Raw genomic sequence first — 72,089 nt, 5'->3', positions numbered from 1 at the left:
TCCTGGTCCTCGGGTGCCTCGCTGAGGAGGGCGGCTTGCCATCTCTCAGCGAGGCGCCCCGCTTCAGAAGGTCCTGCTGTTATCTTCCCCCTTCCTCTTGTTCCTTCTTCTTCAGGGCGTTGACAGTCCCAAAGTATATGGGCCATATCAGCCCGTTCGTGCTCGCACCATGGGCAGCCGGGCGATGGGTGCAGCGCGGGCCACAGGCGGTGCAGGTGATAGGGGTTGGTGAAAGTGCCCGTCTGCAACCGCCTCAGGTCGACTGCCTGGGACCTGTCCAGCCGCCCGTGGGGTTGTGGATATGTCATACGTTCTTGCCTATAGTGTGCAAGAACCTCTCGGTACGAGGCCGGAAACTCCTCGATATCACAGTCGGCGTCCCCGTGGCCCCCAGCTCCGACCGCCGCGATTTGGGTTGTGTTGATAATTCCTCCGGTGGGGTCCCGCACAACAACGGCGGCTGCCCTCTGGGTGATCGCGTCGCGGCGGGTAAGTTGCCTCGCGACGAGATGGGCACGCTCGTTGTGGTTGGGCAGGATGCCGGTGTGTTTTCGGCCGTTAGTATTGTTGTTAGTATTGTGTTTCCAGAGACATTATTAATTAAAAAATGCCACAGAACTTCCGAGAATTGACTAATACTGCGCAAGCATTGTTTGGTTCGGCTGCTACTTCGCTTTTGCTACTTATTTAGTTAGCTCATGCATGTATACCCATCGCAACCAAGAATCTACTATTACACGCTCTTGTAATGCTTACATGTGTGAACTTGAGCAATTATGCATTTATTTTGCAGCTATATCGTATCAACTGAGTCGTAACCCCATCACAGCCGGTTTTATTTTAACGCGAAAACGTCAAGGGCCCCTTGTCGCAGAAAATACGGTGTCGGCGTCAGCATCCCGTGAGCTAAAATTCCAGTTGATATTCGGATGTTCCACATCCGCCCACCATGGTTCTGAGTGGCGCTGGTTAACACACCTAGGGCTAGATCTAGTAAACATAAATACCGAAGTTAGTGGGCGAATTGATGGCCGTCACCGTAGTACAATTGGTGCAACGCAGGCGTAATGCGGTGGTTGCGGGTTCGGCTCCCACCGGCGACAAGTTAACTTTTCGTCCACTTTCATTTTCCTGCTCTTTATGATTTTCTACATTCCAATTTGAATCACACTTTACTTTCCCCGATTCTTTCCTTGGCTTCATTGTCTGCTGGCTTTATGCAGAGTATATATATATATATATATATATATATATATATATATATTTGTGTATATGTGTATTTCACGCCTTGCTATATGTCATGCGGTATGTGCGAGTTATATATCCACACCATTCTATCCCTACCGTTGCGCGTACTTTGTCTTACATTCTTGATAAAGTTATTCCACGGCATTTTGAGAATGACAGCCCACAAACAAATGTCATCAAATAAAACACCGACAGCGCATGCCTTTTATGTGAAAGCTCCTCACACTGAAATAATAAATGTGCGAAAAAATAACAGCATCCCGAAAATGATGTATTGTTTTTGGCGTGGCTGTGCACTACCTCCCAGATCGGCCCACGCAAAGGACCGCGTTTCTACCTGAAATCTCACCTTCGTGCTTAGCGTTCGCCGCCAGCGTTTCCCGGTAAATGTTACGGTTACAGAAGCTGCAGTTGCCGGAAAGCGTCAGAAGAAGTCAGGGATCTTCGAATGCCTTCGCGTTCCACTCTTGAAGGCGAAGCTTAAGCGTCCTCCAAAATGTTTTCCCACCCCAAACGCTTAACAGCGGAGCTGTTTTAAGCCGGAGGTTCGCCCGTATAAACCATTTTATGGAAGCGTTTACGTACCGCTATATTAGCCTGATAATGCTTCCGTTTTCTGTCTATATCAACGAAGTCTACGGTACTACAGCCGATTCGCAAGCATGAAAACAGTTGTATAAATGCGTTCAACGCTTCATGACCATGTTACGTGACTTAACTTCTCATAAAACTAAGACACTTTCTTTGAAACGAAAAGTACAGTCAGTGCATTCTACCGGTGCTAACATATGGGGCAGAAACTTGGAGGTTAACAAAGAAGCACGAGAACAAGTTATGGACCTCACAAAGAGCGATGGAAAGGAAACATTTAGGCATAACGTTAAGAGAAAGGAAGAGAGCAGTGTGGATCAGAGAGCAAACAGGGATAACCGATATTCTAGTTGACATTAAGAGGAAAAAATGGAGCTGGGGAGGCCATGTTATGCGTAGAATGGATAACCGATGGACCATTAGAGTTACAGAATGGTTACCTAGAGAAGGAAAGCGCAGTCGTGGACGGCAGAAAACTAGGTGGGCTGATGAAGTTAGGAAATTTGCAGTCGCAAATTGGAGCCAGCTAGCGCAAGACAGGGGTAATTGGAGATCGCAGGGAGAGGCCTTCGTCCTACAGTGGACATAATATAGGCTGCTGCTGCTGCTGCTGATGATGATGATGAAAACATTTAAATGGTTGTGTAACAGCCCAAGATGGCGGTGCCCATGAATCGAATATAAGATCGTCTATAGACGCTTCACGAGGGCGCTTCCGACGGTCTGGCGTGGAGAGTACGTGTCAATGTTGCCTGTTCGGTCTGGACTGTGAGCTTGCGTTGCGCTAGCTTTGCGGAGTGGTAGTTTTCCTTCAATGTTTCCGTTTATTTTTGTGACGAATGATTTAGGTTCGTAAATAATAGCATTTACTAATGAAAAGGCTACAGGCCAGCACTGTGCAGTTTATGGGTGCACAAACAACCTGCGGTAAATAACGATTTTGGGGACTAAGTGTGTCCACAACAGAGCATTCCGCGAGACCACTGTCGATGTGGTATGTTCACGCTTCAACGGTCTCCTACTTCACCTGAGGACATTTCAGTCTAATGTGAACCAATGCACACATCTGCAAATTAATGCATTTTGGTAAATCATTTCTGGGCACATTTCACAATAGGTTGCGAGAATTGTCGGCTCTTCGATGCAATATTTCCTCGTATATATAGCGGCAGAAGCTACATTTGTTATTCTTTCAAACACGACTTCATTCCAATGCCTAATACAGGGGTCACACGGCGCACTTTTGATAGTGATCGAGCCCAATATCGATCAAATTATTCGGTCGCGATCTTCTTTGCTCAATCTGGGGAAGGGAGCCCATCGTGGTCGAACATTCTGATCCAGATTGGGCTCGATCGCGATCAAAAGGGGCCGTATGACACCGGTATGAGACAAATTGAAGCATTCTGCAAGAGAACTAGTCGGTAAAAACAATTCGCAACGATCTGGAAAAATCGCGTCCTATGGAAGATGTAAGCGGAAACATTGTCTCTGCGTCTATACGTGCCCTGCGGGGCCCTGCACATAAAGGTAATTTCGAAATCTAGCACCTGGTCTGTATCACTTCACCGCAGGTACCGCGCCGCTCGAGCGCTACGCTTCTGCTTTTACAATTAGTTATAAGCACCCTGCGCTGCACCAGATTCAGTAAATTTTGCATGACTGAGCTGTTGAGTTGCGTCAGAAGTGCATGGAGTAACCACCGCATACATACCAACCTTAACTTGTTAAGGACCGCACAAAGAGCGATGGAACGAAAAATCTTAGGAGTAACGTTAAGAGACAGGAAGAGAGTGGTGTGGATCAGAGAACAAACGGGGATAGATGATATTCTAGTTGACATTAAGCGGGAAAAATGGAGCTGGGTAGGCCATGTAATGCGTAGTATGGATACCCGGTGGACCATTAGAGTTACAGAATGGATACCAAGAGAAGGGAAGCGCAGTCGAGGACCGCAGGAAACCAGGTGGGATGATGAAGTTAGAAATTCGCAGGCGCAAGTTGGAATACGCTAGCACACGACAGGGTTAATTGGAGATCGCCTTCGTCCTGCAGTGGATAGGCTGATGATGATGATGATGACCTACCAACCCCTGACACGCGTCGGCGGGCCGCCGGCGCCTAGTTCTAAGCATTGCCCGACAGCTACGGACGTGCCTGATTTCACTAAATGAGGTAATTTCAACCGCGAAACGTAATGGTGATCAGATTCAATCAACGACTACAGTCACATGCGCCCAGCAATAACAATGAAAAAAAAATACAATCGATAACAGCAAAGTACGCCGTATATAGTGTAGCTCCACTAACGTGAAACCTCGAAAAGTGAGAATGAGTGATGCGCCGGTGCTGGAGTAGCGCTAGAGCCCGGGCGTGGTCACGCGCGACGGACGCCGACAGCCCGGGCCCTTAAACTGATTCGCACTTAAAATATCACTCATTAGCACGCCAGGTCCCAACGAAGCAGACGCGGCTGTGACCGCTACTGACGCTGAAATTCCACATACACTGGCTAGGCTTTCTATAGCCATTGCACTTCACACTGAGCACTCACGCGAGCACGTGAAACATGCAACAAGTCAACGAGAAGAAAGGGAACCGAGGCGCCCGATTTTTATTAATCATATCATAAGAAGCCAACAGACAATGACACCAAAGACAACATAGGAGAAATTACTTGCACTTACTAATTGAATGAAAGAACTGATAAATTAATGGAAATGAAAATGGATGAAAAAACAACTGGCCGCAGGTGGGGAACGATCCCACGTCTTCGCGTTATGCGTGCGATGCTCTTACCATTGAGCTACTGCGGCGCCGTTTTCCACTCCACTTTCTGGAGTATTTATGTTTTTACAACTAGAACTAACCCTGGTAGTGTTAGCCAGCGCCACCACTCACAAACCTAGACGGCGGATGTGAAACAGCCTTTCTGCCGCAGGCGTCACGAGTACGTGATCTTTTTGGGTGAAGGCAACTGGTCAATAAACCCACATATACTAACTAAGGGCATCAATGTTGCCGGATTCAAGCCCTCGTTATGTAACGAACAAGAAGAAATAGAACCGAGGGGCCCGATTTTTATTAATCATATCGTGATTAATTAATGATTATGCCTTGACCCAAAAAGATCTCGTACTCGTGACGCCTGTGGCAGAAAAGCTGTTCTATACATCCGCCGTCTAGCTTTGTGAGTGGTGGCGTTGGCTAACACTCCCAGGGTTAGTTCTAGTTCTAAAAACATTTATACCCCAGAGAATGGACGGGAAAAAGGTGCCGCGGCAGTTCAATGGTAAGAGCATCACACGCGTAATGCGAAGATGTGGGATCGTTCCCCACCTGCGGCCAGTTGTTTTTTCATCCATTTTCATTTCAATTATTTATCGTTTCTTTAATTAAACTATGATTACAAGTAATTTTCCCTATGTTGTCTTTGGTATGATTGTTTGTTGGCTTCTAATGATATGTAACAAGTCAAGCGGCACAAGACAAGCGAAGCGGAAGAAAATAATTCGAAATAATGCTTGGCGAAGATCACACAACCGAAGTGCGGCCAACGTGCGGCCCAGTCGAAAAAGGCGGCATAGCATGTTCTGATGCTAGACGTCGCCCGTGCCGGGCAATTGTGCTACTCAAACGTCGGTTTGTGAAAAGGGTTATAGCGCAGACCAGAAACTGCGCCTGGCGATGACGTCACCGCGCGTTGCCTAGCAACAACTTGGCAGAGCTGCGCCTGGCTTCGCCGCCGCTCAGCATCGTCGCGCCGAGCTTCTACGACCGACAACCTGCTCCGTCAAGCCATGACCTCACTCCACGTCGCCTAGCAACCACATGTGCCTCGCTTCGCCTAGACATATCAACGCTTCGCCAGGCCGCGTCTTGAATCGGGTCGTTCGGTCAAGCGAGAATCTGCGCATAGGCTGCGAGACGATCCGGAATACCGTGCCGAAGCTGCCGCCGAGAAGAGGCGTCGTCGACTCGAAGATCCCGAGTTTCGAGAACGAGATCGCGAGAGTCTGCGTTTGAGTATCCAGAGTCGTCGGGATAGTGACCTTGGCTGTAACTTAGTCGATCACAAGCTCCTCTGTTTGCTCAAGCATTGCATCACTAGTGCAAGCTGCGCTCATGTTTTTATTTTTATTTTTTGTTACGACCTTAAGGTGGAGACGGCAACGTAACCAGTTTTTGTTTTTAATCTAGTGTTACACTTTTATTACGATTACATGTGTTAACTTGAGCAAACAGGCATTTGTTTTGCAGATATCAGGCGTCGCGGTACGGACAGATTTTGCTGGGGTACTCGCCAAAGAATGCGTCTGCAATACTGCAGGACTGTAGAAAACTAAGTAAAACGAGAGAAACGTCCTAACGTCCTTTTTACTTGAACTGGTTGTGGTGTGCATTTAGGCCCGAGCAGCTTTTTCTCCCGTAAATGTAATGTGGCTCACACATACATCACGCTGCCACGTTGCGGTCCGTGGTGTGAATCCCGGTCAGAAGTATATTATTGCGATAGCAATTATATGGACACTTCAACCGGATTTCTGCCGTCGGCGTCGCCGTCGTTGTCGCCGTCGCCGTCGTCGTCGCCGTCGTCGTCGCCGTTGCCGTGAGGTTCCGTATAGATAAAATATTCGCCGCGCGCCGTATGCCCGAGCGGAAGCGTGCGGGGACGCGCGCTATCACGGAGAGTGAACGCACTCATCTCCCACGCGCAATCAAGGAAGCAGTAAGCCAGCGCCGGAGGGAGGGGGGGGGGGCGCACTTCTACTCTGCCAACAACCGCGCTCGTCGCTCATCCGCACCGTCTCTTATCTCCACACGGCTCTGACCTTTATGCGCCGTTCATTCGCCGCTCAGTTTCCGTTGAAGCGATAGACCGCACGTACCTTCGCCGCTGCGGCGTATGCTTGCTGCCAGCGTTTTGACAGTCGTTGTCTGCAGTCATTCAGTGTGATCTATTCGTGTTTGTTTGTGCGCGCTCACACCACGCTTGTTCCTTCAGTTAGTACTAGTCGGGCGACATTTTCCAACGCACGCTACACATGCAATGCTGCCCGGATCGGCAGTGCAGCGCTACAGGTGTGTCCCTTCGCACGCGCTGCCCACGGGAAGTGCTTCTCATCAACACCACCGTTTCACACGCGTCTTCTCGTGATCATCGAGTCTCTCTTCATGTCGGTCTACTTACGCCGCAGCACACCTGCTTAATTAATCAGCTCATGTTTACTACAATTCATATTGCTACCAAAGCTGCTCACCTTACTTCGTATGACATTGCTGTGTTGCTATCGCATTCATTGCTTCGCCCTTAGGGCGAAACTGTGACATTTTTTCATAGTTTTTTTATGTCTAACGCTACCAATCACCTACTATTACACTATTATAACGATTGCATGAGTGAACCTAAACAATTTTGCATAATTTAGAGATAGAAACGCGTCACGAGATGGACAAATTTTGCTGTGACGCTCGCCAAAGAATGCTTACGCATTAACACGTACGATTTTCGGTTTCGAGCACTGACACCCCTGCACAGAAGCTCGATGCTCCAACCATTACACCACAGGCGCATGCATAAAAAGTTGTCGCAGTTTCACCTGAAAGGCGAAGCATCAATTGCGATAGCAAATTTGTAGAGAGCTATACGGAGTAACGATAGTAGCTTTATCAGCTGTATATACTTGGACATGCAGCAGCACCGGCAACACGCACAACTGTTGTCGACGCCGTCGGCGTTTTGCCCGCGTTCGCACAAAATGCGTGCGGCGTTGGTGACTGTTGCCGGAGCCTCTGATATAAATAGGCACTTGGTGCTGCAGCTAAACGTCGCTTCTCTTCCCTCCCCCTCCCCCCCACGGCCTTTCGTGCGTCCGAAGAAGGCATGTTTGCTCTACATATATGGTGGTTGTAAAGGAGGAAAGAGACGCCTAGTTCTGCAGCCCTTAACGCTGGCGCTGAGCCGTGCTCCCTCATATATATATATATATAAGTGGTTCTTGAGGGAAAGGGAAAGGTTGGCGCTATCTTCTGCAGCCCTTGAGGGAGCACGGCTCAGCACCTTTCCCTTTCCCTCAAGAACCACTTATCATCATATCCGCCGTGGGTTCACTCCCCGTGAAAGCGCGCGTCCCTCGCGCCCTTTCACTCGCACATACAGCGTTCGGCGGCGCGCGGCGACGATTTCATATCCATTGACGTCATACGGAACCTCACGGCGACGGCGACGCCGACGGCAGAAATCCGCTTTCGGGTGTCCATATAATTGCTATCGCAATAAAAGGTGGAATAAGCAGGTGCAAGCCAGCACTTGAGATGTTCGAGTGACGCCAGGAACCAGGAATGCAGATCTGCTGCCTGTCAAAAAATGTCACAGTTTCGCCCTAAGGGCGAAGCAATGAATGCGATAGCAACACAGCAATGTCATACGAAGTAAGGTGAGCGGCTTTGGTAGCAACAACACGCAGAACTGTTGTCGACGCCATCGGCGTTTTGCCCGCGTTAGCTCAAAATGCGTGCGGCGTTGGTGACTGTTGCTGGAGCCTCTGATATAAATAGGCACTTGGTGCCGCAGCTAAACGTCGCCTCCCTTCCCTCCCCCTCCCCCACGGCCTCTCGCGCGTCCGAAGAAGGCGCGTTTGCTCTACATATATGGTGATTGTAAAGGAGAAAAGAGACGCCTACTTCTGCAGCCCTTAAGCGAGCACGGCGCAGAACGCGCGTTTGTTCTCCGCCGTGCGTTCACTCCCCGTGAAAGACGCGCCCCTCGCGCCCTTTCACTCGCACATACAGCGTTCGGCGCGCGGCGACGATTTCATCTCCAAATGACGTCATACGGAACCTCACGGCGACGGCGACGGCGACGGCGACGCCGACGGCGACGGCGACGCCGACGGCAGAAATCTGCTTTTGAGTGTCCATATAATTGCTATCGCAATAAAAAGTCGCCGTTTCACCTGAAAGGCGAAGCATCAATTGCGATAGCAAATTTGAAGAGAGCCATACGGAGTAATGATATTAGCTTTATCAGCTGTATAAACTTGGACATGCAGCAGCACCGGCAACACGCAGAACTATTGTCGACGCCGTCGGCGTTTTGCCCGCGTTCGCTCAATATGCGTGCGGCGTTGGTGACTGTTGCCGGAGCCTCTGATATAAAAAAGTTGTCGCAGTTTCACCTGAAAGGCGAAGCATCAATTGCGATAGCAAATTTGTAGAGAGCTATACGGAGTAATGATATTAGCTTTATCAGCTGTATAAACTTGGACATGCAGCAGCATCGGCAACACGCAGAACTGTTGTCGACGCCATCGGCGTTTTGCCCGCGTTCGCTCAAAATGCGTGCGGCGTTGGTGACTGTTGCCGGAGCCTCTGATATAAATAGGCACTGCGTGCCGCAGCTAAACGTCGCCTCCCTTCCCTCCCCCTCCCCCACGGCCTCTCGCTCGTCGGAAGAAGGCGCGTTTGCTCTACATACATGGTGATTGTGAAGGAGAACAGAGACGCCTACTTCTGCAGCCCTTAAGCGAGCACGGCGCAGAACGCGCGTTTGTTCTCCGCCGTACGTTCACTCCCCGTGAAAGACGCGCCCCTCGCGCCCTTTCACTCGCACATACAGCGTTCGGCGCGCGGCGACGATTTCTTCTCCAAATGACGTCATACGGAACCTCACGGCGACGGCGAGGGCGACGCCGACGGCAGAAATCTGCTTTTGAGTGTCCATATAATTGCTATCGCAATAATAGGAACTTGGTGCCGCAGCTAAACGTCGCCTCCCTTCCCTCCCCCTCCCCCCCCTCCCCCACGGCCTCTCGCGCTTCGGAAGAAGGCGCGTTTGCTCTACATATATGGTGATTGTAAAGGAGGAAAGAGACGCTTACTTCTGCAGCCCTTAAGCGAGCACGGCGCAGAACGCGCGTTTGTTCTCGGCCGTGCGTTCACTCCCCGTGAAAGCGCGCGCCCCTCGCGCCCTTTCAGTCGCACATACAGCGTTCGGCGCGCGGCGACGATTTCATCTCCATTGACGTCATACGGAACCTCACGGCGACGGCGACGGCTACGGCGACGGCGACGCCGACGGCAGAAATCTGCTTTTGAGTGTCCATATAATTGCTATCGCAATAAAAGAACGAATGGACGTTTGGGCTAGGCGGTAATTTCAACGTGACCGAAGACACGACGTATGCCTATGCTGCGCTGGTCACGTAGACATTTGAGGCTCTGTTTGCTTGCATTCTAGTGTACGCTTGCACAAAGAGACCAATGCCCCAGGATATAGACGCAAATGCTCAGTGTATACACGTGTAGAGGACGCTGTGAATGTCATGCGCGCACACATTTGCGAGAAAACGAACAAAAAACTGCAGCCTTCCGCAATTTTGCGACTCCGATCTCCATTGTACGGCAATGATGGTACTCTCAGGCACGAGTTTTTTTTTTTTTTTTGACGGAGTTTACTTTGCGGGTAAAGCCACATCCGGCGTACCCCTGTAACATTCTCGTCTGTGCATAGGACGGATGCAGTAGTTTCCTGTAATGAAAATACGCCCGGCAAATGCGCTGAGTTTCGGCATGTTTAAAGTTAGGACACGTCAGTCATATAAGCATGCAAAACCGAAAACTATGCGCTTCATCCACGGTAAAGTTCCTGTAGCGTGCGTTCCAGTCGAAAACAACTGCCGCATGTCGCAGTTCTCGTCACAGGTACTACAACTGCACCATCTGCTTGCATAAAATTTACGCGTGCTTTCACGGAACGAAAAAAGACGCGTTCCATTCGCCGTCTCTCAATTCGATACTAAGACAGTATGCACATCTCACAAAAAGACCAACGATGACATTACGCTCCGCTACTGGCCTACTCGAGTAATTTGCAGAAGTATGTTATTGTTGCAGCTACGTCCAAACATCTCGAAGTGGAAACCGCGGTGCACAAATGACCGATACGTTAATTAACTCAAAGTGGTGAAGCACAGTTCTTTACCGAGCAGCTAATCACCACTCTTCAAATCGCCTTCAGATTGCACTCGCAAACACGCGCGAGTAACTGTTGTCATACGGCTTGCTTTGTGGTTCAGAAGCAGTTCATTCTTGACGCTTGTATGGAGGTCTATGCTTGAAGCATAGCGCTATGCAGACTACTCATAAAAACATGGAAATATCGAGGGTGTGTATATAGCATCATAAGGGACGTTGTTATTTTGCATAGGTTTAAGAGCATACTCGGCCGTGTCCTTCCATAATCACAGTTTGATGCTGCTTCTTCTAGGAGTAAATGCGCGTGTTATTATTCATGCGAGAGTGTAACTCCCAATTGACTTGAAGCTAAAAAAACAAGGACACAAGTAAGGAAGACGAGACAGGACGAGCGTACGCTCGTTAGCTTTTTTTTTTTTTGCTTCCTGTGAAGCAGGGAATTCCCACATACTAGCCCAAATTTCAGCTCTCATAGTGTATTTCACACATGAGTTCTAGTTGTTGAGTATCACAAGACAACCATTAAATGAAACCATGTTGATCATCAAAAAGGTCGGAGACTAATCCCGCCGCTGCTGCCAGTTTGTTGAGACTCGGGTAGCGTTTATGCCGGTGATCCTTCAGGCAGAGGGATGAGTACGTTCGGAGTAAGAGCGAGAGAAAAAAGGGTTTATTTTACAGTATTCACAGTGGCTCCAAGTATGGAAGCCCACTCCATGGGGGAGCACTTTGAAAGTCTCAGCTCACTACATATCTGAGCAACGGTATCAAGATGATCGTAGATATCGGAGGAAATGAAGTGCTAAAGAAGCTTGCAAAAGGTGCATACTAATGAAATGCAGCAGCAGTTTTCAGTTGAATTTAGGCTTAAAATAGAGGCTACTTCAGCAATTTCGGCGATGTAATAAGCAGAGCAGAGGAAGAAGAAGTAGTTTATTGATGTGAAAAAGTAGAGAGGTCGGCCGGAATATGGAGCATCTGGCCTGCTACTCTACGTAAGGGAAGGGGAGGAGGGGAAGAAAGAGGGTCACAATGGGGGATGATAATGGGAGGAACTAGGTGAAAGGACACATTGCACAGATGATTATCACAAGCGTGAGTCCAGAGCACAGGAATTCTATGCTGAACTGTACAGCTCCCGGAACAACCACGTAACCATATTTGAACGTATTGGGGAATGACAACCGGAAATGTTATGTGTAACCAGATATGAGGTTAGAGCTTGTAGAGATTGTTAGCTAAATTGAAGTTATAGGGTCTATTTGCTAGTATTCGGTTCATCGGTCCTCTGCTTCTATCGAAAAGGCTTTTAAAACATCAGTTAATAAGTTGTAGTATTTTTCTTACTTTGTGAGCAGCAGAAATTTGCTACCATTATGAAGAGAGTCGCTGCAAAATGACCATATAGCTATTCCTGACACTGTAACCGGGACCTCGGCACTCATACTGGCGCGATAACATAAAGATAACTGCGAAATAACTCGCGCCTGTGCGATAATTCCTGCTAGCGAAGTTGGATACTATTTAGCCAGGTTGTTCTTAGTGCACCGATGAGATCCAGATGCAGCATGAAGACATCTGGGTGCACGTCCAAGTGTCATGTCAGCGCGCAAGTGATTCAGAGGGACAGGCGACTCCAAACGACGCCCACGCAGAATTCGGCCCCAACGACGGCAGGACGAGAGTCAGGTGGTGAAGCTGGAATGAGGACGATAGAACCACCATGTCGGCATCACGGCCACTAGGACATACATAGCGGGCCAACCTGTTAGACAACTTTAGCCACTGGGTTGGCGTAAGAGAGATAGATTGATGGATATATAGATAGGCCCGGGAAAGTGCGTCACGTACCCCAACATTGCCAATGAAATAAAGAGTTCACAAAGCGCATTCTTTGCCTAAACTAGGCAAAGAACGCTGAACGCATTAAAATGTAAAAAAAGAAGAAATAAAAAAAAAACAATTCACACGTACACAAAGCGCACACGATCAGATTAACGTGCGCGCTTGGTGTAAGCACAGGATGTGTTGATGTCCGGATTACCCATGTCCACCGAATATAAATACGCGCATTTATTTGCCTCTCGGTTCATACGAGGGAGTCTTTAAAGCAAGCACAGACACACACGCTCCCATCAACACAGCTACGGTCAGCCACTCAACTGGCGTAGATATGGAAACTACCTCGGCGCCAAGGAACGTCGTACACGCTCCCTTGGGCTTTGTTTCCCGTATACCGCGCCGCAAGCGACCTCAGCATCGACGACAGAGCTCATAACTCCTATACCTCGAATGTGGTTCCCAGCGACCCCACCATATTCACACAGGTAATCGCTGCTATGACCAGGTACTTCGAATACGCCAAGATCTCCGTCGTCACAGCCTTGGCACGTACCGCGCTGCCTCCGCCATCTCTCACATAGATTCCGGAATTTCGAGGGTTTCCGGATAACCCGACACTATGGCTGCAAAGCATCAATTCCCTGGGCAGTCGCCACTATTATCCTGACAAAGTCAAAACGTCGGTTGCTGAGAGTCGAAATCGCGATTTCCCCAAAACATGGCACCGATACGATGGCTGGAACCACGAAATTTGGACCGAATGGAGTGCAGCTTTAGTGCTTGCCTTCAGCTCGCTCTCATCCACATAGGATGACCAGTTCATGCGTATGCGGTCGCGCCGACGAGCTCCCACTGAAGACGTCATCAATTATGTCTACGATAGCTCCGACTCCTCAACGACTGTGGCCTCACATGGCCGTCTCCGGCTGCGCGCCAGTACGTTATCGACGGACTGTGCGACTCTACTCATGCTTCCATCCTGTCTTCTCATTGAAAACACAGCCAACCCTGCTTTTCGCTCAGAAGGCAGCGGAACTGCAGCAGTGTACTCGACGCCGTCTCACTTTCGGCGTGCCGCAGGCCAGCTAGTCAGCACCCATCTCAGCGCGCCGGGGCTGCTTTTCTTGCGGACGTCTTGGACACCACGCCAAGGAATGCCGCCAATCGCCGCAGTGCCTAATTCAGTACCAGGCCTACCCAATTCCACTGTCACCAGTACATGTCGAAGAAATAGGCGGCTTGTGTGCACTCATTGATACCGGCGGCCAGCAGACGGCACAACACCAGCGTCATGCTCCCGACCCCATTTCCCCCCTGGACGCAGCCTCCAATCCACGGACTAGGAGGTAGTGTGATGCCGGTGGGCATGCTCGACGTTTATGTCCGGACAACAGCAGGAACAATGTTTCTCCCGGCCATTCCCGTCTTCGAGGACCTACCTACTGACATGATTCTCGGATCAGATTTTCTACTGTCCGACGACATTCAACTCACTATCGATCGCGGCCATGTACAGCTCCGGCCTGCGTCAATTGAGACTACTGCGACGTCCCTGCCAATGCCGAGAGGTGAGCCGCTTCGTTCGCTTACATTAAATTCGATACTGGCTCGCCATGAAGCGGTGTTCGCTGACACTACCGCCGATCTCCCGGGCACAAAGATGTTCCTGCATCGAATGCCGACAGGGAACCATTCTCCGGTATGCGTACCATTGAGAAGATACACTGAGAGGGAGCGCTCCGTGATCGCAGATCAAGTGCGCGAAATGCTCGCCGCGGGCCTAATTAGGCCTTCAAGTCCTGTGGGTAGCGGCCGTCGTTCTCGTGTGGAAGAAAAATGGGTCCTTGCGTTTCTGCGTGGATTGCCGGCAGCTCAACAAGTGTACGACGCCCGACTCGTACCCCTTACCCCGCACTGACGACGCTATAGGCACAGTCCGCCACTGCAGGTTCTTTTCGTCGCTCGACTTACGCGCAGGGTATTGGCAGATCAACGTCGCTGAAGAAGATAAGTGCAAGACAGCCTTTCGCATTCCGCCGGGCTTGTATAAATTGAATCGCATGCCGTTTGGGCTGTGCACGGCCCCTAGTACATTTCAGCGCGCGATGATTTCAGTTCTAGGGTCTCTGAAGAACCAAGCCTGTGGGGTCTACTTAGCTGACATCCTGGTTGTTTCCACCACCGAGAATGAACACCTTCGCAATTTAGATGAAGTTCTGTACAGACCTTACGAGGCGGGGTTTCGCTTAAACCGCGAGAAGTGCCAGTTTGGTCTGTCTAAGATAGCGTGATTTGGACATAATATTTCCCCTGACGGCAGTCAGCCACTCCCGGAGCGCATAGCGGCAGTGTCGGAATATCCCACACCGATCTCTTTGAAATAGGTTCAGTCATTAATGGGTATGACCTCGTATTTGCGGTGGTTTATTGCACACTTCGCTTCGATCGCAGCTCCCTTGAGTGATCACCTTAAAAAGGACGCACAGTTTAAGTGGGGCGCCGCGCAATAAAACGCTTTCCGGGCGATAAAACAAAAGCTCACTGTCTGCCCAATAATAAGCCACTTCAATGATGACTGGACCACTGAAGTTCACACCGATGCCAGCCAAGTCGGTCTAGGGGCAGTGCTCGAGCAACGCGATCCTGATGGCGTCGAACACATCGTTGCTTATGCCAGCCGTAAACTCTCCTACACCGAGCGCCACTATCACTCCAATGAGCTTGAATGTCTGGCAGTGGTGTGGAGCGTGGATGACAAATTCCGACACAATCTCTTCGGGCGCAGATTTACCGTGGTAACTGATAATTCTGCGTTAACATGGATGTTTTCTAAGCAACAGCTAAAGCACAAATTCGCCCGGTGGATTATCACGCTTCAGGAATATGATTTCGACGTGCGTCATCGTGCCGGGGTCTTGAATAACACCGCCGATGCCTTATCACGCAACCCCCTCGAACGCTTGGAACGAAACAGGCAAAATCACATCTTTTTTGCCCAAGTAGACTTACCCTAAGCGCAACAAGGAGATAGACTTCGCGACAATTATTGCCTCTATAACGGGCACAAAAACAAACTCGATGTTTGCAATACGCAATGGTGTATTGTGCCGTCGTTGGTGGCAAAAGAACTGCTCGGAAGAACGTTACCTCCTGGCCATTCCGAAATGTTTTCGCACAGAGATACTGCGAGCCATTCATAACACCCCCGAAGGAGGGCACATTTGTCAACGGGCCACGCTCCGCAAGCTACAAGAATGCTTCTGGTGGCCGAAGATGCAAAGCAATGTGCGCTCCTACGTTGCTAGCTCCGAAGCGTGTCAACAGTTTAAGCGACTGCCGGGGCGCCAGCCTGGACTGTTAACACCTGTGGAGGTACCCGAACACATCTTTCATACAGTTGGTATCGACTACATAGGGCCGCTACCCACCTCCACTGCTGGAAACCGCTACATAATTGTAGCTGTGGACTATCCTGTCCAATTACGTGGAAGTGACTGCCGTACCATCCCTGGCATCCACTCATTTAGTCTATTTTCTGCAACACAGGTTTGAATGGAGACCTGGCTTGCCAAAGAAATTGGTATCAGATCGTGCCACAACATTTCGCAGCCGGGAACTGCGAATGTGCCTTTCCACGGCGGGGGTGCAGCATCATCATACACCCGCGTTTCATCCCCAGGCAAACGGCCTTACTGAGCGAACAAATCAGAACATTCAGGCAAGGCTCGCTCTATATACAAAGGTAGGACAGAAAGGAGAGGCCGACCTTCCGGCACCTGTCTATGCGGTCAATACAGCGCTGCAGACCTCTACTGGTGTGACGCCGTATGAAATCGTATATGGGAAGCTGCCCCAGCTGAAAGCGGTCCTCAGGCTAGATGCTCCCGCTAGAGTCACACGCCCAGACAGTCGCATAGTGGCCTGCCTGAAGATCAGAGCTGCGGCGAAGGAAAAAGCCACACATGCGCAAGAAAAAACAGAAGCGCTATTATGACCGCCGCCGTCGACCTGCCCCTGCGTACAAAATCGGAGACGAGGTGTGGGTGCAAAGAGGTGGCAACTGTCCAGGCAAGAATCTACTCGCAAAGTTGGAGGGGCCCTTCACCGTCACCGAGCGCGTAGGAGATAATACACGGTGCGTTAGCAGCTCGGATCCAAGCTTTGCACTTGACCGGCGGAAAAGAAATAACTTCGCCGTGCACGTGTTGTGCCTCAAGGAAGCATTACGCCGATTGGACTGAACTGTCGTTTCGTCTTTGTTTGCCAGGTCCGCAGCGTGGCCGAGTGTGATGTGGAAGTACGACACCGTGTCTCGGCTGTTTGGGCGAAGAGCGAAGTACAGGAAGAGGAGGTGGGAGTATAACAGAACAGCTGGCCCAGGAACGGGTACTGTCTCTGTGTCTCTCATTCCGTTACAAAACATATAAACAATTGGAACGATTAACGATGTAGTTGGCTTCTCACTGGTGTCACGAACAGGCTAAACTGCGAATCACTCTTGACATTGCGGCCTTTCTTCTATGTACCGAGCATGTCACGTTCCATACAAAACCTATCCAACAAGTGCGCAGCTTTCTGATGTGTTCATTGGAGAGGGGCCCATACCCAGTGGCACATACCTTTTGACCAAATTTTGCGTCAAAGTTCATTAAAGAGCATCACATAGCCAGTGTCAGACATCCAGTGACCAAAATTGGCGTGAGAGGGGGCCAATGAAAAGCGGCACATATGCAGTGGTTCAACTTGGCGTGAAAGAGGTTCATTGAACAAGACCACATACCCAGCGTTACATAACCAGTGACCTAACTTGATGAAACTGTTGATTTTCAACCTCGTTCCCTCAGCACAGCAACCCGATGCTCTACCCATTTGTCCACGGACTACCTAGTGACCCAAGTTGGCGGGAAAGAGTTAGGTGCGGACATACATCCATACCACAAACTGGGGAATGTTTCCAGAGAATGTTATTGGCATTATTAAATTAAAAACGTCACAGAACTTCTGAGAATTGTCTGCTACTGCGTAAGCATTGTTTTGCTCGGCTGCTACTTCGCTTTTGCTTTCTCTTTTAGCTAGCTTATGCATGTATACCCATCGCAACCAAGAATCTACTATTACACTCTTGTAATGCTTACGTGTGTGAACTTGAGCAATTATGCATTTATTTTGCAGATATATCGTATCAACTGAGTCGAAACGCCGTCACAGCCGGTTTTATTTTAACGAGAAAACGTTAAGGGCGCCTTGTCGCAGAAAATACGGTGTCGGCGTCGGCATCCCGTGAGCTAAAATTCCAGTACATATTCGTATGTTCCACATCCGCCCACCATGGTTCTGAGTGGCACTGGTTAACACACCTGGGGCTAGATCTAGTTAACCTAAATACCCAAGTTAGTGGACGAGTTGATGGCCGTCGCCGTAGCACAACTGGTAGTGCAACGCATGCGTAATACACGCGTGCGTTGAGGTTGAGGGTCCGGTTCCCGCCGGTGACAAGTTATCTTTTCGTCCACTTTCATTTCCCTTTTCTTCATTACTTCCTGTATTATAATTTCAATCACACTTAATTTCTCCTATTCTTTCCTTGGCTTTATTGTCTGTTAGCTTTATGCAGTATATATTTGGGTTTTTGTGTATGCCACGTCTGGCTATATGTCATGCGGTATATGCGGGTTATATTGCCACATCACTCTATACCTAAAGTTGCGCATACACTCTTAGCACGGTAACATTTATGTTAACCTATAATTGCGAGTAACTTATAACATAAAGGGAACTCGGTGACTAAAAAAATTTGATCTTTGTGATTTCGTTAATTACCGTCGCGGCTAGAGGTTACATGTGCCGAAGCGTATGTTTTAAAGGTTACTGCAACGCCAAATGTCTTGCAACCTTTAGATTGTAACCTCTAAACGAGTTGGCATTCGTGGCTTAGGTGACCTACTGTGTGGATTGGAAGTTTACTTATTATTGTGTCGTATTTCGATTCTGATGTGGTGTTTTTAGCCTGAACTAAACTATACGACATGTTGTGGGGCCGAGGGAATGAGGCAGGTTGGACTAAATTATATTTTATTGAAACCAGTGAGGATCTTTGGTTTCGCAATGTAAAAAAGAAATTTAAATCTTGCACGAGCGTATGCACAAGAGAGACAGCAGCAATTCATTCGTCACTGATCTCTACTAGAGCACTGCACGGGCTCGGGCTTACCCGAAAGCCCGGGCCCGGCCCGGCCCGAGGGCCGGGCCGGGCCGGGTAGAGGAGTGTTTTCACGGGCTCAGGCCGGGCTCGGGCACGGTATGTGCTTTTTGACCCGGGCCCGGGCCGGGCTCGGGTTTTTTGACGCGGGCCCGGGCCGGGCTCGGGCTTTCTGCGAGTTATTCTCGGGCTTCTCAACTCTGAAAAACATGTATTTTTCGGTCTCGGGCTGGGTTCGGGCCGGTTTCGAGTCAGGCTCGCGCCGGGCTCGGGCTTAAGGTAAAGGGGTGGCGGGCCGGGCCGGGCGGGTAACGTAGATTATTTCCGGGCCCGGGCCGGGCTCGGGTCTCGCCATAAAAGTTTTGATCGGGCTCGGGCGGGCCGCCCAATGTGAAAACGGGCCCGGGCCGGGCCCGGGCCGCAAAAATCGGCCCGTGCAGTGCTCTAATCTCTACTGCGTACGTGCCATTATAATCTAAAAGGAAGCTACAGAAACAGTGATCATACATCGGAGAATATTGTGGCAAACGTTGTTGTGGCATGAATTATTACTACGGTTCAATGTGATGGAAAGCCCCCGCTATCGCTGCAGGCACTTTAGGCTGTGGTATAAAACATACGTTTGCCACCTGCACAAAAACTAAAAGTGGATGCATTATGGTTATTGAATGTACGTTTGTACACAATATTTTTTTTATTATTTACTTGTGTATCAATGCTCCCATTATTCGCGTTTGTGTTATATACTCCTGAAACGCGACACCCACTAACAGCAGGCGCACACTGAAGGTCGCGCGTGGGGGCACGCTAGAGTACTGTAAAATCTCGACGACCGACAGAATCAAAGCGTAGAGCAGGTCGCATAAATAATTTGCAGGGCGAGAAAGATGATTCGTAATCAGACTTACTTGCACACTGCAACTGAATGTTTGGCCACCGCGTTTTCTTTTTCTTCTTTTCTATCTTTTTTGTATTTATGACGTATTAGAGGGAGTGGTTCCTAATATACAGCAAACGTTGGGTTCATTAGAAAACGCCAGACACGCACCAATTTTGCCCGCTCACTAACACGCGAGAAAGACGCCGTTTCATTCACATGACAGCGCGCGACAGCCGCTCCAGTAAGGCCTCGTAGAGAGATGAACGTTCGCTCACTGTAGGAGGCCACAGTGGCGGCCGGCCAAATGAGCAGGGCCGGGGCGTAGCCAGGGGGGTGGGGGGGTTCAAACCCCCCCCCCCCCGCCGATATTTTTTCCGCAACCCCCCCCCCCCCCCCCCCTTGCCCACCCTGTGTTCTCGTCGCTTCGCGCTTACATAATTCATGAAACCGGTGCTACTATCACAATTTCATTCCTGGGCGCTTCCGTTTGGGTTGGTAATTTACAGCGAATCATGTCTGCATATATGGAAAAAACTGTCGCAGTGTTTGTCAAGGCTTTGACACTCTGTGCAGTTTTGGGCGAGAATGTGGCGGCCGCATTCTGAAGCAACAAATGCACAACAAATGAAGCAACAAATGCGGCAGCCGCATTTTAGATGATGGCGAAAACGCTCGACGCCCGTTTACTTAGATTTAGGTGCACGTTAAAGACCCCAGGTGGTCGAAATCTCCGGTATGCATTTCCGCCGCTACCCTTCAAGTGCCGGTTAGGCCGCGCTCGCGCAGGCTACGTTCACACTTGGTCTCGAAGCTGTCGGAAGCGGCAAAATCTTGCAAAAATCCGCCCGCCTAGGCGTCAAAACAGGCAGAAAAACAGGCTGCGAGCCAAATCGGTCTCGGGCCAATTTTTTCGCCATGGCAAAGCGGAAACGCGGCGGAAAGTCGTTCTGCTTCACTGGAAGCTACACTAGCGTGTTAACGACCGGTCGTAAAATTGAACATGGCACCAAAAGTGTAGGCTGTAATGCTGATCGACGCGATCAAGAACCAGCCCTTGCTCTACGACAAGAGTGGCACTAAAACATATACTGTCAGCAATACTCGCGATAGTATTCAACGTCGCGCGACCGGAGGTGCGGCAACGAAGCCTTGGCGTGACGCAACTTCTAACACTATAGCAAAGCCAGGCAAACCCACCACCGCCGTTTCCGAGGTGTCCGCGTCTTCCGTTTATTCATTGTCCATTTCTAGAAAACAAGTAGGAAGAAGTATAAAAGCCATTTCTTCTTCCACTTCCACGGCAGACAATATAGTTAGGCAGATTCCTCGTTGGCGCTCCATAATTCTCCTCGCACGTGTACGGTATGTTGCAGAAGTCGCGGGGTGCTTTTCTCGTCGCGACGATAGATTGGGATCGTAGGTCTCACGTAGGACGCGCAGGCTTTGGCGAGCCCCAACACAAGGGCCAGCCCGGTTTTTAGCTGTGGTGTTCCCGTTGCCCCTTTGGTGTCCTGGAGACGCCGACAATACGAAATGATGAAATGTTATTACAACTTGAAAATAAAAGCTATTAAAGAAATATTATCCCGCCTAGGCACCAACCTGTGACTCAGCGCTACCGCGCCCGTGTGAGGAGAATTACGGAACTACGAGGAATTTACCGAAGGTCGCAGATGACACGCGAACTTGCGTAAAATGATCATTTTTGATGACGGTACGTGGGTCAAAGAATAAACATACCACTCGAAATAAGGCGATAATCAGCGCCACCACGCCGACAAACGTACGCAGACGAGATGGGTCTGGACGAAAACGGCAGCGGCGGCCGCGGCGGTAGCAAAACAAATGTGAACAACTTGGACAGGCGCGGAAAAATTTTCCGGCCGCTTTGGCCTTTCCGCCCGCTTGCCGCTTCCCAAGTGTGAACGTAGGCTTAGTCTGCGCGAGAAACGTCTCTTGTTTGCGATTGCGCCCCTACGGGAGGCTGGTAATTACTGTTGTGTTGTTGAATCCCAAACCAACAATTACGGAAGGCTGGTAATTGCTGTTTTGTTGTGGAATCCCAAACCAGCAATGTACACACGAAGGGGTTGATGACAGCAGTGAAATTCCACCGACTCGCAACAGAATGCACGAAACAGACAGCCGACAAGCATGAATTACTGCTGTGCGCAGTACAGCGTAAGTAAACTCTTGTTGCAGGCGCTGACAGTTCTCGTCGGAGTTAACGCGTCCTGTTAAATTGATTATATGCACTATGCACTGAATAAGACCGGAGTTCATTCCTGCATCACTAGTACACCAATCAGTCGAGATTCTGTGAGGTACAAGGCCGCTTCCTGTTTGCACCGGCGTAAGTGAAGCAGAAATGAGTTGCACGTACGCACTACATAAAATGCGTACACATGCCATATCTATGCTGTGCGGTGAAATATTCTGTAAATTCTGAATCTGTTGACATAAAGGCAAATGACGGCTGTATGCTAGCACACAACGGAAGACACAGCGGTCCATGCACTTGCCGCAGGAAATGCAACCCTCTCGTATGAGGGAGCAGGGCGACGAAAGTTTCGAAAAAAAAAGCCTTACGCGTTTTTGCACGTATTTAAGTTTTCTAGCGCAAAGACGCAGCGAGCAAGCTATTGCTATGGGAGTAGGTATAGCCTGGTCACACGTGCATTTTCACGCGTATAGCCGTCCTTGACTTGTGAAGCGCACTTCGCCCCGACGAGGACGACGCCATCTACGCTAAACGAAAATTAACAATTAATGATTGCACGGGTCGTCTCAAAGATGAGTTTTCGAAGACTGGTCCATTCAGTGCGCGATGAGAGAATGTTGCTCCGAACGCCCACTGTACCTGTCGTACTTACTGTATATACTGAGCTCAGTTTACTTTTTACTTAATTTCTTCACAAGCACACGCACACGCTAGGGGGGGGGGGGGGTGGTCCCATGTCTTTGATATGCATGTATAGAGTCTGCTTAAACTACCGATATTTATTATCGATTACGTGACGTAGAGAAAAGCAAAAGCTTGCCTCCCCCCCCCCCCCCACGGTCGGGGCGGCGAACCCCCCCCCCCCCCCCCCGAAAAAAATTTCTGGCTACGCCCCTGGAGCAGGGAGAAAACATACAAATACAAACAAACAGCAACATGCTGAAACATTAATATATTAGCATCTTGATATATATGGTCCTGTGATACTTTGACGGAACTGTAGTTTGATTATTATCTTTAGTTGCGCTAGATGCGGGGCGTAATCAAACGCGCTTCAGCTTCAGCCAAAAATGAGCGCTGTCATATCTCCTTGGCATTGCGCAGCTCTCGCAATGCATGCCGGGAAGAGTATCGCCGGTGGTGTCGTTTTGAAACGGTCGTGTCGCGCTTTGTTTCATCGCTTTACCGACGTTTTTAGGATCTCCGATTTGGTAGCGTGCGCTTACCAAGCGTGTTGTGTGTCTGAGTCACTCGTGACGGGTGGTACAGTTACTAAAAAATGTCACAGTTTCGCCCTAAGGGAGAAGCAATGAATGCGATAGCAACACAGCAATGTCATACGAAGTAAGGTGAGCGGTTTTGGTAGCAATAGGAATTGTAGTAAACATGAGCTGATTAAGTAAGCAGGTGTGCTGCGGCGTAAGTAGACCGACATGAAGAGAGACTCGATGACCACGAGAAGGCGCGTGTGAAACGGTGGTGTTGATGAGAAGCGCTGCCCGTGGGCAGCGCGTGCGAAGGGACACACCTGTAGCGCTGCACTGCTGATCCGGGCAGCATTGCATGTGTAGCGCGCGTTGGAAAATGTGGCCCGACTATTACTAACTGTGGTGTGAGCGCGCACAAACAAACATGAATAGATCACACTGAATGACTGCAGACAACGACTGTCAAAACGCTGGCAGCAAGCGCATATACGCCGCAGCGGGCGAAGGTACGTGCGGTCTATCGCTTCAACGGAAACTGAGCGGCGAATGCACAGCGCATAAAGGTCAGAGCCGTGTGGAGATAAGAGACGGTGCGAGCGAGCGACGAGCGCGGTTGTTGGCAAAGTAGAAATGCGCCCCCCCCCCCCCCCCGCTCCCTCCGGCGCTCGCTTCCCGCTTCCTTGCTTGCGCGTGGAAGATTGAGTGCGTTCGCTCTCCGTGACAGCGTGCGTCCCCGCACGCTTCCGCTCGGGCATACGGCGTGCGGCGAAGATTTTAGCTATACGGAACCTCACGGCGACGGCGACGGCGACGCCGACGGCAGAAATCCGGTGGAAGTGTCTATATAATTGCTATCGCAATAAAAGACTCCTAAAGGCGCGAGCGCCTCTGAAAAGAAGCCATGACGCCGGGCGTGGAGCAGGGACATGTTTGGCGTGATGCGTGGCCGCTGCGACGAGACGCATTGCCGATGGTCAATGGTAAAGGTTCTTTGCTTACCTGAGAGTGGTGAGTATCGTTTGTGTTGTGATTGCTGTAATGAATGCCGAAGACAGCAATAAATGTGACCTAGATAAGCAATGCTTCCTGTTCAACTATTTATTTGCTGGTGTGTATCTGTCGTAAATTTCACCGTCAATTCATGCTCATGCTCGCGCTGTTCAGTTTTATTTAAGTGAACTACTTGCTCGCTTCATAAACACTGTTGTTTTAATATTTTTTTATCACTATAAGTCACCGTGTTGGTTATTCTTAAATCTCAAGTTTATGTTACACTTTTGTGCGGACGCACAACATTGACCTCACGCACGGAACTGGTGTTTTGTGCTGATATTCAGTTTGTAATCATTTGATATTGCGTTTTGACTCTTAAACTGTCACATTATTGCGGTGTTGTCTTTTTTACTTGTACTGGAGGGGAGTACCAACTGACTTGAGAATTCATTTTTGTTCAGTTTTTTTTTTTATTTTTCATTTTTATTGTTACCGACATTTCCTAGACAGAAGAGTATATATCACCTTAGGCGTGTTAATTATTTGTTCGGTGGTAGTTTTTCATCTGTTTGTGGTTTATTTATGCCTCTTTCATTACATGTTAATAGCTGTTGTTTGCAGGGCGACGCTAACAAGTAACTATGAGATTGTAAGATTACTTTTCTGTCGTTGTAGGCTCCACTGCACAGCAAGGAGATCGGAGAATTCGCAACTGACATAATAGCACCAAAGGGACATGATTGTGCTCGCAACAGGGATGACATCGTCCTCCTCGTGGAAGTATAAAACTTATACGTATTTGTATTTGAACATATTGTACACGAACCGTCAATATTTCCCTTTTTTGCCTCATTCCTCGTGATGCTGTAGAAACTTGTGCTGCCAGGCAGCGCTGTGCTCAGAGGTTCTTTCATTATTGCTTCATGGCCGTGAAGAAGAAAGCAGACCAAAGCAAAATGTAATTTTGCTTGTGAAAGGAAAGCTTTGAGTTACCTTGTTTTGTATATGCAAATAAAGTAATCATGACATTTTCACGAAATGTTTTGTGTCAGTTTTCCTTCTCACAGCTGCTACTCACATCATTTCCAGAATGTGGGTGCTGCCATCTCATATCTCTAATTTTTTTTTCGGTACAAGAGATGTTGCAGGCTGAAATGTGTATTCATTCTCAAATGTGCCACCTTTTCAGATATACTTTCCACTTGTGCAAAATTAAATTATTAGAAATCTCACTATCATGGAATGACGACATGATACTTTTTGTAAAAAAGCTCATCCCACAATATGTTGTGGGACGAGCCTGTATACGATGCATTCACCTATACAAAAGCAACATAGTGTGTATTTCATCAATTATTTTGTGTCTTGCACATTTATTCCAAAATTACCAAGTATGTACCAGCTTATTTCAAAAGGTACAACTGTCTTGATGCATCGTGCATTCTATACTGATTCCTGGAGCCTGCCTTGTGTAAATGACCTGCGCTGTAAAATAGTAAGGTAGCAAAGGTTTACACGTTGTTAACCAGTCTGTCCTTGAATATTAAAAAAGAGAATTTGAGACGAAATGTTGATTTCTGCGGAACAAGTTTTATAGTCACTGCAACAGAATTTCAGCAATAATCATTAGTACGAATTGCGCCAATAAACTCGAATAATCATCATTAGTACTAATATTACCAATGTTTGACTGATTAGCATGTAAATAAACAATCGTGGTTAACGGCAGAGCTGGTCAATCAGCACTTCATATCCGGTTGCTGGAAGCATTCTGCCACAGAATAGTCTCAAAAACACGTACTGCGAACATGCCATAAAATGCATTGCTGTTCCAGTTGAGATATTTACAGAATTTTGCGGCAAACATGCCATAAAATGCATTGCTGTTCTAGCTGAGATATTTACAGAATTTTGCTGCAGGTTCTGCAGAAAGAAAAACTTAAACAGCAACGCACTTCATTACAGATTCAATTTCTCTAAATTGGTGCCAGGCACAATTATGGCAAATCGGTATTCTTTCAGTACTGGCTGTCTTCAATATGCAATTACATGTCCCCCCCAAAAATGAAAAAAGCTCATTAGTAAAATTTTGTCCCCAAATGTATTGACTATCGTGCAAATGCTGTCTGTCGCCGCTATGAAGTTTTCACAGCAATAAAATGTCATTTCGTCTTAAGACCTGAATATTTTTATAGTTTTCGACAATGAGTCATTTCCAAGAAATTAGCGCATAACCCCTGCGGCCATTTTTAGGGACCTTTTTTTTGTAATCTTTCGTATAGGCATCCAGTCTTGCACGTTGTCACCCACGCGTCGTTCTGCGCATGCACATGAATTTGCCCATTGCTCTTTCGGCCACCCATTGAACTTCACTGGAGGGCACTAGCGTAACTCACTGAGCAGCGTTTTCAGAAAAATTGCATTTCGGAAGATCTGCCGAAGTTCAACAACTTTCCGTTAGCTACGTCGAAAGGATACCTTTTTCCGATAACATAAGCTTTTATGACACTTAGTCGTAATTTCCCTGCTGAGTTATAGCAGTGCTCTAACCTTGACCAAAGCGCTAATATACCGCAGCAGAGAAGTTATGACTAAGTGCCTTAAATGCCTATATTGAAGAGAGTATCCTCCTGACGTTGGTAACCGAAAGTTGTAGAAATTCGGCCGATCAATTCAAGTAGAATTTTTAAGAAGTTCTGCTCAGTGAGTTACGATTGTGTATTGCGGTGAAGTTTCGTGGTTGGCCGAAGAATCAATGTCCTAAATTCATGGACATGCGCAGAAGGACGCACGTGTGAAGCCTTGCAAGACTGTATGTCTACACGAAAGGTTACATACATAAAGGCTACGTGTGCCTATACTAAGGGTTACTATATAGTAACCTTTACTATAGGTACACGTAGTTATTTATTTTATAGGTGCACAAAATTGTGAGAATATGCCCCTTTATTAAACGTTACTTAAGTAAAGGTTACAATTTTATTTCCAACTTATCGGTTACAAATTTGTGAGAAAATGGCCTTTATTAAAGGTTACTTAAATAAAGATTACTATGTAACTTTTTTTAGGTGCACAAATTTATGAGAATATACCCCTTTAGTAAAGGTTACCGTGCTAAGAGTGTACCTTGTCTTATATTCTTGATAAAGGTATTCCACGGAATTTTGAGAATGACAGCCCACAAACAAATGTCATCAAACAAAACACCGACAGCGCATGCCTTTTATGTGAAATCTCCTCACACTGAAATATTAAAAGTGCGAAAAAATAACAGCAACCTGAAAATGATGCATTGTTTTTGGCGCGGCTGTGCACTACGTCCCAGATCAGCCCACGCAAAGGAACGCGTTTCTACTAGAAAGCTCGTCTTCGTGCAAACTGCGCCAGCGTTTCCCGGTAAATATTACTTTTACATAAGCTGCAGTTGCCGGGGAGCGTGAGAAGCAGTCAGGGATCTTTGAATGCTTTCGCGTTCCGCTCTTAAAGGTGAAGCTTACGCGTCTTCCAAATATTTTTTCCCACACCAAAGTATTTTTATTTTCCTTTTAAATGCGAAGCATTTCTTGGCGAACATTTGCTACTTTGGCAGTATCTATCTATCTATCTATCTATCTATCTATCTATCTATCTATCTATCTATCTATCTATCTATCTATCTATCTATCTATCTATCTATCTATCTATCTATCTAACTTGCCGCCTACGTCTTTGCGCTCTCATGGTCGTTCCGTTATGGTAGGTACCAAAATTGGCATACTATGAGAAGAGTATATGACGAACAGAATTCATATGTCATGACATAAATACCATGACATGCATGTCATGTAGGTCATAACATTGACCTAGCGAAAAGGATGAACACTCAAAAACCAATGCAATGAGGACGGACGTGGGTACTAAGTGAAGGAAACACTAAAGTACGAGTATGCTGGTAAGTGTCACAGTCATGAGCATGACTCAGCAAAAATAATAATAACTCAGCGAAAAAAGATTAACACACAAAAACCACTGGGATGGGTTCGGGCGTGCGCACTAAGTGAAGGAAACACTAAAGGATGATGGTAGAAATCATAGTCATGCGCATGACTCAGCAAAAATGACTGACTCAGCTAAAAAAAGTTGTCGCAGTTTCACCCGAAAGGCGAAGCATCAATTGCGATAGCAACTTAGTAGAGAGCTATACGGAGTAAGGATAGTAGTTTTATCCGCTGTACAAACTTGGACATGCAGCAGCACCGGCAACACACAGCACTGTTGTCGACGCCGTCGGCGTTTTGCCCGCGTTCGCACAAAATGCGTGCGGCGTTGGTGACTGTTGCCGGAGCCTCTGATATAAATAGGCACTTGGTGCCGCAGCTAAGCGTCGCCTCCCTTCCCCCCCCCCCCCCCCCCACGGCCTTTCGTGCGTCAGAAGAAGGCGCGTTTGCTCTACATATATGGTGATTGTAAAGGAGGACAGAGACGCCTACTTCTGCAGCCCTTAAGGGAGCACGGCACAGAACGCGCGTTTGTTCTCCGCCGTGCGTTCACTCCCCGTGAAAGCGCGCGTCCCACGCGCCCTTTCACTCGCACATACAGCGTTCAGGCGGCGCGCGGCGACGATTTCATCTCCATTGACGTCATACGGAACCTCACGGCGACGGCGACGCCGACGGCAGAAATCTGCTTTGGAGTGTCCATATAATTGCTATCGCAATAAAAAGATTAACACTCAAAAACCACTGGAATGGGTTAGGACGTGCGCATAAAGTGTAAGTGACGAAAACACTAAAAGGATGATGGTAGAAATCATACTCATGACCATGACTCAGCATAAATGACAATGACTCAGCAAAAAAAGATTAACACTCAAATGCCACTGAAATGGGTTCTGACGTGGGTACTAAGTGAAGGAAACAATAAAAGATAATGGTAGAACTCATAGTCATGAGCATGACTGAGCAAAAATGACAATGTCTACAGCTGAAAAATAAGTAACACTCAAAACCACTGAAATGGGTTCGGACATGGGTACTAAGTGAAGGAAACACTAAAGGATGGTGGTAGAAGTCATAGTCATGAGCATGACTCAGCAAAAATGACAATCACTCAAAAACCGCTGTAATGGGTTTGGACATGGGCACTAAGTGAAGGAAACAGTAAAGGATGATGGTAGAAGCCATGATCATCAGCTAGACTCAGCAAAAATAGGAATAACTCAGCGAAAAAGATTAATACTCCAAAACCACTGAAATGGGTTCGGACGTGGTACTAAGTGAAGGAAAAGGCTAAAGGTTGATGGTCGAAGTCATAGTCATGAGCATGATTAAGGCTTTCGCCTTAGGGCTCTTAGGTGTAGCTAAAGGGACTCCTGAGGACTCGTGACATGAATGCCATGACATGCGTGTAATGTAGGTATTGAAAGAGCCGCCTACGTCTTGGTGCTCTCATGTTCGTTTCGGTAACTTGGTAGGCTCCTCGCACACTGCTTCGCATAACATCGATTCCCACAGGGCGTGGCATCTGTCGGCTTTTTTCTTACGACCTTGACGCGGAGACGGCGACGTAACAATGATTTTTTTTCTAATGCTACCAATCATAGTATTACACTATTATAACGATTACACGTGTTAACTTGACCAATTAGGCATTTATTCTGCAGATATAAGGCGTCACGTGACGGATAGATTTTGCTGGTGTCCTCGCCAAAGAATGCATTACTTCAGTACTGCTAGGGAAATAGAGAGAACTCTCTTAGTGTTCTTTTACTTGAACTGGTTGTGGTGCACAGTGAGGCCAAAGCAGCTTTCTCTCCCGTAAATGTAATGTGGCTGACATAGATATGTGCCTGCCACGCTGCGGTTCATGGTTCGAATACTGGTCAGAAGTATTTTTTTTTTGCTTACGTCCCCACAATGTGGTGTGAGTTGCTATGTGAAGTTAAACTCTGTACTTAGGTTACTCTATATGCTACCTTGTGTGGAAGCATATACAGTAACTCTAGAATATGTAGTAAGAATGCTCGCCTATTGGCGTTCGATTCTTTCAGAAAAGGAAAAAAAAACATAGGAGCGTAAGTGGTGCTGTGAATTTATTGTCACGCAATGGGTGAAAAGTGGAGCATTTCTGAAGCCTGGACGATGCTCTCGGTGATGAGTGCAACCATGTGACCGAAGGCGTCCCCGTCGATGGGCCGCTGCCGGATGAGGTCCTGGAGGCCGGGGAACGGGAGCCCCTCTGGCGAGTACAGGAGGTTCCTGCGCCCATCGTTCATTCGATACCGAGAAGCGTAAGGAGGAAGCGGTTCGCGATCACTCTCCAGCCGACTCGCCAGAACCACGACAGTACATACTTGATTGCATGAAAAACATCACGTTAACGACGAAAGAGAAGACACGCGAGCGTGCAGCTCCATCGCTTGACGTTTCCGCGATGCTTTCTTGCCCTTGTCTAAAAAACCGACTATGCTATCCATCCATCCAACCTTGTCGTTGCGATGAGACTCCGCTTCAGTGGAATGTGTGTGGGACACAGACAAGCCCGCGATTAAAGTGCGAGTCGCGGCGGAGAACGTACACGCTTTCCAATGTGCTTCCCTGATCCGGGTCTGCGCGAAAGGGTTGATTGATCTTTCGGTCCTTCGCCTTCAAGGAGAAACGACGACCCACTGCGAGTCTTACTAGCTGGTATGTCGTCACTGTTTCAAATGATCGTCCGCCTTCCGCTTTACTAGAGCACGCCGATCAATCCGAAAAGCTTGATCCTATAGCCGCCGAGCCCGACGCGTTGTGATACGTTATATAATTTCTGATAACAGCGGGAAGTGTGACAGAAAAGGTAACGTGAAATCTTCGAGAAACGAGATATCAAGAAAATGGATTTATGGGGTGCTCTACGCGCGCAGCCGCAGCTTCCATTCTGCGATCGAGTCTCGCGAACTTGCGAACAAATGGCCGCGCCTTGTAAAAAACAACCAGTGGGTTGTCTGTGAAACTTGCAGTTGAGCAGAGCCTCCGAGTCCGAGACCATCGCACGCCCACACGCTGTTCGAGATCTTCTGCGAACGCTGGCCATAAGCGAGCCTCAACGCGCTCAGAGCAACTATAGGTACCGGGTATGGGAATAGTTCTTAACAAAAGGCCGACTAATACTAGGCTGCAGAACATCCGTTCTTGTAGCTGTTCCGAGCAGCGCCTGGTGCAGGGGACTTACTTGTGTGTGATGTGTCGAGTGGGGATACCGTGAGGTGTGACGAAGACCTTCGGTAGCAGGATAACGATGTCGTTGTAGATGCGCGCGTACATGGGGCTGTGAAGAAAATGGTCGGGTTAAGACGCAATGCGAGCGCTGCCGCAGCGCCCTCGATCAGGGCAGTACTTTGAATAAACAAACTGGCTATCTTACTATCATTCACTTTTGTACCTAAGCTATAGTAATACTTTTTATACTTTGAGGGCCAGGTATCTCAGTCAGTTCTAACTTCTCGTACGGCGCGGAAACATTCGTCGTCTCTGCATTACAAGAACAGATTTTCCAGAGTGTACGCCGCAAAGAATTTTTTTTAATCACGAGCGGGATGCAACGTATGCATATATACAGCGGTTCCGTGCTTGTTGACGGTAACGAATTGCTTACAGTACGGATACATCCGACTACGCAAGTTCATCACTCTGTATATCAGGCGTATGAAGCAAATCGTTAGGACAAACAGCAATACACGCATTCTCCAAGTGGTTTTCCCATTGGTGTTCAGTCGGTCTAACACAGTCAGGCGTTTACTAAATTGTCTCTCCACCCCCTTTCCCTCTCCTTTTTTCTCCCTCACACCAAATGACGTGCAGCGCGAAGAAGTCATGAAGACAGCGCCGCGCCAGCAGAAGCTGCGGCACCTCCTGTGGATTTACTCCTAAGTGATTGCAGCCCAGGCTCGCCTAAATTATTCCACTTAGACAACCTATAGCTGCAGCGAAACGTCGCAAATTTAATTTTCCCCCTTCTGAGAAATGCGCACGGTTAATTCTACGCCAAATTTATAAAGAAAGGGCTGCCAAAATCAAAATTGAAGCAAATAGGTCTTTCCCGCATTACCTCTCACCTAGCATAATTTGTTTGCACGCATGTGTGCATTGTGATGAACTGTATACGTGCACCGTCACCCACGATATCTTTCAATCACCGGCAGTAGGTTAACGATCACAGTTGTGCAAAGTGTATGCCAACCCTTAGATGAAACTTTAGGGGGGAAAAGGGCTTTCGAGACTGCATGCAGATCCAAAGGCAGACTCGAAACACTCAATCCTCGAGGCTGGTCATATCAACGCTCACGCTGGCCTTTGTATTAGTGCACCGTCAGTGCATCTGATGAACAAGGAATTAACGTTCCTCGGCCTTGGCTGAAGTTTCTGCGCCCCCCTCTCTCGCCCCTCCCCCCAGAAGGGGGGGGGGGACGGAAGAGGGGGTCGCAGGGGGACGGAATAATTGCTGTCAGGCCAACCCGCCATGGTTGCTTAGTTGCTATGGTGCTGGGTCGCTAAGCACGAGGTCGCGGGGCTGAATGCCGGCCACGGCGTGCGAAAACACCCGTCTACTTAGATTTAGCAGCACGTTAAAGAACCCAAGGTGGTCCAAATATTCCGGAGTCCCTCACTACAGCGTTCCCCATAATCAGATCGTGGTTCTGGCACGTAAAACCACCCTTTTTTTTTTCTGTCAGGCCACTTGCACGTGCCGATGTTGCTATCACCCACAGAAGTTGTCATTATTGATGTAGGAACATTTGCTCCTTTGCTAGGCGCCATTTTAAAATGTTAAATTTCGTTCACAATACTTTCGTGCAATGCGGCCGTGGCGGCCGCATTGCGATGGAGGCGAAATGGAAAAACGCCCGTGTGCTTGCGTTGTAGTGCAGGTTAAAGAACCCCAGCTGGTCAAAATTAATGCGGAGCCCTCCACTACGGCATGCCCCATAATCAGAACTGGTTTTGGCGCGTAAAACCCAGGAAAGAAAAATAGTAGCCTGCTGCACGTCGGCGTTGCTCCGTGGCTCCGGAGTGGATCGCGGAATAATAAAACGTCATTGTGTACCCACCAATGTGTGCCTCGTTTTGTTGTGACATCAACATCGCTCTAGCGACGTTCTCAGCAGTTGTACTTTGGTCTTGCTATGGCCAGAGCCGGTGTTCTGTAGCGATGTGTTATGCATTATTCTATACCAGTCTTATCATCCACCGCTCAAGGCCGGCTGATCCCGTTGATATCGGGAGCGGACCGTCGCTCTGATCACTGACCAAGCGCGAAAAGCGCGAAAAGGCATTAGCATTGAAAAAGCATCAATACAAAATACCGGCCCAAGACGCGCGTAGTCCGTACTGAAGAAGAACAACGTGCATGGAAAGAGCGCCCGCGTGAGCACCAGCGTGAATGGGCACGTAGGCGCCGGGAAGCCGCGATAGCCGAACGCGTCCCGTCCGAAGGATTCGTAACGTCGGATAGCCGCTTTATGACCAATGGAGAACAACAGCGTGCCCGAGAGCATCGCCTTCGCGAAAAAAAGCGGGAGTGGGCGCAATGGCATCGGTAAACAATTGCAGTACGTAACAGTGAACTCAAAACAATTGTTACCAAAATGACAAAGTAAAGCGAATATAAAAGATGATAACGACAACTAAGGTATGTGTACGTTTATTGATTGAATCAGTATAGCAATTAGCCGTATATAACTCAATATAGTTATCGAGTGCAGCTTCGCTGATCCTCCATCTTCAGATAGTGAAAGGGCTCTGAATTTTTTTTTGTGCTTAACTTTGGTCACGCTCCTTATCGTCGGCCCTAGCCGTGACGCATGACGGCGACCGGAAGCCTCCCAAGGAAGATTGTTCGTACGAGCGGCCAACAAAGACACTATTGCCTTGTCACTTTTTCGAGCCAATCAAGGCTGCCAACGAGCAGTGCTAGGTATTTTAAACCGCTTTCGACGCGCTCTCGCTTCGCATCTTGCTTCGGATTTCGGGCCACAAATTTGTAACGTATAAAAAGTAAATAGGAATGATCTAGCGGGCCGGAAATTCTTGAGCATGTCGTTTTCGAAAGCCATGCAGACTTAGACGTCCGAGTTTCCACAATTATGCAAGTAATTCAAGATTTAGGCAATTAAGTTTCACTAACTAGACATTGAAACTATGCGCGAGGCGACCACTAACAAAACACCGTTGGCCTAATCTTCACGTATCATTGCACTTCTTTTATTTAGCTTGGCCCGAGTTAGCTGGGCCACATTGTATGCAACAGTTGAGAAGCCTTTAGTTGGTTAGATTTATGGACCTATTTAAAAAACACGCTAGAAATCCAGGAAGGACAGGAATGCCGAATTTCTAATATGAACTGAAGAGAATTGAAAACGAATACCACGAGTTTTTGCATCGTATTCGTTTGTATTAAATTGTTCATTTAAGTTTTGAATTCCCGATTTCCGTTAGGTGAGGATAAAAGAAGCTTGCTTGTGGCGGTGAGGGAACTTTGCCATATCCTTAGTAGTTGAACAATGTTTGCTGTGTAGTGGCCACTGCCTTGTAACTTGCGAATGAATAGCCGGATTATTTGCGCCATGTACCTTGTGCAGCACATGACGTGTTAAGGTGCATACTTACTGATCTTGCCTGATTTTCTGAGTCCAGTTCATGAACACACGCGCAGAATCGACAAACTGGTCTGCGGATTCCTGCAAAGGCGCTGCAAGAAAATAACCGAGGTGATTTTCGGTGTGTTGACGCTTGACGCATCAGCTTCACGAAAGCTTTGGTCACATTAAATATGAAACAGTCACAACGAGGTGGTGATTGGGCGATTTGGGGCTGCACTCTCACCATATACCAGTGCAGCAAAGAGGGTTGGACCAAGACAAAACACATTAACTATAGTTTTTGTCGGACCCTGTTTGCTGCGCTGGTCGCTTAAAAACAGCACGATGAGCCAACGGCAAAACTTTTCACGTTTTAAATGATTTGCACTGCTATAAGTTATCCGCTCTAATATAAGAACACTATCACAATATCAATCTTATCCAGACAATGCATCTGCGGTTGAACAAGTTTGAGTACGATCGAGTGAGGCAAATTCAATGCTCCCCATCTTTTACAATAATCCGTTTCGCCATCACTAGGTAAGTAATGCAACACCGGCTGATGCGGGGTATATCCGCAAGCAAGCGAGAAAAAAAGCAGACCACCGACCGAGCCTCAACTGGTGTGCATCGATGACCACCTTGTGGTAGGTGGTGAAATCCTTGGCACGGTAGCTGATCCACTCGGCCAGCTCCAGTACGTCCATCGGCAGGAAGGTGCGATCAGCCCAGAGACGAGCCAACAGTGCAGACGCCTGCGTCTGCATGCGACTCAAGCGAAAACTGGGGTCCACCAACCGTTCCACCAGCGTGTACGAGTCGTAGGCGGTCCCCTGGGCCGGGTACATGCTGTCTGCCGCGTGCCGGTGCTGCACAAATAATTATTACAGTCGACTCGTGTGCACGTGTAAACATACACTACTCTGCGGGTTGTGCCGATGGTGGTAGTGCCATGCTAGGCTTCGTTAATTCCTCATTGTCGCGTTTTTCAATAGAGGCGTTTCAACCTTATATGTTATTCGTCGGACAGGCAATAACAACGGGCGCGAGTACAGCATACACCATTTGAAATTACCCGAAGGTCGAGGAGAGATTGGTGTCTTCGCTAATCGATACATGTCCGAAAACCCCGTGAACTGCTGAACTGATTGTTGTAGGTTCACTATGAGGACGAAACGCGTATGGTACTCCTGTCTCATTTGCTATCATAGAGCTCAAGCTTTTGTACCTTCAGCTCATTCATGTGGCACGATGTACTCAACGGTGTTGGCAAAACGCGATGGTGGTGCATGCCTTCCCCGAACGCAGTGAAGGAACAGCGCTGAAATTGGAGTGAAGTTTGAAAGGACGACAAAGGCTCGTGCATTGGCTAGCAACTACGTCATTTAGTGTATAGCCATCAAAAAGGTGTGATGTCCTCTTCCTCTCAGGTGAATTATACTCGAATAAGACAACTACGGGTTAGTTGGGGTGATGCATTAACACGCTCGGTGACAATAACGCATGTTTGCGAACCGCTGATTGATTAATTGTTGATTGATTGAATGAATCGTGTGGTTTAGCAAACCATAGAGCCCTGCAGCTATGAAGAGACGTCGCAGTGGATCACTTCGGAATAATTTTGGCCAATTTTGGTTTTTTAACGTGCACCTCAATTATTTTTTAACGTGCACCTGAATCTAAGAACATGTGCTATTTGACATGTTGCTCTGATCGATATGCGACCGCCGTGGCTGAGAATCAAGACCGCAACCTAGTGTTCATCAGCAGATGAACACTGGGTGAAGCTACCGAGCCACCGAAGATTCTCCTCCTTCTCCATCGCTATCTTCATCCTTCCCTTCATCAGTAAAGCTTGAATTTGGTTGAGCTGATTCATAACGAATAAGAGATCAGTGCAAGTAAGACAAAAGTGAGAACTACACAAGAGAGCCGCTCTTCTCTACGTCCTGTTGCTCGTGGTGTTTCCCTGTCATCAGTTCGTGTCTTTCACGTGATCGAAAATCGGCGTAACCGCAACCCGAACTACAACATTTCTTTTTACGGCGGACAAATGACTTATGACACGAGAGAACATGCACAGTTGAAAGTGTAGGCAAAATACATGTTTTTCTTCGCTCCTAAAAAGAAAGAGAGCGACCATCACCACTTTAATGGTGGTGGGCTACTTGCCATGTATTGGAAGAAAACAGACTGAACACCAGCCCCAAATGTGAACGCTGATTCATCCGAAAGTCCCATTGGTGGCATGGCTCTGCAGAAAGAAAAAAAAGGAATTGCGCATATATTTAGTCACTGAAATCAAAAGTATGAAGGAATAGAGAGTGTCAGGCAATGGCGGTACATGGTGAATAACGACAAGCATCGACCTCAAAAGTTGGTAAGCTTAACGTTTCGGCTATCGCACGGCAGCATTTACCACATAGTTAAGCAATCAAACGTTCACTGGGTGCACGTTAAAGAAGCCCAGGTAGCGAAAATTATTCCAGTGTCGCCACCTACGGCGTTATCATATTGTGGTTTGTCCCGTAAAACGCAATATTTTTTTTTCAACAGAATCTAATCCTTTCAGACGCTATGTACACAATTGTCTACACAAAGATAGCGCATCAACAGCAAAAGCATTCATTAAAGTAAGGATATTTAAAACGTGTCCTGCACATCTTGAAGCACTTCTGGTCGAAAGAGCGCTGCAAGTTTGAAATTACACAGGCAAATTGTTTTAGCAAAACAAGTATGAAGGCAGATGGTTGGGTATTTTGCTTGGTGTGAGTATGTCATTGTACGTAGCGGGTTCACTTCTTTCATCGTTCTTCACAACGTGTGGTGCCCATCATAATTTTTGAGTGGCTGGATAGGTGATTCTAGCATGGTAGACATGAAAGAGTTGATGTTCCGATATATGATGTTCCTGCAGAGAGTTTTCGCATGGAATCCACAGTCTTAAACTTGACAAAACTCACTAAAGAAAAGACAACTCTTAATCTATCTGCAGATTTAAGCTTTTTATGGTTCTGAAGATGTAAGAAATACAGAGAAAGGAAGTTTTCAATCAACACAACTAATTGGCGTCTTAAAAAGGTTTAAGGCCAACTTAAGGCCGACGCATGACGTGGCCCAGACACTTAGTGTACAGTGGCGACACATTCCCATCGTTCCAATAACAGTGCCTGTTGTAGTTTCGACGTCAAACGACTGTAGAAAAAAGCTTGCTTACAATTTTTTATCTTTCTTAACAACACGTGCCTGTTTTCAGAGACATTTCAGTCGCATTTCGATGTTTCGCCGATGAAGGCATACGAGAATTTACCGCCCTTAAATTGTGTACCCCACACACCTTTCTTCATTCATTCGCTCACATTGACGAGTCCATGTCGATATTTTAGGGAGGACACCTGCCTTAACGGCAGGTCTTATTATTTTTCATTTATTTATGATATACTGCAGTCCGAAGACGGCCGGATCATATGGGGATACAACAAAATACAAAAGAACGTAGTGCAAAACAAAATTCGAGGACATGTAAAAAAAAGGAAGTGACGACCCTAGAGACAACACAACTTTGGTAAGACATTAAAACACAATATCAATAAGAAGAAAACTTGTTAAGTAACATACTTTCAAAGGGTTTCACACAATCAATCATTACGAGGCTTTCAGGCAACTTCTTATATTGTGTTATAGTGCGACGGAAATACGAATGACGATACCGCGCAGCGAGTGCAAAAGATGGTGCTACCTGAAAATTATGAGCGTGCCGTGTTGGTGGTAATAAACGGGGGCGTAAGTTTCAGTTGGGGCTGATGTTAAATTGAAAATAGGGCAAGAAAAACAACAATTGCAGTCTAGCGACAGCTCCGCCTTGTGTAAAGACTAAATGTTGATGTCAGTCATGAACTGAGTCGATGAATCGCTATTCTGCGTAGAGGAATTTAGGCTGAAATAAGCGGAATTTAAGGCCGAAAGACACGAGATATTGCTTCGCTGACAACTGGGTCGTAAATTGCGGCTCCTTTTCCTGATCCAAACAGCTATACCGCGAACGGCGTAATGGGAATTTGGCACCAATGTACGCTAGTGTCTTGTTACCTCCGTGCATTGTAATAAGGTGATAGTTTCGTCGCTGTTACCTTTACTGCAAAGGTACGCCAGGGAGCCGAAAAACGTTAACCTTACTAGCTTTATTGGTCGGTATTGCTCCTCATCCATCGTATTTAGTGATTGAAAATTTTCTTCTAGGTTTTACTTATGCAACTTTGGTTAACTATCAGTAAAATTAGGTTTGCATGTGTGAGGTATTGAACGATGCCAATTGAGCTCGAAGTGAACAGTATCAATGCAACCTGCCCAACATGGGCAGTGAAACAGAAAGGTCAGATGGCTTTTCCCAATTTCATTCCGGTCGTTAGTTTTCTCCCACCACATTTGCGCGTCAGAAAGCGTTTTTTAAAATTCCTTTTTCGTTTCATTTTCACTGTTGCTCAATGGCAGATGCTGGCTTGCACTCTCGATAGTCTAGAGAGTATTACTGCGGAAGGCTGCCTTGCTCGAAATAATAAACAAATGTCATTATTATTGTGGTGTTTCACATGCCAAAACTTCAGTTTGATCATGAGACAGGCCGTAGTTGGAGGACTCCGGATTAATTTTCACAGCGCGAGGTTCTTTAACGTGCACATAAACGTAATTACACGAGCGATGTTGCATTTCGTCCAATGACAATGCGGCCGCCACGGTCGAGACTTCAACCCGTGACCTCAAGCTCAGCAGCGCAACGCCAGTCAGTAAGCTAACGTGGTGGTTATGTCTTGCTGGAAATGCGATGATAAACGTATCATTAGTCGTTTGTCTCCAGAGTAGAAGAATCTGTTTCTTCTACAACACTGGCCGTGTTTCTTATGTAGCGTAGTGTAGCCATTATTGTCCCGCTACATCTAATTCTACGAATTTTTATCTTTTCAAGTGATTTTGTGACAAGTCTACCAATTTTCTCATGTCTGAACGTACATCCCAAAATTTATTAATGCGAAAGCATTGTTGGGCCCCACTATGCGAGAATCCGCCGTGGCCGGCGTGACCGAAATATTTTACCAAAAATGGCTGATGGCGCAAAGGGTAAAAACACGCCAAAAATGCTCGGATTGACGTCAAATTTTTCAGGGAGGTTGCTGTAAACGAAGTAAATTATTGGCTTCGAATAGAAAATTTGGTACACTTGAGGTACGGGTGGGAATCGAACCCTGCCTCGGGGCGCCAGACGAGCACGCATCCCCGACGCCATGGCGGCTCTACGGTTCGGGCTGATTAAAGGTGTGCCTAGTGCGTGCGTCATTACACATGTCACGTCGCAGTCACCTGGCTAACTTAAGGTGTGGCCTAGTGCTTGCGTCATTGGGCACGTGATGGGGGAGCCCATGGGGAGTAGGTGGCGCCACGTCATGAGTGTATAAGCAGTCTTACAGTCTTAAGTGTCTCTTCCAAATTTATTTATTTATTTATTTATTTATTTATTTATTTATTTATTTATTTATTTATTTATTTATATACCTCCATCATAGAAGACATCTCCTGTGGTGCCTTCGCATCAAGTGTTCGCTACGGCAGCGCATGTCACAGCATTGCTTGAAAAGTGCGTTATGTGTAACGAACGAAAGAGTAGCATGCAGCTTACACAACGCTGTTATCTGGTGTGGAATTGTCCTGCTTCCATTCGCCAAACATAGTGGTTGTGTCGTTGACTTTCACCTGTGCAAAGAAGCAGTTCCACACCACGTCAGTCCCGCACCAGGTCGGCGGTCGAGGCAGCTTTCTATAGCGGCGCAGCCAGCGACTTGACGAGGAGCATGACATCTATACGAGGGAACGCCCGAAGCAGAAAGAGCCTTGCTGGAAATTGAGCTGTGATTATGCAGTTGAAGGTGTACAAGTCCGCCGTTTATTTTCTTTTTTTTAAAGTCCACCTTTCACTGTTCCACGCCTGAATTGCAGGCACTCTGAAATTTCCACAACTGTATGTAGTACTATGTACCAGACTTTATATCTAGTACATGATGATGATGATGATGTACTACATACAAGGTCTGGTGAACCTGCGCATTGTACCGGCTTTTTACACATCTTCTACCGGCCGCTTGTGCAGCGCCGAACACTGAGTGTGCTTGTACATGCACACTGTCTGCTGGGCACGCGCACCTCATTTCACACATGGCAGCCACAACGCCACACTTTACATAACCTTAGTGGGGCCATCTCATTGTACGATAAATTGTCTCCTAGTTGCTTATTTTTTTACTTCAGTACTGGAAACGCTGATAAACAGCTTAGCTTGCAACGTGCCTTTTAAAATCTAGAGTAGTTATTGCTAGCGAAGGGAAGTTTGAAACACGGTAAACTGCACTAATTAAAAAAATTAACCGTGCGATTTATTCTCGTGCACTATCAGAGAGGTCCTGAGGAAATAATTTCGGCCGCCTGGTGTTCTGTAGTGCACCCGACGTACACGGTACAATGGCGTGTTACAAACTCATCAAAATTCGGGCACTGCGGTCAGGAATTGAACCGGCGATCTCGTGCTCAACAGTGGGACCGCACTGAGTCACCGCGCCAGGTACCAATTTTAGGAAGGCGTGAGGCCCGTAGCAGCAAGCAGCTCTACCATTGATCGCTGTTGGGGCCGATACCGTGTCGCAAAGTTTAGGCGCATTCCTCCCGTCCATTTTTCTTCAACCTTTCCTTGGCTTTCTCCAGCTCTCGATACTCCGCCGCCCGGGCAACCAATATTGTGCCGCACACGGAAACCACTACATCCCAGAATTACCTATAGCGTGCGAATGGCTTCATGCACACGACAAAAATAAGTAGCTGTTACTCGTTAAAGAATGAAACAAGAGAAAACAATGTAACTCGCTTGGGAGCCACTCACATGGGAGAACAGCTAAGTCTAAGCTTGCGCAGTATTGTCAAATACGATATGTGAGACCAAATTATGCCTGTGGCTGCTTCTGAAAAGGTCGCTGACCTGGCGCTGTCATACATCCACCGCCACCACTCGCAAGGCCACTCTAAGGATGCTACTATCCTATAGCAATGCCATCTAAAACTACCCCCCTTACCCAAACCTTCATCCCTCCCACATACCACTTCCTCCGAGTGGCTGGCCACCGCAACCACCCTTCACAACCAACGATTCCTTGCGGACTTCATTGGCGTGGCGCTGAAACACGCCGCAAGCGATGCCCTGGACTGAGGGCGTCGATGCATTTTTTTATCGCAGAATAAAGTGATTTCTCTCTCTCTCTGCCTGTCCTGATGAGGTACTTGCTTTTTGGAGCGCAATATATTGTGCCTTACTACTCATGAAGAATGGAAGCAACTCTACCACCCATGCAAACGTCACGAGAATGTTATACCGTGTGAGACAATGGCCACTGTAGCGGGGAATAATGCTGCTGTCACGCGTTTCAAGCAGCTACCATCAACGTCATTTTGCACTGTGGACTCTCACGCTCTTTTACTTTGGTTCTCTGAAAACGCCGACACCTAGGAGTGTGAACGGGGTGCTCGCAGACGTATAGTGCATGGTGGTACGCGCTTTGGAACCTTGGCTGACGGATTAACCGAGAGCTGTAGGGAGAGAACCGCTTTGGTCGTCTCTTCTTGTCCATTCGTTACGCTGCTCCGCAGTGAACCGAGAGATGGCGACTCTGCCTGCATACTTACCAGGCCGGCAACATGGCGCAGTGACCACGAGAGACCAGGTGTGGCCCGCGGCGAGAACTTGTCTCCTACAAGACGCAAATGTTTTGCCATTATAGAAAAAATGACAAATCAGAAATGTTAGTTTTGTCTGTCCCTATAGTTTATAATCGTTTAATAACAGCAAAACGGGACAGACATGCTGATGGCTATTTATCAGAGCAAACAGTCGGCTTCTCTGAAGATCACTACGCTAATTTCGATCCACTTCGGGAGTCTGGCAGCGATCTCCAATTACCCATTTCGATACGCCGGCAAACTGCACTGTCGAGCATCGACGAAGCGGGAGAGGTAGAGTGGAGCCGGCCAAATTTGTTAGATGACTTGAACAAGCACCGACTTGCTGTACGCCAGCACCTTATAACAGGAACAACTTAACACATGACTATACTATCTGTACTACCTAGGTGAGCTTGCGTTAACCTCGACTGTTTCGCAAGTTCGTTCCATCGTAACACGCTGGAAAGCAGAGAAAAACGGCATTTACAAGAGCTAGCTAAATATTTGGCTAGCTGTACATCCCCGTGCAAGCTCGCACTGACCCGAAAGCCTGCCCCCGAAACCCGCCCCAGCCCATGACAAGGTTATGGGCCACACTATCATGCGCATGTCCTTCCGGTTTCTGGGGCTCCAGACGCTCCTGGATGGAGACCCAGCCGTATACCTGGCGAGCAGCCTACGCCAAAATTATTTAAATTAAAAGGAAAGCCCAAGATGTTTATAGGCAAGAGTGGATATTTACCTTAACTGATACTGTGAACACACCGCGAGTATTAATGCGCACTGCCTACACACATTGCTAGACTGACACTTTAGGCGGTGAAACTGCAAGTTTTTCCTGACGACTGCTCAAACCCAAGCAGATATTGTGAGTCGAATCTGTATTCGAACTAGCCGTCTGGCAGAACACAGACTTACACGAAATCTAGCATTTTTAATACTTCCCTGAGTGATATCTCGGAAAAGAAATCATTCAGTTCCTGAATTTAACGGACACCTGATTAATAAAGATTAAAAAGAAAACTAAAAATAAATGATCCCGTTTCATGACAACAGAGTTCAGAAATTCACACAATAACGATTGATATCAAATTATTCCAAGCATTTTTATTCATTTTTTTTTCTTTCTCTCTGGTCGTATCTCATAATGCGGATCTGCAGGTATTGGCTTACAGCACTTGTGAACTATAACATTTGGTCCCGCGAAATTTAATCGGATGCTGCCCTGATTCTGTTGACAAATAAATCTGTCTCAGCACAGATACATACAGAAGAGGCGGGTGAATAACCTGTATAAATGGCAGTCCTCTCGCTCAGTGAAAATGCACTTAGCATTCAAGGCACTGAAAGATAAAATCTCAGTTTAGACAGGGTAGAACACTATTTTTTTTCACAGCTGATGCCGTCCAGCTACACCGTCAGGACAACTGTCTGTTTGAAACTATGAGTTAAGGTTTGTACATTTATGAAGAGCGAGCGAAATATTAACAGGACAGCACCGAGAGGTGCGTTTTAAGTGTTCACCAAGTGAAGGAGACGTTAGCAATACGCGCCGATGACAAAACAAAAGAATGTGCACGCCCGACGAGCATATACGATATTGTGATTTTACTTAAACCGCCAGTCCAAGGCCCGCGGTGGGCATTTCCAGGAAGGGCGACCGCCTCGCGCACTATATTTTGTAATGCCGCGCATACACAGAGTGTTTCAGCGAACAAGTTAAAACATTTTTAAAGGTTCCCTGTGGCAAATCGCACAATTCTAGTTCATGAGCTGGTCTACTCGAAGAGGTGGACATTACTTCTACAAAAATTTAAATGCGTAATTCACTAATTAATAAAAGTTATATAATTAGGTTTTTAAATAATTACCTTATGACCCATATTGCAATTTAGAAATTCTAGCCGCGGAGTTCGCGAGGCGGATCCAATTTAAACGAATTCTCAGGATGACACCAGTTTCGAGATATTAATTCTCTAACTTTGCCGAGAAATGCATTGGCCTTCCAGTTACTTTCTTAACAAAACGTCGTTTTATGCATTGAATCAGAAAAGTAACTGGAACGCCAGAGCTCATTGTTCTTCCTGCCTTGTTTCAGCCCTTTTCTCTGTGACCCCCTCGATCTTCGGCCAGTGCGGAGGCACGGCTGACTCGAAACAGAAGTTCTTTCTGCCGCGAGGCGAGTGGAACACCTACCGCTGAGCAAGCCGCCAGTGATGTAGAGGACGGCGCTGCCCTTCAGCAGGGCCATGTGCTCTTCGACCCACTCGGTGGAGCCCATGACACTTCCCTCCTCACTGTAGAAGAGCGCGAACATGAGGCTTCGCCGGGGCGTCCAGCGGTGGTGCTTGTGCATGTGGCAGAACAACTTGCTCTGGACCAGCATCTGGGCCACCGATAGAAGCGGGTGCGCCGAGCCGCGAGTGTCTTCGTGCGTCTGGCTGCCTATCATCACGAACCGATCTGCACAACAGACCACACCACATTGGCCGCCGCCGCTGCGTACAGCGAGCACAGGTTTATTCCGCGCCGAACTGACCGAACTCGCGGCTAATAAGTGAAACGTACCTCGCAACTGCGACCGCAGCCGCTTTTCGCCAATCGTGGCTACAGGAGCCACAATTGGATGCGCTTTTTTGTTATTTTTGGTTGCAGTGTTGAGCTAGAATTCCGTTCACATACGTGCATTGATGGGCGTGTTCTACGTGGCGGGGGGGGGGGGGGGGGGGAGGGGATATAGGATGGAGGGAGGCGAGCGGCTTCATCTTGCACTGCAGTGCTCCTACGCCACAGCCGGGCTGATGGCGCGGATATATTCCGGCGTATAAGGCGGACGCGCGCCACGCGCGTTACCGTGATACATACGTCGGCGAAAATTGGGTGCTCTACAGTCTAGCGGACAGCACAGTCATCAAGACCGGCAGGGTTCGGCGCACTTTGGCACGGCTAGCGTGGCAATCGAGCATGTCCTATCTCAAGAAGGCGCGATCTCAGCACGCTCGCTTCTGCGAAACCAAAACTGTGGGCGTGCCTACTTCCGTCCAGCCAAGCTAGCGCGCGATGCAGTCTGGTTTGATGGATTGGCGTAGCTGGCGTGGAAATAGAACATGTCCCATCTCACGCCAAAGCCACTAAACCGGAGTGCATCGCGCGCTATATTGGCTGGCCGGCAGCATGCGGGCCTACAGTTCGGTTTCACAGAAGTGAGCGAGCTGAGTTCGCGGCTTCGCCAAACAATAAAAAGCGCTCGCTCGTCACGCACTTATGTGCATGCGCCACGGCAATAGCTGGTAGCGGTGCTGCACGCCACGTTCAACGCGCCGAACTATACAGGGGGCAAATTTTAGGCGATCTTGGCGTCGCCGGTGTATCCTATCCGACTTCGCCGGTCTCAGCCTGGCACACTGGAAACGCTGGACCTTATAAGTGCCTTTATACACGCGCGGCTCTCTAGACTGTTGACGACGGTAGAACGCTAGTTTGGTGTTAAAGCCGAGCAGTCTATCTGCAATGCACTCGCACTCACACATTAATCCCAAGAGTGTGCGAAAGCAGACCGCGTTGAGTGTACACAGGAATACGTCGAGCGCTATTATGGGTACTCGGTTCGGCGAGCTTCGTTACAAGCATTTCTGTTGAAAATTTCTGCGCACACCATGTACACGCCCATAGGCAACAGGTTAAAATGTTAGAGCAAAAGATGCACCAACATCCCACTTATTCCATGTATTTTTCTGGGCTATATTGAGCAAGAGCTAGCGTGTTTTTCGACGCAAATTGTCTGAGATAATACTAATTCTAATCTCCGTCTGTTTACCAAATTTTGTTTGCCAACGTTGTTTTAAATGCGCGAATAAAGGAAAATATTTGTAGGGATGGCTGTAAAACACTTGTCAAAAGCTATGGCCTCTCACACTTCCCAAATGTCTCAACGTCGACACTACAAGGTTAACCTACCCACGCAAAACTAACTAACTGACTAAATAAATAGATAGATAAATAAATAAATAAATAAATAAATAAATAAATAAATAAATAAATAAATAAATAAATAAATAAATAAATAAATAAATAAATGTGTCCAACTTTACCGCATACCTGGTTCCACTTTGCCTCTGATGATGCCAATAACATTGGCGATGTACTGTTGAATCACTTCGTTGTGTACCTCCACCTGCAATCTGAACGTCAATGTGCCTTATCACTCCATCCGGCTATACGGACAGTGGGAACAAAGAATAATCATTATTGCGTCAGTCCATCATTGCCATCTCACACTCGTAATTCCGTCGTCGTCACAACTTCGCTCCGATGACGTTTTCACGAAATCGAGTTCTCGGGATCACTTCGCTTACAGAACCGCAGAAAAACATAACCCGTGGGCGGTGAATATACCTAGCTATTTATCTGCCAAGATCTTGCCTCCTAGCGTGTTTATCTCAGGAATCGTGTTTAATCATGAATTAATCCCAACGAACTGCGCAAAACATTTGTTTTCGACGGTGTGTTGACACGACTGAAATGTATATTTCATTTCATTTATTGATCCTACGGGCCCACAATAAGGGCATTGCTTATGGGGCTAACTAAGGATATGTTAGCCGAACTAATATCAACATCAAAGCAGACAATGCTTGTATTTGATGAATTGGAAGATAAAACAGCAACTTCAAGTGACTGAAGAAATGTCATTGTAGTGTTACATTTTTAAAGAAAAAACTTGTAGCACGGTTTCACTGTATAAGAACCATCAAGAGCTGGGAAAGCCTACAGGTGCTTTCTCTTATGCAAGTACGGAACACGAAAGCTGCGTGGAGTGAAGAGGTGCTGGCACTTTGAATTTACGTTAAAAGCCATAAACATATGGCAATCGCGGATCTCTCACTTTCACACGTAAGTACGTTTCGCTCGTTGTGGCCGCATAAGCTACAGCTTCGGAGTGCTGCGTATAGGAAGAACGCGCGTTAACCGCGACAAGCTCACTGGAGTGCTGACGTAGCGTTGACGAAGCATGGTATTCCGAGCATGGGGTCCCAGCTGTCGGGGCACGCCGTCCCGTCCAGTTCCCTGCGAGTAGAGAGAGTGACGACCATTCCGTGAGCATGACCTTCGGGTTGCCTTGCCGACTGCAACCTCCAAATTCTTCGAATTCGTAGATACAGCAACCTATGGGCACAGCAAAACGAAACGACAAAACGAAACCCAAAACCAAACGACAAAACGAAAAGTAAACGCGGCGCGGTTTGTGTTTCGCTTTCCTGGCTGTGCTCATCTGTTGCTACGAATTACAATCATCCACACTTGCACGAATTCGTACGCGTGCCAAGCGGGTGCCCACTAGAAGTCCCTGGCAAAATGGCGCCGCCATGTTACGCGCATATATTGTTCCAAGAAGCGATAGTGGAAGCTATGTCATGCTAGTAGAAGCTTGGTACACACTATGTCTCTCACAAGCTCTCTATGCATGTGTGCATGAGCACCTGCAAATGCTCTCAAAATGTATGCGTACGCAAAAGCTCGTTTTTCCACCATAACATCGCTCATGAGGCGAAGCCAACTTCACGCACTCACTTCGGCTTACATTCTGTCTAGCCTGCAGTTTGTGCCCAAGCTAACATGCCGCAGGCTTACAAGAAAAGATATATATATATATATATATATATATATATATACAGCGCCCCACTCCATTGATTACAGGCAAACGCCTTTCGAACGAAGTACTCCGGACATCAAAATTCTTGGTTATACAGGTCACCGTTTATATAATAGAGCAGGCTATGGCCTGTTCTTGCCTTTTAAGCCTTCTAGGTCTTCTAAGCCTGCTACATGTTAGCTTGGGCACCCAGTAAAGGCTATGCAGCATGTAAGACAAAGTGAGTCTGCGTAGCGGGCTTCGCCTTATAAGAGTGTTATGGTGGAAAACCCATCTTTTGTGTACGCATACAAGCACGTTCAACGAGAAAAGTGTCCGAACGTTCGTCCGTCCTCCGCGTAAGACGATCGCTTTCGAGTTCGCCCGCTGTGGAATATGACGACGACGAACGCGCGAGCAGTGGCACGAGCGCGTCTCCGTGACTACGTGAAGTGTGCAATCAGGCACGCACTAGGCACACCTTTACTAAGCCCGAACTGTGGAGCAGCCGTGGCTTCGGATGGGAATGTCATCAGCGCCCCTGCAGTAGTATGCTTGCCTCCTCAGTTTGCGTTGCGCCGCCTTCCGCAGCAGTTCGTGTGGCTGCAGTGCTGTCGCATTTACCGTAATGACGTCAAGACGACCGCAGCCGCTGAGTAGTGCTGGCGTAGTAACAGCAGTGTTGATTTTGAGCGCTCAACACCACGTCGTTACTATGCAATGCTTACGCATCATTCAGATGACTCCCTGAGGAGATTATACGTATTTTTGCACACATTATCTGGAAGAGTGTGCGACTGCATCCAACCTTATTGCACCGAGTTTCCCAACATGATCCGCGGCAAAACGCAGGAACTACGCAAAGTAAAGCTGAGCTCGTCGAATACTGGTATCACCTCCCTTGCCGTCTAAATTCTAAGTTAGATAACAGGATCTTCATCAATGTTGCCTTCATTGTAGCTCGCGTCCTTTCCGCCATGGACGGCGCTGAAAACGTCTTCGGTTGTTAGTTACAAATACATAATCGCGTCGTCATAAACTGCGACATGTTCATCAGCCATCGCACCCACTGATGCTTTAAAACAACCAGCGCACGAGCTGAGTGATTCCTGGAGCAGTGCCGCAAGACTGTACTTCTCACATCGGCACATTCGTGAAGTTCGTCACCCGCGCTGCCACTTTTAGAGCAAGCGCAAGGCGCACTTTGGTGAGATCTGTGGGCCTTAGTCTTACGCTCGTGTATACGCCACGCACGCGCGGTTAGGTTGCCTCCACACTTAAAACACAGCACACTCCAGGATCATCATCAACAACAAGGTTCATCATCAAGATAGTGCTCGTAGTCATCATCATCCTGTTTTATTCCAAACGCCCGCAAGACGGAGACGTCTCCTAGCAGTATCCAACTACCATTGTCGGTGCGGTGACCTCCAGACTTCAAACCCAACCCACTCGAGGATCATCATATTCGTTGTTATTATCATCATCCCATTTTATGCCCACCCTTGCAGGACGAAGGCGTCGACTCGCATTATCCAACCACACCTTGTCGCATGCCAGTCGACTCCACCCTGTGCCTACACATTTACTAATCTTACCATATCACTTGATAATGTGCCGTGCTCAACAGTCCTTCCCTGCGCTGCAACCTGCACTCAAACCGACATTTGATCGTCTGGAAATTCCCGCCTCACAATCCGGTTCCTCTGTGACTGCACGGGTTATATAATATTGCTCCTGTCTAATTCAAGAGGCTGACTAACGATCACGAGCTTTTGTTGTCTTTGAAAGCTGTCGATTACATTTTCTTAGTCTTTGGCACAATAATCCTCAATGGTGCCTATCTTAGTCTTTGGTACAATAATCCTCAAAGGTACCCTTCGACTTTGCCATTTCCAGTCCTAAATCGTTCGTTGCAAACCATGTGTTGGTGGCACCATAGTGCCTTAGAACCCAAGGTCGTGGGTTCGAGTGCCTTAACTCTAACCCATGACAAGTGGGAGAAAGAGTAATTGGAAGTAACAACGCCTTAGAATGAGTATCTCAAGTAATTTTATTAATGTCTCGTGAGCGCGCAGGCTTTCGCCTTCATAATCTTTAGCGTATGCTAAAGCCACTGTCACCTTTATTATGGTTTTCTTACGGAGCATTATTTTGATCTAATATATATATATACTGGCTGCCAGAAGCCTTGCGGCCTTGGCTACCGCTCACTACGTATTTTCGTCACATTTTTTGCGTGGAGGAGAATAAAGTAAAATCATTTGTCAAGTGAGTAATGGTACATCGGACAAGCGAAAAAAGCGATGACAAAGATGACCATGTATACTACGACTAAAACCCCACATGAATACATCAAAACTTTTATGTGAAGCTGGAGAAAATGAATCACTCTTTTGGGAGGTGAGTTCTGGGAGCATTATGGAACCCGTTTTTGTAGAATTTTTTAAGATATTCACGTACGCTTCCTCTGCTCCTATATCCTACGCCACCATGGTTACAGCATGAAGGTGCGAACCACGCTGTCAGAAAACCTACATTGGGTCTCCGGCACCAAGTTCTATGATGCGATGTGTACAGCTGCTGTGAGAAGCGCTGACAGGACGACTGGACCAATCTGAATGACGTTCCTACACGTAACAGCTGGGAACGCATAGGCCTTGTCTCAACGAGGTGTTGTTCGCGTGAGACCCGAGCCCATGTAAGCTCCGCTGCCGGTACTGCCAATCGTCGAGAGTAATTTTTTCACCCCTGTATGGTACGCACAGCTATTTACTGTGTTGTCGAGAGATATACTTCTTCGAAAATGCTGGTGTTGGTCATTCACGGAAACAAGGCTAGCATTTCTTTGCAAGTAGGCCAGACAGTCAAATACTCGCTGATTAAACTATTCAAACCCACGCGGAACGGACTTGAGCGAAGATCTAGAACGGAGGAGCTGGGCACTGCAATAACGGAATTCTAGTAGAACTTTAGGGCGCTTCTTACACGGCTTCCCGCTCTACAAAAATTCAGAATCGACAACGCAACTCCGGCCCAACGCTGATCCTTAGGGCTATCAAAAAGAAAGAACGAAAAAAAGAAACAAACAAACAATGAAAGAAAGAAAGAAAAAAGAAGGAAAGAAAGAAGGAAAGAAAGAAAGAAAGAAAGAAAGAAAGAAAGAAAGAAAGAAAGAAAGAAAGGAAACAACAACAACAGTTCTTTGTCTCCGTCTTGGCCGGTCAGAGAAATACGAGAAAGATAGATGATGATGAGGATGACTATGTCAAAGATGATGCGTCTCTCCGGCAGCCCCTGGCCAGTGAGTATATAGCTTAAAACGGTAAGATAATTTCTGGCACAAAAATACGACGATCAATACACGACGCCGTGGGGTGAGTCGTTTGTCTCATCTGTTGACGCTCCCTTCTTGCTTTGTCCTATAAAAATGATCATGCTTTTCTGAAAACTTGCGTTCAACTAGCCCGAACACGGATAATTCCTAATTATCGACTGTTCTCTTTCGCCTTTCGTTCCCGTTATAGGTTGTCCAATAACAAAAGCAATTCACCAAAGTAATCCCAGATGATTAGGCAAGTAAATTAAGTTTTAAAATGGTCGTGTTAATATACAGCTCCAAAAATTAGCAGTTTTCTCGGGGAGTAAATATAAACATACAATAATTTTACTAGCGATATCTTATGAATTTTATTGGGCCTGTCTGAAATTGCAGAATGAAATGCGTGAGGTATGTTCTTTTATTACAGCGAAGCTGTATATGGCTGGGTTCTCGCGGATCACGTTCGCGGACAAAACGACGCGTCGAACAACAATTTCGGCTCCATGTGCTTGGTGGTTTGGCTGCATCTGGGTGGCGCTTTCCCGCCAGTTGTGCCTTAGCACAGGTGTTAAAATGAATGATGGATGGCCAATTGTTATACTCCTCGCCACCGCCCATGCCTATTTCACAAGTGTCGTGATACTCGGCGCTGGCACGTCCCACCAATCATTGTGCCCCTTTGTCTCGAGACGTAGAGATCGCGCTAGTGCTGTTATCAGCAGTCGCCCTTTGGACTCACTATGGGACGGATGCCCGTTTAGCCATATCTTCCAGAATCCTGACGTCAGGATCCTGACATTCGGATCCTGACTACGCCGTGCAATGTACCGCGGCTATGAACACTGTGGCTAATACGTTAGTCTATGACGATGGGGCGGACTTGCCGCAGCAAACGCACTATTTGGCCATCGCGCCGGGCGAAAACAAGACGCCGGTGTCCTTGCTTTTTGACGAACATGCCGAAGATGCTCAATATAGTCAATAATGATAATATATCAATTCACTATACCAATATTCACTGTAGCAGACCCACCGTAGTCACAGCTTCGCTGCGTTTCATCTTCACAGTAGTGGAAAGGCTCTGAATTTTGTTTGTTTTGTTATGACTAAAGACGGAAAGTTTTCTTTTTTTTTCGAGTCAAACCAAGCCGAGTGTCGTGCATTATGGTTTTTACCAGTAGTTCAACTAAAAGCTACCCTTGTGAACAGGAATCTCTAACAATGACTCACTTCAGGATGCTTCTTGCATCGTCGTAGCTGATCGGCTGTGCAACAATCTGCGTCAGCTCGGCATCGTCGATCGCGCTACGATAGAGCCCATCTGCAAAATAGAGAAGACCAAGCAGGTTTCTTATTATAGGAATCATGCGGCAGTGTATATTGATGGACAAACAAGGCATGTTTGCACTAAATGATGTCAGCAAGTGATTCCACTTTTTAAAAATTAGGTGATAAGCACTGTGCTAATAATTACAGGCCACTATCACTTACTAGAATTCCATATAAAATCTATGAAGGCGTTCTGTTTTCTCGCCCTGCATTCTTTGGTATCTAACTCTTCTTCATCGAATCGGAACGCGGCTTTCGTAAAACATTCTCATGGAAAGCTATACCCTTCTCTCACAAATTCAACGTTATTCGTGACAAATCATCACAACTATCTATCTGACTATTTTTTTAGCTGGATTATTCGAAGAGGCGGACATTACTAGCACGAGAAATATTATTATTAGCAATAAAAGCATATTAAGCTAATTAACAGAAATCCACAACAGTTTATTTTGGTAGCCTTCGCAGAACCACCCGGCATAAACTACTTGCCAGAGTGCGTTTCCTCTTACATTCTCTCATACGATGATGATCTAACGCTGTCTCCTTAAGTTGTAAAGCATGTGTATTGAAAATAAATGTTCACATTGCGTGTGGATAGAGCGTGTGGATAGAGAGAATAACCTATGCGTGTGGATAGAGAGAATAACCAACTTATTCCTGCGTAAACGTGTCCCCAAGGTATTTCGGTGCCCAGATTGCATCCAACCTGAAGGCCACCTGGAGTTCTTTAACGTGCATCCTAAAGCAGGGTACATGGCGGTTTCGCATTCAGTCTCCATCGGAATGCGGCGGCCGCTGCTGTGCCACCTCGTAGCCACCAGCAGAATCCAGTAGCCACTGAGCAGCATCATCCGGTCATGAAAGCAATGATATATGGTCCCCAGCAGGCAATATTCAACGCTAATGGAGCCAGAGCGCATACTCCGCACTGCTTACCAATGGCAGGGTAGCCAGGTGTCAGGGGGTCCCCCCGCACGTAGGCGGCACTTCCCCTCTGGATGGCGCTGCCACTGATCCAGATCGACTCGGGGAACGGCTGGGTGTCGTCTCGGGGCGCCAGGTCGCTGGCATCCGGGAATACCACCACGGCCGCGGCGCCTCTCTCCTCGGCGTTGCGCACCTGCGCGCAATGCAGGCGCATACTATGTGAACACGGCACTGGTGTGTAGCGTGGATCACGACGCTGTCTTCATCGCGTCATGATCGCCGTTTCACATCGCTACAGCAGAGGTACAGACATTTTTCCAATGGGAAACTGCTTGCGTACTGCCACAGTTTTAAAGCATGAAATGCTTTTAGCTCCCTGTTCGGCGACCTCCAAGTGACCGTGAGCCAGAAGCCAGAGCCGTTATTCGGTCACTGAAACGAGAACATGCGCGCATCGTTGCGAGAACAAAACGAGGTCATCCGGGTAACCAGTCGAAAGTTACGAAAATGCGGTCTGTGCCCTCCCCCCCCCCCCCCCAATCCTTTGTACAGGACCGTATTACATACGGTAGATACTTCATAAGCAAGTTACGAAAATTTCTTCCTAAGCTTCAGTACTAATCCAGTCAATAGACGAAGTATAGAATAGTTACAGTCACGAATATATACAGAAGTACACTCAAGACAATGTACCAACCGATCCTGATCGCAACTCTACTCCAATTCTTCTAATGTTTGTTCACAATATCACTCAAGCTGTAACTTCTAGTACGCCGAAGCTTTATTTGTCATTTCCAATAGCGACGTTCAAAGGGCCGACAAAGAGGTTGCCTGTGCTCTTTTGAACGCCAGTGGTCCATGAGTCGTGAGTGGCCCACAACAGGAAGAAAACAATTTGCGTAGAATCTCCTCAGGGAGTTATCTGAATGATTCATAAGCATTTCGTGGTAACGAGGTGGTGTTGAGTGCTCACCGCCAACGCTGCTGGTAGTCCTAGCACAGCTCAGCGGCTGTGGTCGTCTTGGCGCCATTATTGTAAACGCGACAGCGCTGCGGCGACACGAACTGCTGCGGAAGGCGGCACAACGTGAACTGATGAGACAAGCAAACTACTGGAGGTGGTGGCGCCAGGTGTGCTGATGACGTTCCGATCCGAAGCCACGGCTGCTTACTAAAGCTGTGCCTAGTGCATGCCCGAGTGCACAGTCACGTGATGACAGAGATGCGCTCGTGCCACTGCTTGCGCCTTCGTCGTTGTCGTCTTCCACATCTGGCTTCGATGCCGCTGTTCATGCCAGCGTTCCCATACTGCCCCTCGCGCTCGTGCCACTGCTCGCGCGTTCGTCGTCGTCTTCTTCCACAGCTGGCGAAAACATTGCTGCTGGCCACAGTGTAGGATATATACTCTTTAGGTGGGGACACTCGCGAGACTCGATATACCAGATAACGTAGCAGCGGCGCGCGTCCATCAGCCCTGTGACGCCAGGGGATACCTATTGGCAGGACCATGCAACTTCAAGGCAGAAAAGCTTTAATTAGTTTTATCACCCATTGGTACAGCGATCGGCGCTTCGCAGGAAATCCGAAATGATTGAGTGACGCGCGAAAGTAGGCCACTGTGGATAGGTGACAGCGTGGGGGAGAGGGCAGGCGCGCGTTCCTTGTCCGCTCCAGCTCTCGCCTGCGTTCTACCTGGAGTTGCGTGATTCTACCGGTAGGTATCTGATGCCGTCACTGGGCCGATAGCGCTGCGCGCGGTGCTAATTTATCTGGTCAATCGCGTCTCGCAAGCAAGCCGACAAGTATCCCTACCTAGAGTATATATCTTACAACGTGTTGCTGGCTCTATCTTGAAAGCGATCGTCTTATGCGAAGGACGGACGGACGCTCAGACAGTTTTCTCGTTGGGTAACCATAGAAATTCTTACGCATTTAGAAGCAGCGACAGACGTTGAGTGTGCCGCACTGACGGAAGGACAAAATCGGTTGAAGGCGGCCGCACCACAAGCGGTAAAAGACGCCATATGGTAGTCATTTCATGCTTACATGTACTCTTGATTACGGGAGAGCCAGCATTCTTTTTTTTTTTTTGCTGGCTATGCGAGAACGCGCTACAAAGGACAGGATAGGGCGATCTTCATTTGTGTGCTCGCAATAGTCTAAAGATCATGTGCTGTGACTTCAAACAGTGAGTGCAAACAGTAAAGAGGTGTATAGTGAGGAGAGACTATTGCGCGCGCTGCAAGCTCAAAATACTTGTGTTCAAATGACTTGTGTTCCCGCTAGCGTACACAACCCGCTTGATCGCCAAAAAAATTCGAGAATTTAGGCTCTGACGCACGCAGAGCACTTGCTTCCAGGCTCTAACTTGAATCTCCGTTAATGTTCTGGTAGATATTTTCGCAGAATGAGCAAGCGAATGGATAGTTACAGGAGCGTTCCTCTGTTTGTGGGGGGGTCAGTCCTTCAGCTGTATTTCAATCGTAAACGCACGCTCGCGTACGTAAAAATAGTCACAGTATCACCCGAAAGGCTAAGAATTGATTGTGATAGCACATTAGTGGATAGTTATACAAAGTAAGGATATTAGCTTTATCGGCCGTGTAACTTGCAAACATTCGCTTACTAAATAAATCAACAAGCACGGTGTCACGCGCGCGCAGGTAAACATGAACAAATCTAGCTCGATGACCGCGGGAACTCCCTGTCAAAGCGCTACAGGCAGGAAGCGTGGCAACAGCAGCGAGCAAATGGACCTTCGTACTGTCTCTCACTTAACGCGAACTAAACGGCGAAAGCACAGCGCATACGTAGCTATCGGCAGCCGGCACGTTCACTTTGGCCGCATCTCAGATCCCTTTGAAGATGAGGCCCGTCGAAGATCACGCACACGTCGCACACGTCGAAGATCGCTGGCAAGTACGGCGGCCGCGCGGCCCCGCCGTAGGCAGCAGCCGCCACCGGAATAGAACCCCATCCCCCCTCGCCTCCCGCCCGTGGCTGTCGCATTAAAGAAGACGGCGCGCTTCCGTCCGCCTTCCTCCCTCGAGCGCGCGATAATGAGACGCGATCGTCGGCTGACCCTCGTAAGCTTTCACTCGCACATACAGCGTACGGCGCGAGGCGACGATGTTATCGTGTTTGGACTTTTTACGGAACATCATGGCGACGGCAGAAATAAGCTTGGAGTGTCCATATCGTTGCTATCGCAATAAAACACGTAATCTCAACTTTGGACGCATTATGCGGGAGCCATACGGATCGCGATAGCTGGAGCACTTAAGCGGATAGCAATAGGAAAATGCCGGGGAAAACGCGGAGACCTCTTGGCACATTAGAAACGGGTCTCCGCGGCATCCTGAGGCCAGACGGTTAAGCCTCCCAGGGATGTACGGTAGTTCGGAAGGGCGTCGATATTTCTCATCCGAACACGACTACGCGTACTGCTGAGTGCACTGCTTGATCAGATGTATTTTAAGGCGAATGGCCAAGATCTTACCTTTTAATATCGTGAAATAGTTGTCAAGACTAAACTGGAGCTATCTTTGAGCTGATTCCTTTATGTGTTGTCCCGCAATTTGTTTCATATATAGAGAGTCAAGCAAGTATGAAAAAGAAGCAAGATAATCGGTACCTTTTCTCCACCGGTAATCTTTCCAGACCGTACTACGATAACCTTGCCGTGCAGGTCCGCATCTCTGAAGTAGTTGTAGTCTTGACGTCTGCCGTAGTTAACGTATACTGGAGGCCCCTGGATGTGACAAAACGAGATGTGTACACAAAACGAGATCTGTACGCTGAGTGGCCTCTGTGACGGTAGATCGTTCAGTTAATGTACGCTCACGTTAAGAGCCTTGCGATGCACACTAGTGGGTCCGCTCACTCGGCAGTCATTTTGTGCAAACATTGATCCTTCCAAAAATCGAGTAGCATAAGTAACGCATCTCAGTGAAAAATGGCGCGGGCTTTGATTTATTTCCCCTTTCGTACAGGCTTCTAATATTGGTCCAGGATCATAGCTGGCCTTTTGTTACTGTTTCTATACTTCCAAAAAGTCTGTTTTGAAGACGGTGGTTGTGCTAATAACGGCTGTGACGAAAAGAAAGGATTGGTGCTTTCAAAGACAGGGAGAAGGAAAATTGCAACAAAAGAGGAAGAAAACAAGTTTTGAAGCAAGAAGAATGTAGCTCTGGAATACTAAAACACAGTTTTGGAGAAAGTTACAATCATCATTAAACAAAGAAACAAATAACGTTCTGTGTGAACCTTATGTGAACGAATTACACTAGCGACAGCCGTGGGGTCGTAGGGTTCCCCCTGATTGAAGACATTTTCGCAATTATCTGAGCAAGCCTCACTGCTTAGGCAGTGAGACCAACTTTTAAATGCGTGTGAAGATACAATCAAGACACGTTATCGCCCCCTACACCTCATATCAAATGGAAAATAAATAATAATAGTGCGAGTAATGCCATTACAGTAAGCGCGGTATCTGTGCTTGAGTGTACACCGCGTATTCCTTTTAGACAATATACAAGTTTTTTAATAAAAGAGCTATAGGCACAGCGAACGTAGCGTTTTTAGCAGAGGAATTCCTAGGTGTGGAATGTTGACGTACTTCGGCGCCAAGAACGGGATCTTCAGAAGACTCATTCACAAAAATCATTAATTCACTTTTTTATTAGTGCCTTGGCGGCAGTTTTTGAAATAGCCAATTTGAAGGCAGTCGCTCTTTAATGCACTCTCATGTTCTAAAAATTGTGAAGTCGCACCGGATTGGAGATATTCATCATGGAATTTCAACGAAATATCCAGGCAGTATCGAAACGAGCGCCGCAGGAGTGCACAAAAGGTGGCCCCGCTATCATATCAGACGGAAATTCTCCGTGACGACACTCGCGATAAAGTTTGAAACTGAACTTCTCGGCCAGTCACGTCAGCTACAGATACGGCAGGCTTTGCCTGGCAAGCGTGTGCGGCTGTGCGCCGGGTCGGGATTTGCCACGACGTGCTATCAGTCAACCTTCGCCCCATATTTCCTTAAGGGGTGTTTCCGTCAGACGAAACCGCCGGATGCGCTCGATTTCAATATTGCCTCAATGAAGCTTGGAAATTAAATTAGGAATATCTCGAATTGGGAGCGATTTTCAAGATAAAAAAATTACAGACGAAAAAGAAAAATTCAAGTGTATGCAAAATGCAACTGAAACATAAAAAGAAGAGTAACTGTTCAATAGAACTTGTTGCTGGGCGAGTTGGTTGAGATCAGAGGAATACATGGTTGCGCTAACCGGAAACCAAAGACTTAGAAAGAAAAGTAGGAAATGATAGTTCGGATAGAGTAACTGTCCCGTGTTCCTGTTATTGTTTCGCAATAAACGAGCCGTTTGCGTCTGCCAGATTGTTATTTGACCAGATATGAGGCAGACCCACGATCGGCGCTACCGTTTGGAGGCATGGATGCAGGTTGCATTAGCCATTAACTTTGTTACCGCTTCCACTCACTGCGACTACTCGGAATCGCAATAGACAGCCGCTGACATGTGTAAGCGCCGTGAGAGCTGTTGGTATTTAAAGGTGCGTTACTGAAAGTGACATCCAGTAGGCATCCTAGGCCGCGTGGAAGTTTCCAGAGCTAGGCTTTCAGGCTCATTGACGCTGATTCCACACATCCGTATCGTCATACTTTTCTTTCACGTCTCGTCCAAGTTGTGGTGGAGAGCTTCCCACTAGCGTACGGCACCCGTAAATCGAAACTCTTTTTTCACTTCTTCACATTGCTTTTGCATGCTTGTTTCTTGTCATCTACGCTGTTTAAGCCAAATAGGGCGGGGCATCTCCTTGAAAGATGGCTCTAACTGCATGCTTCATCCCTACTGTTCTGCTATCCATTCAAACCCTCTGAATTACTTTCCTTTCGTCATTACCTTTCACAGTACTTACCATGCGCCCTTATGCATTAGTTTTATCACCTTAACACCATTTATAAGCCTCTCATGCACTGACCCTCCAGGAAGACAATTACCCGAACACCTCCTGCATCGTCATCCTCCTCGCACGCAGGGTACCACCAAAGTATCTGGCCAGCCGGAACCTGGAGGCTGCTGATATGCGCATGGCTTCTTTCTGGAGCATCTTGTTCCAACTCATTATGAAATAAATAGGCAGACGCGATGACTTCGTATGACTGCCGAATCCTTACCACTTTATAGCTCAGGAGCTTAGCGTAATGTACTTGTTCTGGTTCTTCCATTCATATCACAGGCTCAGTATCTAAAGCACTTAATTTTGCGTCATCGAACAGGCTTTGCCCTCGCCTCTATTTTTAATGGGCTTTTAATTCTAAATTTCCAAGGAGTTGCTATAGCAACTCGTGTTCATTTATTCTATCATTGGCCGTATGCCCGTCATCATCATGCAGCGAAACAACGCAAGTAACGACATGTCAGCCATGATCGAGCAAATGGTAAAACTGAACGCGTACGCAAGTGTAGTTTAAAGCCTTGCTTACCAGGGCTGTGCCGCGGGCCGAGTAGGCCATGTATGCAGGGGGTATGTACGTTTTCCCCGCTAGCACCATGGAATCTCTGGAGGCACATGTTAGCAGCAGCTGATTGTCTTTGTACAGCATCACCTGCGCAGTTGTAGAGAGACGGCTCCTGAGCATTATCAAGCACAATTGTGCAGGACGATGGCTGGCGAAATAAATGCGAACCAAACTGCAGCAGCTTCTTCACTCAACTATTGGTCATTAAACACGCTCCTAGACGGAGTTTGTACGAAGATACGGAACAATAAACGGCTGGAACTGTGACTGTTTGCATAATAAAGAACCATTACAACAAACACATGCATATGAATGAATAAAGGAAAGTCTACCTGCTGAAAAAGACGCCACTAATGGTAGAGAGAAAGATCTTGTTACTCCTCGCCACAGTCATAGGAAAATATATGTGCAAAGCTGGAATAATTAGAATACTACCTGCGACACTGATACAGGCACGTAATGCAGAATGCAGTGATATAATGCCATGACGGCCTGCCAGTCGATTACTGTCCCAGATGTGATTTCAGGAGCAGTGCATTTTAACGAAACGTCATTAAATATACGTTTCAACCTAAAATGCTCGCACGACGGCTTCATAATGCCACCTTGAATACCCATTTAAAAAAACGCTTACATATGTAACACCTTTTTTTTAATAGACGTCTCAACACAAATTCGTAAGTAGTATTTTCCTGTGGCAGTCAATTACAGGGTACACGTGATGTTACACAGTGAAAAGAAGGTTATGTGAGAGGCGTGGATGATAAAGCGGAGATGGTATTATCACTAGCAATGGAGTTGTGAAAAAACGAGAATTGAAACAGAATAAAAGATTCGCGCAACAGTGTTAGAGGAATTCACCAAACAAAAATGACAATAAGCTGGCTTAAAATTTCGACAAACAGTAAGCGCTCAGCTAACGCTACCCTCAATGGCGACATAGCTATAGGACAAGGTACATAATCCTTATGGTAGAATTGCGGTTCAGACCACACTGTACTATGGGTTATCACAATAGGCGTTGGCAGAGGACTATCATTCGTATTTTTCTCACATTTATTTTGCGGACGACACAGAACACTCAGACACACACTTATCTCACAACAAAGGAAGCAGCGGAAAGAGTGTGCCGGAGACTGTTTCGGCTTTGGGTTGCCAAGTTAGAACGCCATATCAGTGAGAGAATGTATCAGAATATTATTCCGGTGTCGCGTTGCGATTGTGGTATGAGGGGTAATGTGTCTGAGGGTTGTGTGCATGTGGGTCCATGTGGTTGGGGAAGGGGGTGGGGGAGGGGAGTGCCAGGTATCTGGTTCAACGAGATGAGGTACACTTTCCGACACGTTGCATGCAGGCTTTATACGAGCCCTCCTCACGTTCAGGAGTTAATTTCTTAACTAATCGGGTAGAGATATCACGGACGAATATTACAGAGCTTTAGCTTAGGGGACGCAAGTGGCCTGCGTTAATTCTGGTAGAGTACTCCCGCAAGCCACTTGGTTGCCAGCAAAACCCAGAGAAGGCTTTGGTTGTACTATCTTTCAGTTCGAAAAATGTGAACGCTTGTCAAGCTCGTGTCATGGAGAAGGGGACGGTAGATTTCATGCTGTAGTACGGATATTTATGTGATGTGGGACATGAGGCTGTTGCAGCCAAGCGGCCGGCGGCATGGCTGTGGTCTAGAGTATAGTTCGCTTCTCGGGTGTCACTGAATAGCCGAAGTAACCTCAGACAAATGACGACTTCAAAGCCACGAGTTGACAATATTCAGGGCGCCTTCATCGTTTTCCCTGCGCGCCAGTTTTAGTGTTGATGCAATGAGAACATATATATATATATATATATATATATATATATATATATATATATATACATTGTCGCGCATTCTCAATACTAAATTACTCCGTGCAAGGCGTTATGAAAAAAGAAGGGGGAGGGCGAGTATGGGGCATGGTATTAGACATTCTTCTTTCTGGAGTTTTATGTGAAAAGCATCCATCATAATAGAAAGTGTATTCAGATAAAATTGTTAACAAAGTATAATTCTGAGTAAGCCTAGCGTCAGTTTTTTGCGCACAAACGGTGTATACGTACGTTCACTGATGTTGAAAAGACCCTGCGTGACGAAGGCGCCGCATCTGTGATATGGTGAGCTGCTCACCTTGTTGTCCGCCGTGTGGTTCGGTCGAGTCGTGTAGACCAGGTACCCGGGAAACTTCACCACATCCATGCCCATGGCTTTCCAGTACTTAGCCACTGCCCTTATAAGGCCCATTCCACCGGAATTTGTTGAGGTCAGGTTACTGCGAAGGACGTGAGCTTGATCTGTACAGGCGCTTCGCGTGCCAACATTCGCGCGAACACGACGGAGCATGGAGGCGCGACAACTGTGTTCGCTAGTATCTGAAAACACCGCGCAACAAATCTGACAATTTTGCTAACTGCCCTACACCAAACCATTCATGTTTATCTCGTTTTTCTACTAAAGTGGTTGCTTAAGGAAACTAATTCTGAAGGGTGGGTTTTTACACCATATTTCTTGTGTTTGTGAGCGACACATCCCACTTCTATAGCTACGACGTAGCCACAGTGCGCTCGGGTTCTTCGCTCATGTAACCTGTTATGGAGATAACAGAAGAAGACGTGTGCTGTGGTGCGAGATGCGAAGAAGGGCACAAAGCAAGAAAGATAAGCCGCTATTTGGCAACCGATCTGGCCTGCCGATTTGCCCGTGCAGCATTTAACCAGTTTTCCTATAGGTTTCATAAGGTTCCAATATGTATCAGCAGTCGACGCACTGATCTTTCAGACGTGTCACAAGCCGTGTACGACGCTACGCCGTGTCACGTGTCTCCTACTTATATTGGCCCGTCGCGACTCACGACGGGCTCGTGCATCGTCTTTCCCGCCATCATCTGTCATATCGTTCCAAGTTGAAAACACCTGTCGGTTGACCTGCCGCGTAAACCAAGATGACGCACGCAGAAAGTAGCGCTGCTGATTAAACGGTTAAGCAAACTCGCGCTACATGGGAGTTTGGGAAAAACGTTTTTCAGCGTAACTTAATTCGCAACGCCATTCGGCCCAACACTACATTCAGTGCATTGCGAATGCTTTTGGATTCACGCTTACGGGGGCAAAGAAAATCTTTAATTTTTTTTTTGTTTTCAATACAGTACAGCGAAATTTGCAAGAGCTCGTGTACACCACTTTCTATCCCAGCGCATTACAGTTCTTATGGTTCAGAAAAGAAACGAACGGGAGTAGTGTATGACAGTACTTTGGCTTCTAGGGAATATTCGCGTTCCCGACTCACGGCGTTAGTAGCAAACATGGCACATCCCTAGACGACAGACGTAGGTCGACGCATACGTAATTGTGGTTCAAGACTGATACTTTAGCGACTAATGTTCCTGGTAAAATGCATCTTACTATTTACGAGGGAAACATACGCGTATGACTGATATGAGTGGCACTCACTGGAACTGGTTCTTGATGACCCTCGTTGTGATGTTGTTCACGATGGCCCTGTAGATGCGGTCGTGCTGGTGGTACTTCTCGGTGGCGACATGGTCGTGGATGCTTAGCAGGCGGCTCATGCTGTCCGTTATGACGGGTTTCTCGCTCAGTTTGAACAGGTACCAGAGCATGAAGGTGGTCGCCACGGCAGCGAAGAGCACCCAGCAGATGACCCACTTGAGCAGTAGCCGCTCGGCGGGCGTGCGCGCGTACTGCTTGCGTTGCTGTATAGCAGCCTGGCGCACTTTTTCCGCCAGGCTAGGCGACCCAGGGCGACTCGGCGTCATCATGCCCATCGGTGTCATACTGACGCGCCTCTGAAGGACCATCGGCGGCCCTGCACAAAACAAGGCGTTCCAGATGCGCTTCGGCTCAGCCTCACTTGGCAGGGAAGGTACAGCAGCACAGTAAGCGGCACTTCGAGTTGGAACCGTGGAGGTCGGGTCGTTCATCTCTCAGGGAAATCCACTAGTTTTAGATTTTTTATGTCATTCATTCGAAATTTCGCTTGTCAGCTTATATACCAGTCACGGGGGAGAAAATAAATGTCATTTTTTTTCTTAGATGATGAATGAAAAGGCTCGACAGTGGTCGAACAATGGACGTCTCAGGATATAAAGCCAGAGATCTTCCTTGTTCACGCAAGTTCTGTAATCAAAATGTTGGCTAACCTTACTCGACCGATACTCATCATTTCGTCCCCGTCTTCCTGTGAACCTTTTTTTTTGAGTGAGGAGGGTCATTTCAACAAACAATTCTCAGAACAGCGCCAAAAGACGGGATGTGAAGGAGCAAAATACAAGCGACAGCACTGTCACTTGTATTGTGCTTCTTACGCGCTCGCGCTGTTCCGATAATGAACAAACACCAACTCGCTCAGCTTTCAATGCTGTTGAATGGAGAACTGCGTTTGTTGTACGGAGCAGTTCGAGTTGGGGAAGACGCTGTGTACTATACGCAGAATGCTATAGGCACCTAGGCTATGATTCTTCTAGTTCTAAATTAAAGTCATGCCAACAGGGTTCCACGGCCAAAACACTTTACGAGGGACTCCGAGGAATCACCGTTTATCGCTGGTTGTTTTGTCGAATCGACGAGAGCGCTTGGGGCATATCAATCCTTTTCGGCAGCCGACACTATATGGTCATTAGTTAACAAACCAAACGTGTGACAGTGTGTTTCTTGTATCGCGAAAGTTACAATGCGGAATTTTTGGAAGCATCGTAGTGAGCCAGTATCTGAAAAGACTATGAGAGTGGGTATAGTTTGCGGCTGTCCATATTTTTTTCTTCTTGCGCTACGCACAAAACAAACGGGAAACACAGGACATACGAATGCTTCGCGCATTTGAACGCGAAACTGATTCACACGCGAACATTCGACGGCTATCTGCTTGATCCAAGCAGCCGTGTGGCCATCCTTTGAGTGCGCAGCTCCGGTCCCACCGAGCACTGCTCGGCGAGTTATAGGTCACGTGGAATTCGAACTTGTTAACAAGCGTTGCAGAGGATTTAAACTGAAACCGCCGGCTGTGGGCGTAGTAGCCGGCGCGAACCATCCCAGACAGCTCGCACTAGAGGCTGCGCAACGCGCACTCTCTGCCACTGAGGAAATGCTGTCAATCGTCAAGAGTCGCACATTGCAGTCCCATCGTCAGTGGACACAACGCGCTAGCGTTATCATGCAAAACGTTTGGGGGTCGAGGGTGCCACCAGAAAGAGAATAAATCTTTCATCGTCGCCCGCAGCGCCCATACTTGTGCAGCGCACTTTACCATTCGAATACTGAAGCGCCTTGGCTGCGAATACATCTAGTTCTTTTTTTTTTGCTTTCATTAGGCTCACATAACCTGTAAATTATCCTCGACGGCACAAACTTAGCAGGCTCATGGCCTTTTACCCACTGCCTCAACATAATTCCGACATAGCTTATGCACATGTAAGTGTTTGACAACGGCCGCCATGGCGATGCCATCTCGCCGACCGATTGCTCTTCCTACGGGCTTGGGTAAAACGAACCAGGAAGCAATGAGATTGTTCCTTGGCAAGAAGTTGATTCGAGTGGAAGCACTCACCATAACCGCCGACGGGTGGAGGCGGGCGGTACATCCTGGTTGGGACCACTCGCGGAAAGGCCACCGCTCCAAGAACGATGCCTGGGTGAAGATTATGATGATGATCCTCAGAACAAATGATGATGATGATATCGTCCTACAATGTGGCTCATACCCACCACTGGGAGAATGGCCAGGAAGTGGGCAGCAGAACTTTTATATAGTATTTTAGGGAACTACAAGTCATGTGCAATTGAGCAATCAAAACATACAGATTAACAATTTTCCTAAAAAGAGCAAATTATAATAATAATGCTGGAATTTATCACAAAGCTATCACTAAGAATATTTATAGAATTAGGAATTTATAAACTTACTCTTTCTTTTGACTGAATCAAACGACAAACGACATCCGAGAAACCCCCGTGGCTTAAAACCACTACTGAGGCACCGAAAGTTAGTACTATTTCTAATGTTAAGTTTTCCCCTAATTCAGCAAGCGGAATTTCAAGGAATATTTTTCTTGGCAATTTATACCGGTGACATATTAAAAAGTCGCAGGCCTGCGCGGCAGACGCAGCACAGTCACAGCATAAACTGGAGGAGCGCCTGCATTGCAGCTCCAGTTTCTGCAGCACGCACTAGAGGGTTCGTGCCTTGCGAAGAGGCGGCATAACTTGCACCGAAGAGTAAACACAGTTGTCCAGACTACGCGGTGCACATGTCACATCCCTCGACCCGTGACACGGTACGATGCCGCGGCTCGAGGGATGTTGATGATACTCATCATCATTGATTTGAATCTCCTTTGAAATGAGGCGTTGACAAATGGTCACCCAGACAGCTTGAGTTGACCCCGTCCAGGTACACATGCGGCATGCAACTGCTACATGTCGGGACACTTGATGGAATACAGGGCAACTGCAACGCAAAATTTGCACGTACCGACGCTACGCAGCGCGCATGTCATGTCGTGACAAGTGGCTCGATATGTAGCTAATGATGATGATGATGATGACTTTTGGCATCCGCTTTGACACGGGGTGGTGACAAATAGTCACCTGGCCTGCTTGATTTATTAAGGCATGCTATACATGTTTTCGGTCCAACATTTTTGTATGCATGTCCTTAATCTTCGTTTTATTCCTCAAATGTTCTTTATCTCCCTTGTACCACTACCTATGCTGGATGGATGGATGAATGGAAGGATGGATGGATGCTATAAGCGTCCCCATTCAAACGGGATGGTGGGTTGCGCCAGCAAGCTCTTATTATTTTGCCTAATGTCATACCTTTCTTTTTGAGGAAACACGCAACTACAAAGAATTCCAAGCATCAAACTTTTTGAACCATTACTGGGAACTCTGTTCCTGTACATTTCCGCTGTTCGAGGTCTCCCTACTTTTCTGTCACCAAACCTCCAACCGCCTCTTACTAATCTTTATAGCGGACATGTTTACTTTGCCCCCGCTATCCCTGAACAGAAGGGCTTCAAGGAGGTCAGAGGAGCCTAGACTGGCAGCTGGATAGATTTTTTTTTCACATTCTAAGAAAACATAGTCCATCGTTTCCCTAGCTTTACCGCCGGACGCACATGCGTCTTCATCCTTGGTATACCTCGTTTTATAACTACGCGTTCTAAGGCACCCTGATCTCGCTTCGAAAAGTAAGGAGCTTCCCTTTGAGTTATCATAAATTGTTTCTTTCCTGATTTTGTTTTTTTCCCTTGAGGTAGTTAGTCATAGCAGGTTTCTTTTCCATTGCCACCACCCATGACATTGTCTCAGCTTCTCTTACTTTGCGTGACGTTCTTTGTTGCCGTCTTTCTGATCATACCGGTCACCTACTTGCTGGTAAGCTTCCTAGCTCTTTTGCTCCACTGTGAGTCAATGTTTTGCCTGTACAGATACCTGAATACTCTTGCACCCCATCTACTTTCTTCCATATTCCTCGGTCGTTATTCAAAATGAATTTTGCTCTGAGCCTCCCTTACTCCAAAATTTGTCAAGCCCATATCACCCTGCACAGCTTCATTAGTAGTCTTCCCGTGAGCGCCCAATGCGAGGCGTCCCACTGACATTTGGTTGCCATCCAGTACTGATTGTACCGTTGACTTCAAGCAAACAACCGCATTTCCAAATGTTAGCCCTGGAATAATTACACCATTCCACACACCCCGGAGCACGTCGTACCTATTGTATCCCCATAGCGCTGTGTGCTTCATTATGGCGTCATTTCTCTTCCCTTTTGCTATTATTGTTTTTTCCTGTGTCTCCAGGTACCTATCTCCTTCGTTTATCCATACACCCAGGCATTTGTATACTTTCACCCGAGGTATTCTCTGGTCCTGTATCAACACTGCTTGTTCACTTTTCCATTGAATACCGTAAAACCTGAATTCTAATGCTAAATTTTCATCCTAAATTTTCTTCTCCACAGATATCAGCCAGACGTTGCATGTCACTTTGTTTGCTAGAAAGCAACACAATGTCGTCCGCATAAAATAAACGTGGAAGCTGCTGCTAAACTATTGCGCCGGCTTGTTTGTATGAGAGGTTAAACTGGATATTGATTCCTTCTAGCCCCCTTTCCATCCTTACCATGTACATCATCAACAGCAGCCGGGATATAGGGCAACCCTGTCTCAGTCTCTTGGTGATATGAAATTTATCCTCGCTCCTCATTCCTTCCCATTCAACACAAACGGTATTTTCTCGGTAAATCTCCCTCAATAGCTGTATACAGTCGTTGCCAATACCTCCCCCTTCAAGAATATCCCACAAAATGTTGCGGTCTACGTTGTCATACGCTCCGATAATGTCTAAAAAGGCCACATATAGCGGTCTCCTTTCTTCTGTGGATATTTAAATACATTTATTACGGACAAATAAGTTGTCATCCGGACGCCAACCGATTCTGCAACCATTCTGAAGTTCTACCAAATGCCATTATTGTCTGCCCATGCTTGCAGCTTCAATTTAATCGCCTGCATTGCCTGTACCTGTATATTACCGATGTAATGGCCAACGATCTATATACGAGTGAATTATACCCTTTTTCCCCTTACCTTTATAATTTAAAATAATTCTTCTTTGTCGCCAACTGTCTAGTGTTCGCATATCTTGTAAGCATTTTTCTATACTGCTTTCAGCAGAGCTTCCTTACTTTTCGGTCCTAGCTCATTAATCAGCCTAACGGGAACCTCGTCTAAACCTGTGGCTGTGCGTTTAGGAATTTTCTCTTCAGCTTTCTTCCACTCGAAATTACTCAGCACCAACTCCTTTTCCGTTCGGTTCTCGTTCATTCTCCTTTTCTCTCCAGAGACCACCTCGCCACTGCCCTGAGAAGGCTCAGCTGTTATTTTTCGAACGTAATTTAATACCGCTCCCCTTTCCCGTTTGTTTCCATCTTCGTCAAGGATACGTTGTTGTACTGTTCCCGACTTCCTGCCTAATAAGGAAATGCGGTTCCGAAATACTCTATGTGCGGCCTGCACTTTCTCGCGTATTTCTGACAACCAACGTTCATTTTCACGTCTAATCTTTGCTTGCACTAATATCTGTACCATCTTTTTTCCCCACTCTATATTTCCCATTTTATGCCTATTTCATCCTGCAGCAACTGTGCATGTTTTGCCTGCCTTTGTTCTCGTGATGCTTTCTTTCGTTCGTCGATCGCCTCCCGTATCTCCCTGTTCCACCAGCTTTTCGGCTTCCCTTTTCCTTTCCAACAAGCATGTTGCTTCTCTTTCCTCATTTCTCTCGCCATTACTCTTACAAGCTCACTATACTCCCAATCCTTGCTTGCCTGTTTGTCAAGTTCTTTCTCGGCTCTTGTGACTATATTTGCTCTTTGTTCAGCGTTCAAATTTGGACTGGTTTTTCATCGTTCCTTGTTTTCCCCAACTACATATCCCATTTTTAAATGATGCGTATATGACCACTCCCTACGCTTCTATACACTTCCTAGTCAATTACCATTTCTTTCAACTCATAAATTTCTTCTGTCATCCGACAGTAATTGATGGCCGATTGTCTATTTCCGCCTTCCCATGTAATCTGGCCGTCACGTTTAGGCCGCGTATTCACGATAACGTTTGTACGTTGCTCACAGAGATCTAGCATTAACCTCTCGTTGTTGTCGGTATAACCGTCTAGATCGTGTATGTGGGCATTCATGTCACCCAAGTGGATAATTTCGCCCTCATTCCCGAAACTCTTTATATCTGCACTAAGGCATTCCACTAACTTTTGATTCTTTTCTTTGAAATTTTTCCCTGTCCCATGTTCCCATGCTCCATGCTTCCATGTTCTCATGCAACTGCTGCATGACGTGCCACCTAGTGCAATATTATGTAACCGTCTGGCAAAATACGCGCGCATCGACGCTACACGGCCCGCATCTCACACCGGCTGATATGTGGCCCGATACGATGTTAGTGATGATGCTTGACAAAGCTCCGGGAGACGGGAGCTTTGTCAAGCCGAAGAAATTTCGGCTTTTTTCCCGGCTCCCTCTTTTCACCTTGTGTATCCAGTGTGGAAAATAAAAACATGATGATGATAATGGTGAGCTATTGGCATCCTCCTTGCAACGAGGCGGTGACAAATAGTCACCTAGCCAAATTGATTTATCAATGTATACAGTGCATGTTCTTCCTTTTACCATTTTTGTATGCATCTGCTTAATATAATTTTCTTTCTGAAACCGACAACATGTAACGAAACTACGCAGCACTTTTATCTCGACAGGAGAGAATTTCCCCTTCCTCACAAGAAGTTAAATAGAGCGCAGGCACTGACCCTCAGATTATTGCAAACAGGCTCGTATCCCAGCCCGACTCTATTGCACAAGCTTTATGCCGACACTTATACCAGTAGTTCTTGCAGGCACTGCAATTACTTCGCTATCCTAGACCATATGCTCTGGCGTTTCCCCTCGTTGCTAGGGACGGAACAAATCAATGAGGACAAGTGACTCTCCGCTATCAAGAGCCCCGATGCCGACGCGCAACAATGGGCTGTCCAGAGGGCCCACGATGCGGCGGTCGGGCATGGCTTGACTGTCCCAGCGTGCGAGCGGCCCGCTGCTCGCTGAGTCGCGTGCCTCAGACGCGTGCCGCCCGGTGTATTCATCATCATCATCATCAGCCTATATTTATGTCCACTGCAGCACGAAGGCCTATTCCTGCGATCTCGAATTATCCCTGTCTTGCGCTACCTGATTCTAACTTGCAAGTTTCCTAACTTCATTACCCCAACCAGTTTTCTGCTGTCCTCGACTGCGCTTCCCTTCTCAACGTATCCATTCTGTAACTCTAATGGTTCACCGGTTATCCATCCTACGCATTACATGACCTGCCAAGCTCCACTTTTTCCTCCTAATGTGAACTAGAATATCGGCTATCCCCGTTTGCTCTCTGATCCACACTGCTCTCTTCGTGTCTCTTAACGTTAGGCCTAACATTTTTTGTCTCATTGCTCTTTGTGTGGTTCTTAACATATTCTAGAGCTTCTTTGTTAACCTCCAAGTTTCTGCCCCTTGTGTTAGCACCGGTAGAATGCAATGATTGGACACTTTTCTCTTCAACGACATTGGTAAGCTGCCAGTCAAGATTTGGTAATGCCTGCCGTATGCACTCAGACCCAATTTTATTCTCCTGTCGATTTCTTTCTCATGATCAGGGTCCCCTGTGAGTAATTGACCTAGATAAACGTACTCCTTTACATACTCTAGAGGCTGACTAGCGATCCTAAATTCTTGTTTTCTTGCCAGGTTATTTAACATTATCTTTGTGTTCTGCATATTATTCTTCAACCCCACTCTTACACTTTCTCGGTTAAGGTCCTCAATCATTTGCTCTAATTAGTCCCCATTGTTGTTTATTCAGGTCAGCAACAGTGTAAACACTCAGCAAACAGGTCCGTATAAACTTCTTCCACTGCTTTTACAATGACATCAATATTACTGATGATATTACCCTGTTTATCTTTCAGTACATACATCTTGCCTTGTGCTATGCCAAGTTTTCTTCTCACTGATTCTTTGGTTATCACTTTGATTCTCTACAAGAAATGTTGAAAGTTACCTACCAAAAAAGGGGTCAGGCAAGGAGACACAATCTCTCCAATAATATTACCCTTCTTATCTTTAAATGCATACATCCTCCATTGTCCTATGCAAAGTTTTCGTCTCACTGATTTCATGCTGCGTCCATATTTTACAGCTTCCTCAATTATTTCCACGT

General features: G+C 47.2%; 2 protein-coding genes across 2 annotated transcripts; both read right to left on the bottom strand.

The window, feature by feature from the left end:
- Nucleotides 1-30,218: 30,218 nt before the first annotated feature.
- Nucleotides 30,219-35,609, bottom strand: LOC125946529 (glutamate carboxypeptidase 2-like). Its single transcript, XM_049670030.1, has 4 exons — nucleotides 35,366-35,609; nucleotides 34,784-34,865; nucleotides 31,350-31,445; nucleotides 30,219-30,394 (listed from the first exon to the last, which is right to left on the bottom strand). The coding sequence occupies exons 1-4, from the start codon at nucleotides 35,601-35,603 to the stop codon at nucleotides 30,235-30,237; spliced, it is 576 nt and encodes a 191-aa protein (XP_049525987.1). The 5' UTR covers nucleotides 35,604-35,609; the 3' UTR covers nucleotides 30,219-30,234.
- A 1,288-nt stretch (nucleotides 35,610-36,897) lies between these two features.
- LOC119459000 (N-acetylated-alpha-linked acidic dipeptidase 2) lies at nucleotides 36,898-65,954 on the bottom strand. The gene is made up of 13 exons (XM_049671541.1): nucleotides 65,864-65,954; nucleotides 63,751-64,126; nucleotides 62,432-62,573; nucleotides 60,235-60,357; nucleotides 57,358-57,474; nucleotides 53,733-53,916; nucleotides 52,695-52,785; nucleotides 47,494-47,577; nucleotides 46,609-46,691; nucleotides 44,707-44,973; nucleotides 42,475-42,539; nucleotides 40,427-40,500; nucleotides 36,898-37,009 (listed from the first exon to the last, which is right to left on the bottom strand). Exons 1-13 carry the CDS (start codon nucleotides 65,895-65,897, stop codon nucleotides 36,898-36,900), a joined length of 1,752 nt encoding a protein of 583 aa, XP_049527498.1. The 5' UTR covers nucleotides 65,898-65,954.
- Between the last annotated feature and the right edge of the window lie 6,135 nt (nucleotides 65,955-72,089).

This window comes from Dermacentor silvarum, chromosome 7 (assembly GCF_013339745.2).
Source record: "Dermacentor silvarum isolate Dsil-2018 chromosome 7, BIME_Dsil_1.4, whole genome shotgun sequence".
Taxonomy (NCBI): Eukaryota; Metazoa; Arthropoda; class Arachnida; order Ixodida; family Ixodidae; genus Dermacentor; species Dermacentor silvarum.
The sequence above is the reverse complement of the archived record's forward strand: the minus strand, read 5'-3'. Positions and strand labels throughout refer to the sequence as shown.

Bases quoted from the DNA above. Each gene is read 5' to 3' on its own strand.
- LOC125946529 (XM_049670030.1), bottom strand. From the start codon at position 35,603: ATGTACCCGGCCCAGGGGACCGCCTACGACTCGTACACGCTGGTGGAA. The intron at 31,446-34,783 runs GTAAGTATGCAC...TTTTCTTCACAG, and splicing joins CAGAAAATCAGGCAAGATCA to CCCCATGTACGCGCGCATCT. The intron at 30,395-31,349 runs GTAAGTCCCCTG...CGATGGGCGCAG, and splicing joins ACTCGACACATCACACACAA to GAACCTCCTGTACTCGCCAG.
- LOC119459000 (XM_049671541.1), bottom strand. From the start codon at position 65,897: ATGTACCGCCCGCCTCCACCCGTCGGCGGTTATG. The intron at 57,475-60,234 runs GTAAGCAAGGCT...TGTCACATCCAG, and splicing joins CGGCCCGCGGCACAGCCCTG to GGGCCTCCAGTATACGTTAA. The intron at 40,501-42,474 runs GTAAGTATGCAG...TTCTTTGCACAG, and splicing joins TGCGCCATGTTGCCGGCCTG to GTGAAAGTCAACGACACAAC.